At 44.0% G+C, this 68,911-nt stretch overlaps 6 protein-coding genes and 1 long non-coding RNA gene across 22 annotated transcripts in view; 6 read left to right on the top strand and 1 right to left on the bottom strand.

Moving 5' to 3' along the window:
* Positions 1–6,780, top strand: part of KRT23 (keratin 23) — a 10,266-nt gene extending 3,486 nt beyond the window's left edge. The window contains exons 2-8 of the mRNA XM_021532903.4: positions 589–671; positions 1,995–2,151; positions 3,611–3,772; positions 3,863–3,988; positions 4,718–4,938; positions 5,598–5,623; positions 6,256–6,780. Coding sequence (XP_021388578.4) covers positions 589–671; positions 1,995–2,151; positions 3,611–3,772; positions 3,863–3,988; positions 4,718–4,938; positions 5,598–5,623; positions 6,256–6,359 — 879 coding nt within the window. The 3' untranslated portion in view covers positions 6,360–6,780. The remainder of the gene's footprint in view (positions 1–588; positions 672–1,994; positions 2,152–3,610; positions 3,773–3,862; positions 3,989–4,717; positions 4,939–5,597; positions 5,624–6,255) is intronic.
* A 1,458-nt stretch (positions 6,781–8,238) lies between these two features.
* Positions 8,239–11,672, bottom strand: LOC110471927 (uncharacterized). The gene is made up of 3 exons (XR_002465665.4): positions 11,536–11,672; positions 8,884–8,983; positions 8,239–8,372 (listed from the first exon to the last, which is right to left on the bottom strand). It is a non-coding gene; the product is annotated as an uncharacterized LOC110471927 (long non-coding RNA).
* Positions 11,673–16,418: 4,746 nt separating this feature from the next.
* On the top strand, positions 16,419–20,999 carry LOC110471928 (keratin, type I cytoskeletal 20). Its single transcript, XM_021532985.3, has 8 exons — positions 16,419–16,947; positions 17,719–17,801; positions 18,022–18,178; positions 18,685–18,846; positions 18,928–19,053; positions 19,220–19,440; positions 20,065–20,105; positions 20,761–20,999. The coding sequence occupies exons 1-8, from the start codon at positions 16,525–16,527 to the stop codon at positions 20,856–20,858; spliced, it is 1,311 nt and encodes a 436-aa protein (XP_021388660.2). The 5' UTR covers positions 16,419–16,524; the 3' UTR covers positions 20,859–20,999.
* A 1,312-nt stretch (positions 21,000–22,311) lies between these two features.
* LOC110471896 (keratin, type I cytoskeletal 12-like) lies at positions 22,312–26,208 on the top strand. Of its 2 annotated transcripts, none has more exons than XM_085561871.1 (8): positions 22,312–23,396; positions 23,746–23,828; positions 24,047–24,203; positions 24,477–24,638; positions 24,737–24,862; positions 25,219–25,436; positions 25,686–25,765; positions 25,974–26,208. In XM_085561871.1, exons 1-8 carry the CDS (start codon positions 22,413–22,415, stop codon positions 26,069–26,071), a joined length of 1,908 nt encoding a protein of 635 aa, XP_085417997.1. In that variant the 5' UTR covers positions 22,312–22,412; the 3' UTR covers positions 26,072–26,208. The 2 variants fall into 2 exon arrangements, with proteins under 2 accessions (XP_085417997.1, XP_077644425.2); XM_077788299.2 differs by having other exon boundaries at positions 25,683–25,765; positions 25,974–26,173.
* A 1,755-nt stretch (positions 26,209–27,963) lies between these two features.
* KRT222 (keratin 222) lies at positions 27,964–34,808 on the top strand. 2 transcript variants are annotated; one of them, XM_021532904.4, is made up of 6 exons: positions 27,964–28,107; positions 29,728–29,856; positions 30,559–30,779; positions 31,202–31,278; positions 31,454–31,559; positions 32,879–34,808. In XM_021532904.4, exons 1-6 carry the CDS (start codon positions 28,012–28,014, stop codon positions 33,090–33,092), a joined length of 843 nt encoding a protein of 280 aa, XP_021388579.3. In that variant the 5' UTR covers positions 27,964–28,011; the 3' UTR covers positions 33,093–34,808. The 2 variants fall into 2 exon arrangements, with proteins under 2 accessions (XP_021388579.3, XP_021388580.3); XM_021532905.4 differs by having other exon boundaries at positions 27,981–28,189.
* Positions 34,809–37,756: 2,948 nt separating this feature from the next.
* On the top strand, positions 37,757–53,343 carry SMARCE1 (SWI/SNF related BAF chromatin remodeling complex subunit E1). Of its 14 annotated transcripts, none has more exons than XM_021532908.4 (11): positions 37,757–37,800; positions 38,533–38,583; positions 39,096–39,139; positions 42,085–42,189; positions 44,450–44,530; positions 45,642–45,773; positions 47,258–47,429; positions 49,064–49,236; positions 50,252–50,353; positions 50,876–51,086; positions 51,817–53,343. In XM_021532908.4, exons 2-11 carry the CDS (start codon positions 38,577–38,579, stop codon positions 52,023–52,025), a joined length of 1,236 nt encoding a protein of 411 aa, XP_021388583.3. In that variant the 5' UTR covers positions 37,757–37,800; positions 38,533–38,576; the 3' UTR covers positions 52,026–53,343. The 14 variants fall into 14 exon arrangements, with proteins under 14 accessions (XP_021388583.3, XP_021388582.3, XP_085418000.1 ...); XM_021532907.4 differs by having other exon boundaries at positions 51,814–53,343; XM_085561874.1 differs by having other exon boundaries at positions 42,085–42,252.
* A 7,596-nt stretch (positions 53,344–60,939) lies between these two features.
* CCR7 (C-C motif chemokine receptor 7) lies at positions 60,940–68,753 on the top strand. Its single transcript, XM_021532986.3, has 3 exons — positions 60,940–61,082; positions 66,175–66,224; positions 67,556–68,753. Exons 1-3 carry the CDS (start codon positions 61,073–61,075, stop codon positions 68,618–68,620), a joined length of 1,125 nt encoding a protein of 374 aa, XP_021388661.3. The 5' UTR covers positions 60,940–61,072; the 3' UTR covers positions 68,621–68,753.
* Positions 68,754–68,911: the final 158 nt, after the last annotated feature.

The following is a 68,911-nucleotide window of genomic DNA, read 5'->3' as shown; positions in this document are numbered from 1 at the left end:
AACCAGATGCCAGTGGTATTGTGCATGCAACTCCAGGCTGAAGCCTGTGGTGAGTTGAGGGTCCTGCCAGCAAGTGGCTGCCACCATCACCTCAGTGCACCACAACACCAGCTCAGCGGGGTGTCCATGCACAGGCAACTTTTAGCATAACATTAACTCCAGTATTTTGATTATATTCAGACACAGCTCAATGGTTCTTACTAAGATTTGCCCTAAAGATGTCCAAGGCAGCTTTGTTAGCAATCCGGTCTCAAAACCAGAGGAAGGCACTGACTGTTACTCTATAATAGACCATGAAGTTTGTGTAATGAAATTCATATCCTCTACCTGGCCAGGAATAAGATGATGCCTCCTGGTTCATACTTTCAAAAAAGTAAGAAAAAGAGTAAAGTAAGATAACAGACAAAATTTGCAAAAGACCTAGGTGAATTAGGAAACTGAAATGCTTTTATTCCTGTGGTCTCCTTAGCATGGGAATTCCACTGTTTAGATGCTTCCTTTGAGCAGCAAAGAGGCTAAACCAGCACGGATTATTTACTGTCATCTCATGGCAACACCAACTCTACTGTTGGATTCTCTGTTTTCCAGATTGAGGATAGCAAGATCACCAATGCCAGCATCCTTTTACAAATCGATAATGCTAACATGGCAACTGAAGACTTCAGGCTCAAGTAAGCTCTTGTTTGGTTTCCTCATTAGATTTGAAAGAGGATTAAACTAAATATTAGTTTTTCATGCTAATCCAATAGGGAAACAATTTTACTGAGGTTTTCTGTTGATACTGGATGAATAAAAACAATGTAGAACAGGGGTGAAGAACCCAAAAGCATGTAAAACCCACAAATGATTGCTGAAGAACCTTGAGTCACCCTGTTTATGATACTTAGTGCAGGTCCTGACGAGCAGGTTTGACAGCAGGCACTTGATACTTGTGACAAAAGGCACTTAAAACTGTCATCTGGGATTACAAATTATCCCCTCTAAACATTGCACTTCCCAGTCCAGCCCTAATCTATTTCCTGGATTTATCACCTTTTCTGTCCAGCTCTGCAAGGAGCACCTGTCCTTGTGTAGCTTCTGCTTTGGAGTCCCAGTAACTGAGCCAATGCATCACAGTCTGATTTTCAGTACATTGAAAGAGAGTCCTCAGATCAACTAAAAAGACAAAATGTTGTACAGAACACTTTCAGGCAGGTCTTTCCACAGGAAAGGGTTTGACACTTCTCTAAGTAAGACTTCTTCGGAATCAGGAAGATCTGTCTTATTTCTAGCAGTTGGTGATCAGCTATAAAAAATATCTCAGCTTTTGGTAATATTGTGACAAACTTGGATACCCTGAGCACTTCCAGCCTTTCATTATCAATCAGTTGTGTCACAAAAGGAATCAATGGAACTACTTTGAGGGATGGGACTCAGACTGAGTTTATTGGGTGAATGGAGAAGCACCAATAGAGCCCACAAAACACAGAGTAAAGGAAGAGATGCTGAGGTGTGAAAATGCTTCCCATGCCCAAGGGAAGACACAGCAGCATCTCCCTTCCTTTGGCTCACTACAGACACTACAAGAGGTCAGAGAGGAATGTTAGTAACTGGCTTCCACCACATTTTTCTTGTTTTTCTGCAGGACTCAAAAGTTACCATTTTGGAAAAACTAAAGCAAGCAGTGCTTGCTGATAGTGTTTTCAGAGAATTGTATTCTCAAAGCTTCCACAATCAGGTGAATTTTATCATGAAAAAAGGGAAATGAAAAAAAGAAATTTTATTTCCTACCATAGAGGAGAAGTTACAAGGGAGAGAGGAAAGTGAAATGCTCATTTTATTGTTAAGACTATTTAAAAATATTTAAATAATGTGTTAGAAACAGAATTGGTTTCTTTGGTTGGTTGTCCTTTCTAGTTCCCTACATAGACTCAGCAAGGCTACTTCTCCTTATACAAGAGCCTGAATCGGGCAGTTCTCAACACGCACATTGTGTCTTCTCTTTCCTCACAAAGATACGAAGCCGAGAAGTGTCGCAGGCAGGGAGTGCAGCTGGATGTGGAGAACCTGCGGAAGGAGCTCGACGGCATGACCATCATTACCACAGATCTGGAAATGGAAATTGAAGGCTTGAGAGAAGAGCACATCCTCAGGAGGAAAGACCATGAGGAGGTAGAAAACGTTCCACTTGGTAAAATCCTATTGCACCAATCTTTACAACCATGTAATTAACTGAGTAAAACCCACAATCTCTAAGTGGGATTGATGATTCAGGACCTAATCCTGTTTCTGAGGCACCAGTGAGTGTCAGGTGAAGCAAAAAGCCTGTGTCTGCTTTACCAATTACACTGGGGTTTCAGAGAGAACAGATTGCTGGAGTCTCTCCCACCCATCTGTCATACACAGCTAATAATAACTGACATATTGGACAGAAGTATTCTCAGAAAGACTTAGATATAACTACACAGAGCGCTGCCAGGTTTTAGTCATCACAGACTTTTTCCTCAGTTCTGAATATATCATTTCCCATACTCGCAGAAGCAAGGCAGGGATGAGGGTTGGAGGGTTGGAAGGGATCTTTTTAGGCTCCCTTGTCCACCCCCATAAAGTCAAGCAGGGTAACCCAGAACAGCCTGACCTGTGCAAAACAGATCTCAAATTCTTGAAGGATCAAAATTAAAAAGAATGGTTGGTGAAGTCAGGCAAAATTACTCATTCTTGCATAATCCTAAACACAGTAATTAGATAATTTTCAAAAGCCACACTACTCTGAATTCTCCAGAGCTATACTCAGTGCTCTCTGTTATTCCCACATTTATAATTTCACTGCTTGAAACATGCTGGTTTCGCTTGATCTGGTGTTGTTGGCAGTTATTACCCAACACTGGACCAAACATCCTGCTCAGTGTCTGTGCATTTTTAAAGCACAGAATAAAACACAGGGGCTGCACAGTGGTAGGTGCAGCTGCCTTTGGCTGACCCCCTCCCAGGCCAGGAGAGTTTTTGGACACAGGGGACAAGCAGAGCCATCCCTGTGTCCAGCTGATCTGCATTCCATGATGTCATACCCTGAAAGGCTCCTTTGCCTGGGTGCTTTGAAAATGGTACCAGGCACAGAAGGTTGTGCTACACTGAAAGGAATGTTACCCTACCTGCCCGACTGGTCCTGTAATTATGTTGTTTACACAGTAATTATATGCTTTAATCCAATTATTCCTTTAACAATTACATAGAACTTTTACATTACTCTCCTGTAAACTTAGTTATAGTTCCATAAATATTAACATAAGGGGTAAGAAAGATAAAATTACTGTTAGATTTTCATCAAGGTCTTGGGTTTCTAATAGATAAATAAATAAAAAATGTCAGTGCTTCTTCATTGAGTCCATTTCTTTCAGAAACATTCTATGAAAAGATCTTCTCGCATGTTTTTGAGTTCTGCCACAGAAGCAACTATGTCATTGATTTAAGTCACATCAAAGTATTATCAATATATAAATTTTTCAAATAATGTTAACTTAATGTATATATAACAATTACCCCCAAAAACTCTCTGGGATTCTGTGGCTCTCTGAAAACTTTCTACTTCCATAAACGAGTTTGCTTGTTCCCTCTGCTAACACACGAACAGGATATGGAAGCCAATCGCTCCTCACAGGACTTCAAAGTCAATGTAAAAGTAAACGCGGCCCCTCCTGCAGACTTAGGCAAGATTCTGGCAGAAATAAGAGAAGATTATGAGGCTATAATTGAAAAGAATCGTCAAAGCCTGGACAACTGGTACAAAGAACAGGTAAGAGCTAGTCCCTGCTTATTTCCAAGCCCCCTGTGGCTGTACCTGCCTGACCAGAGTCTGAGCTTTTCTCTTGCTTCTCCTCCACAGAGTGCAGCAATGTCCCTGGCAGCAACCCCTAATCCCGAGCAGATCCAGCGCAACGAGAATGAGATCAAGGAGCTAAGGAGAACTTTGCAGTCCCTGGACATTGAGCTGCAGGCACAGATTAGTAAGGTATCTGCTGCAGACATCTCACTCACTCCCTGTATTCTCAGAAGTTGTCATGGATCAATTCTCCATTTAAATCCACAGCCCAGCATAACTTTGTTGCAGTTGTTAAAGTATGAGGGAAAGTAGAATTGAGATCATGCTTGACTTTGCCAAAATATGCAAAATATATTCAGGAACCATCACCAGGAAGTGAAAAATGTCTCTTCTTATGACAAAATATGAGAAGAAGAAGAAGGGATAGCTGACTCCAAGTCTAGAAAGAAAATGTGTCCAGAAGACAGATAGTAACACAAAGAATGCAAAGTTCATATTTACAAGCCCTGTTATCAGGCATGAATTACAAAAAGTGTGAAAAATATTGGTAGGGAGCTTTCACAAATATTACATAACCTTACACAGGTTAAAGCTCACATCCCAGAGACCTGGAGACTTTGGAGCAATTCTGGACAGCTCATGCAGAACGGGCAGGACAGACAGCAGTGTCAGGAGCAGAGCTTTGAGCAGAACGGATATGGCAGGGATAAATTACTCAGTTTTGCCTTTCATGCACACACGGCACAGCTTTGTGGTTCTGTTGCCTTCACAAGAATAGTTATGCAAATGCATAAGTGTTTAAATTACCACAGCCTTAATTTTGCAATCTTCTAGCTAGAGACCAAATTTGCTGGTATTTCTGTGTTGTATCTACCACATAAATAATAATCATGGTCTTGGTATTATCTGCCCCATCAGAAACACATGCTGGAAGACACCTTGGCTGACACTCGGAATTATTACGCTGCTGCACTTCAAAACATGCAGCAGATCATCTCCAGGTGTGAGGAGGAGCTGAGCCAGGTTCGTCACGACATGAAGCAGCAAAATAACCAATATAAGGTTCTTCTTGGGATCAAAACACGCCTGGAAAAGGAAATTTCCACATACCGCCTGCTGCTGGAAGGGAATGCTGACGGGTAAGGCAGAGCTGCCCTGACTGGAACAGATGAGAGTTCTCATATTTGGATTATTTATTTGTTTGTTTGTTTATGCTTAATCAAAGCTTGTGAGTCCCATACTACATCAAGGGTTGGTATTTTAATATGACGGATCATAATAAAAAGCCGGAGCCACTTAGAGTACAGAGACGCTGGTACCCATGTAATTTGAACTACCTAAATTAATATAACTTTTTATTTTAAAAAGAATAAAATTCTCCACTCCCGTGGCATGGCCATCTCAGCATAGGAGAACACTGGCCTCAGTTTTATTCTCTCATCTGATTTGTATGAAGTCAAAAAAGGAAGATCAGCAGCTTTTACCACTGCAACTCTCAGGCAGGCAGGACAGAGAGCCCTCAAGTGTGAGGGTATTTCTCACAAGCCAAATTGGGATCAACCTGAGCAACTCCATGAGAACCAATGCACCTCTCCCTGGGAGCAGTAGTTAATGTGCCCAGGGATTTTTCCAGTGAGAGTATCTACCAAAGGGAAAGCTCACATGGTATAAAATCACCATTCTTTATCCTTCTTTTTTTTTTAATTTTGTCTCATAGTCTCCTTAGAAACAGTGAGAAAGGTATAAATAACTTTTTGAAATTATTGTAACATTATTTTCTATTTCATTATCTTCACAGGACAGCAAGAAAATCTGAAACTAAAGGTAAAAGTTCCTTACTTTGTTCTCTGTAGTGACTCTTAATTACTGTCATTTCCAATCAAATTTTACTCAGAGCAATTTTAACCTCACCTGAGTGAACTGTGGAAGGTGTGCATAGCAGGCTCACACAGGCCTTTGAGAAGCATTTCAGCTGTTCCTGGCTGCTGTGAAGGGCTCACTGCAGAGCCCATGGGCTCCCTGAGCCCCTGCCCCGTCAGTCACCCAGCAGCCACAGCTCAGGCTCCAGACTGAGGCTTTCCTGGGATATGAGGAGGCAAGGAGACTCCACTGAGTGACTAAAACAGCGTTAGGGCTTGAGAGCAAACCGAAAATCTGCATGTCTGGGAACTCATATTCTGGCATGGGTATGACCTGCAGACATCCAGGATAATCTGCTGGATTTGCATTGGCTGGGCTCTCCCTGTGTTATTCATTTGCCCTGACCTGGACCAGACCCAGGGTGACTTTCTGGCAGCAGATTTCACACAGAGCAATAACAAATATTGACTTGAAGGAAAACATGTAGAGAAAACTTTGTTGAGGAGGCAGCAGGCAAAAGACTGTAAATGAGGCTTTCCTTGCATCGCCTTTTCTCAGCATTGCTCCTTGGCTAATTAAACTTTCTTTTCTTTCAGAACACTCTGGGCTGAGCAACCGAAAGCTCAAAGCGATTGTCCACGACAGCGTGAATGGGGAGGTGGTGTCCTCCACCATCAACGAGCTCCCCCCACAAGCCTGAAGGAAAGCTCTGCCAACCAGCAGCTTTCCCAGCAGCAGTTCCCACGGCCCCTCTGGGAACAGTGTGCCGTGGGCTGGCTCCCGTGTGTCAAACAGGGATCCTGTAGTGAACGCGCTTCTCCAATGATCTGCAGCCTAACGCTGCAAAGTGCCACACGGAGCTGGGTATAGCTGACATTGGTAGTTTAAAGAGCTTTTAGTCACCAAAATGCTGGAAAAAAGCTGTTGAATTAAAGTGACTGGATGAGCTAGTGGCAGATGTATTGTGCACATCTCCCCAGGGCAGGAATATCCATCTGGGATTCAGTTATCACTCTGCAAATTAGCTATAATTTAAGGGGAATAGTCTCTCAACTTTTTTCCTTGGTCTTATGCCTCTCATCATATACCTCACTGCAGCCAATAAATTTTTATGCATTATTTGTTCTGGTCCTTGGAATATCTGATTTTGCTTTCCCTTACATATGCCCAGTCCACTGTGGCAGTGTCATTGACATGGCTCAGGACAGCCAAAGCCTCATTGTTTCAGGAGGGACAATACTGGAAGACCACAAAAAAGAAAAGAGGAGACACAAGTTACAGGTGACATTTACATGAGCAAAACTATTCTACTTCCCTATACACAACTTATCAAAGTCACCATTTCAAACAGCATTATGAGTAGGAGTGTTCTAAAGTCAGTTTACTAAAAATAGTCCCCCAGACACATATCTTTATTCTTCAGTTTGAGAGAATTTTTCTAGCACTGTCTTTACACACTTTCCCTCAGAGCCTGGAAGTACTTTTCCAGACACCCATTTTTTCTTGATGGCCCAGGTAATTCAAAAAACCATCTCAGTTATTTGGTCTCAAATTAATGTCACTGTCTCTTGTCAAAGGGTTCTGCAGTCAGGCCAGACTGGTGTTTACAGTGCATGCTAACAACAGGGAGAGCTGTCTGCCTTAACTAAATTCAGGCTTCCTCCATTTCTCAGCTCAGCCCAATGCCCGAGTCAGCAGCAGACCCTGACAGCAATAGAGCCATGCAAAGATAAGATCTGGGCAAGGAAAAGAGAAATACCATTAGGATGTTTAAATGAGGAAGAGTGTAAGGCAGAAGGAAGAGAGACCAAATGGAACATAATGAGTGTGTCAGGGATTTGCATTCCAAAGTCACTGTCTGCGTGTCCAGGGCAGTCTTGCATTCATGAGTGACATTGTCATCATGTCCCATCATCCCCATGCACCATGGACACTCACAAAAGGGCTCCTGTTACCTGCCTTGCTTTGAAACAGGGCTCACAAAGGAAAGGGGAAATCTCAAAGGAAATGCAGATTAGCTGAACAAAGTCCAATTCTGTGGTACGATGTTCTGCTACTGGCGTGTTCCAACCAGATCCTGATCCCCCATTGCCCCCTGCACCCCAACTCTCCACCCTTGTTACACAAAGAGATCCCAAAAGCATTGGATGGATTACCTAATGGTTTCTTTAAACTGGGTAAAACTTGTAATACAGGATTAGTAACTGCTGGCTAATTAAGAGTGTCCTTCCTTATGGCTTACCAGATCTAACAAGCCAGACCTGGTGTTTGCAGCATCTGGACAAAATGTGCCCAGGTCTTCTTGAACAATTTTCTGTGTTATTTAAAGATATGTCCATTTATCAGATTTACATAGCAGAGCCACAAATAATTTACATCGCTGTGACACAAATAATTATAAAAACTTCTAAATAGCCCCTTATTTCTACATCAAAGTAAAGTATGTGCTTTGTGCTGGGTTATTGTGCTGAACTGCAAGAAAGAAAGAAAGAAAGAAGGAAAAGCAAATAATTGAAGTGCCTTATGGAACACGCCTGTCTTTATTTCACATTCCTGAGCAATGCTCTGGCTTTACTCTGTCCTGGTGTCCCCTCATGCAGAGGTGAGTTGTGCTCCCCGTGTCCTGTGTTACATTCAGCTGTGGTCCAAGTGGTGCTGGAGAAGAGGCAGCAGAATTCCTGCTAAGAGGCAGCAGAATTCCTGTTCTTTCCTGCTAAGAGGTAGTAGAATTCCCATTCTCCTCTGCTGAAAGGCAGCAGAATTCCCACATCACCCCACCACTCTGATGATTTAACCTTCTCTTGCACCTGTGCTGTTGTACTCTGTACAGGTCAGACCAGTACAGCTCACAGCACCATCCTAACTGCTCACTCCATTATTGACACCATCGTGCACTGATGGTTCAGCCATTCAAGTGTCTTTTACTAAGTGGAGTAAATCAATTAGTCCTTAAACATACAAACAGGCATTACACCACATTCTGTTTGCTTCTGGAAAAAATTGCTGATTTCTGGAGAACCTTTAACAGCTTCAGAATGCTCTGTAGAACTGCAGATCTCCTTTCTGTTGAACAGCTTGTGACACCGTGTCACCAGACATGTGCCCTGTATCTGGTGGTTACTCATTACCTCTGAATTTGTGCTCTGGTAGATAAGCTATGCATTCCTAAATTTATTTAGGGTGGGTCTGCACCCTAAATAATAAATAATGATGCTAATACTTACCACTTGCATGCACTGTTAACATCACATTCTCACACCATGCTGAGAGATGAAGTCAGGGAGATAATGAATGGGGGCAGTATTATCATTCCCACTTTATTGCCTGAGAAATTGGAAAAACAGATGACACAATATGCTCAAGGCTGCAAAGAAAGTCACTGAGAGCCACTAAATTAGAATCCATCACTTCACAGCTTCTACTTAGCCCAGCTGTTAGATAAAACAACTTCCTGAAGAGCCATTCCCCACTCACAGCAATCCTGTCAGTGTCTGATGCCTCGGAAGAGATAATGCCCTTCATTCATTCCAAGTGTTTATGGCTGGTCAGGACCCTGAACACACTCTGATGATGTTCTTCAATGCACCTGTGCCAACAGCCCACTGAAACGAGTCCTGTACAGAACCCTGTGCTGGTGGCTTTGTAGCATTTGGGAGACTTTAGGAGCACAGGTAGTGCTGCTGCTGATTTCAGAGCAGTGGCTTGAAGGGAAGGAAATATTCAGGACTGTGATAATGTATGGCTTGAAAAATGACTTTGTTAGTTCATTGTATTGCAACTGATCGAACTCTGCCAGCTTCTATTTGTTCTTCTTCAGTATCCCATGCACACAGAAGTGCCATTTCACCACCAAGAAAGTGACAGACCCAGACACAAAGAAAGTGCAATTTGAAAAATATTGAAGTGTTATTAAAAACAACAGCCTCCAAGTTAATAAATTCTATTTCCCATAAATGGAAAAGGATAGCAGAGAAACATGAGCAGAAGAGAACAGCCTTTCTCAGTCTAATTGAATGATGCAACAATACTTCTGCAAACCAACAAGATACAGGAACTCAGCCTATAAAAGGAGGCTGAAACCATCAGCGTTCACAGCTGGCTCCTTGCAGTTTCACCTGCCATTTAAGGCAGTCCTGCACGGAATAATCCTCAGCATGATTTCCAAGAGCCTTGACTGCACTCCAGCCTGGGCATGAGTCACAGCTCATTTCACTTGTAGAAATGTTAAAACTTATTAAGGTGTATTACAATAGGCAGCTTTGGTAAGTGAAGTGTTGATCCCCTGGAAGAAGTGTGCGATGAGGTAATGCAGTCGTGGTTTGTGCTATTAATCACACATTCTTCTGGGGAGCTGGCCCCACACTGCTGGGGTTCAGCCTTATTTATCAACAGCCACATCTGTACAATGAAAATTTTTGCTTTCTGCCTTCCTGGTTAATGCAGATGCAAAATTAACAAAGTCATTTCAGAAAGGGAAGAAAAGAAATCTTGCCTTTGTAGCACTGCTAAACCCACGGGTTCTATGGATTATTGAAGCAGAGAGAATAGGTAGAAGAGCCGGTAAAACATTTCACAATGTCCACACCCTGACCTATAAAGGTTTCTACAGTTTTGCTAGGAGATGCCTGTTCCTGTGTATGAATCATTTAGAAAAAGGACGAATATATAAACAGGGAAGTAAGGAAAGAATAATGCTGGAGAGGCTGCACTCCCTGTCCCCCCATGTCCTGCATTATACAGCAAAAGCATCTTAATTATTGACTCTACCTGGATATTTGGCTTGGTGAAATCCTAACTAAAGTTTTACCATGTGTTGTTTCCTCATCATTCCTCCCTCTGTAAATTTTTAAATTCTTTTCAAGTTGTACTTTTATGATAGCCTTAATTGTGTGACTATATTGAAATTACCTACTTGAGTCTCTGGCCTAGGACTGGCACGAACAAATCGTCTGCAAAAGTATTCCGTGAAACAGAAGTGCCAATGTTGGACAGTTTGGAGTGTCCCTATGGCAGGAGCTCCCAGTGTGAGACATGACCTAATGGTGAGACAGGTGCAGGGATCCTTCTTCTGGACATGTTAATTTGCTTTTTGAATGTCTGAATATGCATCAGAAGCTTAAAGGCATGAAATCATAACACCAGCTGTGGTAAAGATACTTTCAATAACTATATAGACTTCAGGGGTAAATTTTTTGGCTTTCCAATGTCCTAAGGACAAGTCCAAAGGAGTTGATGTGACGGGCTGTAATTAGGCTCTATAGAAAGCAACAAAAATGAGGAATATAATTTGGAAAAATGTGTTTCAATTAAGAGGCATAATTAGCTTGAGCAGGCAGGGAAATGGAGAAACAGGATGAAGTAGCTACAAACTACAGTTCTTCCTTAGAACAGAAGTTAAAGGTGTGCTGCCTTTAGAGAAGTACCAGCTTTGACTCAACTCTGCACCCCTGAAACAACTTATAAGAAAATAAAAGATCAAATGCATCAAACAAAAAACTGGGAGTGACTCTTGCCAGAACAATTTCAAAGCAGGAAATCTGTAATGTTGCTGCAAGCAGAGAGAATTTGTGATCATAAAGTTACCTGTGCAGGAAAGAGAACACATTCTTATTAATGAGAAAAAATAGTAATTTTTGAAAGTCATTCCAGCCCCCAGGCTCTGCTTCTAGGTTAATCTTACAAGAAACAGTTTCAAGACATTCTGAGTGTATCTCTGTTACTGTAGAGAACAAAAACCTTAAAAACACAAACAAAGAAACCTTGTATTTAATGTCTACAGCCTACCGCTACCTAAAAATTGAGATATTCAAGCATCAGTCATATAAAAGAGTGTAATTCAAAAGGATTATGAACACTCCCTGTCGTCGAAGACTTACATGTCAGAATTTAGAAAGATAGCCCATTCTTCTTGCCATTGCTTCCAAACCCATTCCATGCACAGCACTGAACTCCATAATTATGGCTGGTGGCTCTGAAAATAAATACTCCTCTAAACATTTGGCCACAAGAGCGATGCAACTAAATTTCCTGTTGATATAGGGCCAGTAAAGTGGATACTTATGAGACATTTCCTTATGTAATGCGTAAGTTTTATTCTCTCGTTCAAGCTCCGCACGGATTCTCCCGCGGTGCTCACACGGCAGGGCTGGAGGCAGCTCCGTTCCGAAGGCCGGTGGTGGCCTCTAGTGACAACCAGGTAGATCCGCACGGAGCCCGCTGCCTGTCCCCGCTCCTGCCGCTCCTCCGGGGCTCCTGCGGCTGGGGAACAGCTTCTGCCTGGACATTTCTGCTGCGGTGTTTGTGCAGTGAACGAAATTAGCAGTGCCAGACTCCCTCCAGGGGAGTATGGAGACGGATTTTCGGCCCGTTTCCTTTCTTTTGCTTTTTTGGTATCTGCTTTCCTGACACAGATCTTGATGCTGGGAGGGTATTTTGGGTTGTAAGCAGCCCATAGCTTGTTCCTGGTTGTACAAACCCCGGGAGTGGGGATGCTGTGGGATCGCTGGGATGCACTGAAAGGATGATATTCCAGAGAAGTCCCCAAACAAGAAGCTGCAGCTGCCCAGGCACTCCTGGCATTATGAGTGTAATTTTACCCTGGGGAAAAAATTGAGTTTTTCTTCTGATTTGGGGGCTCAAGGTGTGACACAAGTGAGATCCCCAGAACCACAATTTTTTTTTTTTTTAAGTAAGCAAAAAATCTACACGGATATGAACATGTGAAATACAGTGTGGTTGTACATATCTTTTACGGTGTACAATCAGTGTGTACCTATTTGCACAGGGCCATGAAAATTCTATTTGCCTCCTGAATCACAGAAATATGCAATATCTTTCATGGATACTGAACTACTCCAGCATTATGGAACTGAGAGAGTCAGTAGGCTGGTATTCTCTCCAGTTCACTGGTTTTCTCTTTCCCTTGATGCTTCAGTTGCACAGGGTTTTTCCAAGGGAGAGAGCTCTGCCAGCAGTCCTGTGTTGGAGTTGATCTTAATGGCACTTTTGGGGAAGAAAAAAGAGAAGGTTCGTTTGTGTGGCCTGGAGCTGTTTTTGTTGGCACTGAGATCTGATTCTGTTCAAGGAGAGCAGCTGAGACAGGAAAGGCAGCTCCTGACTTTCATTTTCCACCTGTGGCTGGGGAGGGATGGAACCCACACACTGCCTCATGCACCACTCCAGGAGCTGGAACACCTCTCTAAGTACCATAAATATGTAATGTTTTAACTTACCCCTCTGGTCAAAGCTCCAAGCAGAAAGAAATAAGATGTAGTGGTTTGATGACTGAGATATTTTCATTGGACAAAAGATAAAACGGAGAGGGAAATGAGGGGAAAAAAATACGTGAGGCAGACAGTGTAAGATCTTGAACTGCAAATGTTCAGGGCCTAGGTGAATCCAGCTGAGTTGGTGACATCATCCAGAACTTTCTCTCCTCTGACCTATTCAACAAAACACAAAATACCTTGCTTTGCTCTTTGGAGAGAGCAGGCTTCACAGGCATTGGCATTAACAAGAGATGTAAAGGTAGTTAAGAAAAGAAGGAGGGGAATATCTCAGACCCAGAAATATTGAATACTGGAATAAGGCTGGAACACTGAAAACAGAATGCTTCTCTCCTGAATGCATTTTGCATAGCAATGTCCTTTCAGGACTGTAGCGTAGCTCTTTCAGAATCAAACCCTTATGATATTAAACCCAAACACAGGGGTTAACAGGGACCAGCAAAAGGGTGCTAGATTTCACTCCTAGAATGGATCATCTCTACTGACTGAACTAGAAGACTTTGCTTTATTTCAGTCTCTATGTCAGCCAAAAGAAAAGCATCTGTTCCACCTAAAGGCAGCAAAAATGCAGACCCATAGCTGGGTGTGTCTTTTTTCCTTGAACTCTCCAGACTGGTTGCCCATGGCTGGTTAGCACAGGTGAGTCAGATGGAATGGCATCCACATTATCAGAGCCCTGCAGAACTTATCTCCATGGCCTTCTAATGCACATTAAACTTCTGTCACACAGGTGACATTTCTTCATTAAATCAAACAAATCATTAGTGTTGCTATAAATGTTTTATTACATTTATAGGCAATCCACTCTGACCAAGGACAACACTGAAGGGAAGTGCTACCTGTGAACACACAGATTGTCCTTTACAGCTCCCACAAATGAGTCTGGAGCTGAAACTGCTCTGCTGAGCTAAGCACCAGAAAACTGTTACAGCACTTCTTCAATGCTGACCAAAATTGCAGTACTGGACAATGTATTTTTAGGTTGCCCAACATCTCTTTAGATAACTTAATCTTACAACCAAAAAAATAAAAAAATAAATAAAAATGAGGCAGCCATGTTCTTGCAGAAAATTCCTGGGCATAGTCCAGGGGTGGAGGATGCTGAGGCCACTCCCAGCTGACGCCTTGAGGAGCCCCTCACCCTCCAGCCCGGCTGGGGCCTCGTCCTCCTCCCACTGCCATGGCTGCAGCTGCAGGGCTCCCTCTGGCAGTTTCCATTGATTGATACAACCAGTCAAGATACATCTCATGGAAAAAAGTATACTGAACCAAAACCAGGAGCAAACCCCACCTCTGATGTTGATCTATCCTGATCCTAGCAAGTATTCTTGCAAATATTCTGGCTTTTTGGGGAGGAAATGATAAGGCCAGAGAAATTGTCCGTGAACAATTGAGGGATGAGAATAAAAAGAACACTAAGAAAATTCAGCTTTGTATCTTTTCACGTTGGGTTTGCATGATGCCATTGCTCCTTGCTTCCTCTTGCATGCATCTTGGATGCTTCTGCTGAACAGTCCATAGGAAAATAATTGCTGGAGGTTCAGCTTCTAAAAAAGCAGCAGAGTCATAACACAAGGCAAATGTCTGACCTAAGCCTGATGGTCACCTTCATTCAGATCACTGACTTCTTTTTTTCATTTGTTCACATAATAAAAAGAAATAGAACCTCCAAATTATGTTTAAAACAATATCACCCAGGTAACATGGAAACTAATTTTAATACTGAGAAGAAAAAGCAGAATGTTTGCTCTTAAACAGACTGCCACACAATCCTGCAGAGATCTAGGCAGTGAGATACAGAGTCAAGGAATGTAAGACCAGCAGGATCTCTTCTGTACTCCTCTTACAGTCGAAAGGTGTAGAGTCTGCTCTACTAAAATGAGCAATTCTTACTCAGCCTGAATAATTTCAATGGAAAAATGACAACCCACCCTAAGTCTCTGTAGTGACACGTCAAATGTCATGGCCACTGTACTTTGGTATCATATCTCATAAATGTTTTTTTATTACAAGTTACACCCAAAGAAGTTCAAGGTTCAAAGACACTCCACAGCATCCTCTTGGAAAGAAAAATCCTGCCCTGCACACTGATTGCTTTGGTTTGGAAGCTGTGTTTCCAGAACAGCCAAATATAAGAGTTTAACTCTCTCTCGAGTCAAGACCAGTTAGATTAATGCCTAGCATAGTAACTTTAAAAACTTGGCAGTACTGATTCCCTAATATATTGGGTATTCCCTAATACCAAACTATTCTGGTTTGGGTGCTCTCCAATACACGTTTCAATGCCTCCAAAGCTCTGTGTCTCACCAATTTCCTTGCCCCAAGCTGGGATATCAGTAGGTACAGCAGCTGCTCTCACTAACACAAGCCATGTGTGTTCATTGTTCTACCTGAAAACATCAGTAGCACACATAAGCACTGTCAGTGCAATGCCCCAGGAGCTGCACCTCCTGCCACCCACTCTCCTGCACCACTAACAACCCCTCAGCAATCAGGTTTTTCCTTTGCTTTACAAATTCTCCATGCACTTTCTGCATCAAGGGTACTCCACAGTCAGCTCAGGAGCATCCTCCACACGATCAGCAGCAGGATGGTTGAGTCTCTTCATGCCATGGAAAGGCAGCTGGTTTCCTGTTAATGACCACAGCCCCTGGGCTGGGGACAGACCCCCCAGCATGGTACTTGTTAACTGATGGTCTCTGATGAGGCAGGAGGGAAACTTGTTTTGCTTCAACTTCAGCCACACTGGAGGGCTGGAGGGTCGTTCTACTGGAAGCTGGAACTCAACACTTCCTGCCACTCTATGGACCTCAGCATTTCACATGTGAAACAGTGGGCTGTGAAGGCTTCCAATATTCTCATTCCTCCTACCTTATTTAAAGAAATATTTTTTCCACTCAATCTCAGCTGTACTGAAAGCTCAAATTCAACTTGCAATGGTTTTCTTATACCAGACAAATGTATATTCAATCCAAGCTGATGGCAATAGCCTCCACTCTTCACTGGCAGTGCAGATGTTGGTTTGTGCTCGCTATGAAATGAATTCACATGGTAGTACAGCTGCCTCCTTTCTAATAATATATACACTGTTCTAGAATGTCCTGAGGCCCAAGTTATTGCTTACTCAACAGAAATATAAATATTTTAAGTCTCTTGTCACATATAAGCAACTCTCATTTTAAATTCATGCACTGCATAGGGGGATAAGAACCTACTCATTTGTTTCAAAGGGCTACAGAGAGGGTTGGCTGCAGGTACATGGTTATAAATGATTCAACAGATCATTTTTTGTTTATCTGTTATACAAAATAACAAAGCAAGCAAACTAGCCAGGGAGTGTTCCTCAAACACAGACGAACAGATGAGAACCCCTTCAAATTATGGGGAGGGGGGGGGGGCAATATCCTGTGTGCTCTTTGTACTGATATCAGTGACACTCTGCGTCAACATAGGTGGGGTTTCCAGCCATTGTGCTTCCTCTTGGACCTGTATAAAGGTGCACAGTGCACACTCAGCTCCTGACTGGCATCTCAATCTGTGCTGATTTACCTGCTTCAGTCTAGAAGACAAAGAGCACAAATGGCATTCTCCACCCGCAGCATCCAGTGGAGTACGAGCAGCCGTGTCCAGCCCTCTGCACCCAGTGTCAGTAGTGTGACCTCCAGGAAAATGTCCATCCAGAAGATCCAGGCACCCAGTGTCTATGGGGGAGCTGGGGGCTATGGCACCCACATATCAACCAGCACCAGCTCTGGCCAAGGCCTCAGAGGGAGCCTCCAGCTCAGCATCACTGGGAGCGATGTGCTGCTCGCTGGCAATGAAAAATCAACGATGCAAAACCTGAACGATCGCTTGGCTGCGTACCTGGAGAGGGTGCGCTCACTGGAGAAGTCAAACTCCCTGATTGAGAGGCAGATCAGGGAATGGTATGAAAAGAACACCACAAGCATAGGGCAGGACTACAGCTCCTACTTCAAAACAATTGATGAACTCCGAAACAAGGTAAGAGATCATAAAGCCCTCCATAAATATAGGAATTGCAATTATCAGTGAGATAGAGAATAATCTGTTGTAGAAAATGTACTTTTCCAAATTGGCCTAGCTGGGAAGAAGTTTATTTTTGATCAGCTACATATTAGTGACAGATTTTAGATAATTTGTAATACCCATAATCATTCATAATATGCCTGCAGTTGTGAGTAATCTCATACCTGAAAAAATCTGTGACTCAAAATTAACTAGTTCTATGATATTTGCCTTAGGTGGCTTTAATTAGAGAAAGTACTAATGGTAATCTACATATTCAAATATATTTTAGCAACAGTCTATTTCAAAGTGGTTTATTAGAAAAGAAGGGCAAGCACTCAGAAAAAAATTAAAGACCACTACTTAAAATAGTAAATTACCACTGGAAACAATGAAATATTCCAAACACTCAACTGACAGGTTTGTCAAATCATATTTCCAGAACTTTCTTCAGTCTTTTCCCTTTTATTTTTTATCAGTTCTACTTCCCAGCATTTAAAAGCAGATACCTTCAGAGAACAGTTCATCCCAACTATTCAATGCACTTATTTTATAGCAGGACAATTTGTCTTTTGGACATCCCTAATTCCTTTCATGCACTTCAGAGGGAACTTAGCTTAAAGCCAGCGGACCAACAGACAGCTGAAGTGAAGGAGGATGAAGCCTACTTATAGTATTCATTCCCAGGAAAGGATCAAGTGTGAATTTCTGTGCAAAGTTTCATTGCTTATCCACCATTCCCTTTAGATTTCTGCTGCCCAGATGGAAAATTCCAGACTTGTCCTTCAGATCGACAATGCCAAGCTGGCTGCTGATGACTTTAGGCTGAAGTAAGTTCCATGATTTTATATCAATTCTCTTTCATGATCCTCTTATTTAGGAAAGCTTCCACTTATTGGAATCAGTGACAAGAAGTGAACATTTTCCAACTTTAAGTTTAATATAATTTCACAATGACTGTGGTTACTGATTCTAGAAGCAGTTACTGATTCTAACATTTACTCCAAAGTGTTGCATTCCAATGATGACAAAAGGCACTGTATTGTACAGGTTTGAGAATGAACACCTGCTCAGGCAGAGTGTGGAGAGCGACATCACTGGACTGCTCCGTGTCCGTGACGACCTGACTCTGACCCAAGCTGACCTGGAGTCCCAGATTGAGAGCATAACCGAGGAGCTCGTTTTCCTTAGGAAGAACCACGAGGAGGTGAGAGCAGCTGACCACAGCCAGGGAGAGGCGCTTTGTGTGGCAAACACAAGCAAGCTCACTAGGAAGCATTTCTATCCTTTCTGGAAGCAGCATTACCATGTGTGACCCAAAGGGACATTCAAGCTATCAGGCATCAAAGGCTGAACACTCCTCCATTCCAGGAATGAAGGAGTAAAGGTTTTCTCTAAGAAAAATCTATGGTTCAGGAATTGCTACCCCAAAAAGTACACAAATGGGAACCATGACTTCTGCCCTCATTCCACAGATTTGTTCTGAGGAAATCATTTTTATGATACATTTATCTATGGTATAACATTTATTGCTATCAAGTAAGTGAACTGTTCTGCGAGGTGCACTAAACAGTATTTACAAGGTGATTAAATTGTCTTGCCCCAAGATACTATTAAGGATTAGTCCTATGTGTGTAGATGTTGAGTTTGTGCCCAATGCCCAGGAGTGAGAGCTCCCTGCAGCAGGTGCTAACACAGTCCCCATTGCTGCAGGACCGTGACAGGCTGCGCAAAGAGGCGGGCGGCTCTGTGAACGTGGCGGTGGATGCTGCTCCCGGCATTGATCTCGCTGCTATTATGGAAAACATGAGAAAGCAATATGAAGAAATGGCAGAAAAGAACCGCCAAGAAGCCAAAGAACATTTTGAAAAGCAGGTAAAGTCCACTGCTTAAACACCAGCAAGAACATTGGTCATGCCTGGCTGCAGTTCACAGTCCCTCTATTCCTCATTCCAGACAGCAGAACTGAACCAGGAAGTTGCCCTCAATGTTGAGCGGCTGGAGGTCCAAAGGAAAGAGATCACGGAACGGAGACAGGTCCTCCAGAACCTGGAGCTGGAATTACAGTCCCTGCTGACCATGGTAAATAACAAAAAGCAAGATAAGGACTGTAGATAGCAGAGAGTTACATAGAGGTGTAATAAACAGAGGATAAAAAGATAAATAGAGGAATCAATCAAAATGTTATTTACAATCAAAATGAATAATACGTCAATGAACATGTCACTGTTCTTCCCATGCACTATAGAAACAGACCCTGGAAGGCACTCTGGCTGAAACGGAATCACGGTACAGTTACCAGCTTGACCAGATACAGGCAGCAATTTCCAGTCTGGAGGCTCAGCTGAGGCTGCTCCGAGCTGACATGGAGGCTCAGAACAGTGAGTACAGCATCCTGCTGGATGTCAAGACTCGCTTGGAGATGGAGATCGCTACATACCGCCGGCTGCTGGAGGGAGAGGAAAGCGGGTGAGCACACACATGGCTTTGCGTGTTGGTTTGGGGTGAGCACACACATGGCTTTGCGTGTTGGTTTGGGTTTCGTGTCAAATCTGCCTCTCTCCAACTGCTTTGCCGTGGAGAAGTCCCATTGTCCAGTTCTCAGCCACAGAATCAGAGCAGGCTGCCTTTCAGGCTGGGCTACTGAAGCTGCTGTGGAATTTTGAGGTGGCTCTCCCAGCCTACAGATGGTCTCTCTGTGAGCTGGGGAGTTGGGTAAGATGTTCACATACCAGGAACACCAGTAATGCAGTTTTTGATCAATTTGTCTGTGTGGGTTAAGCAGAAAGTGGAACTTCCCCCCAAATTCTACCTGTCCAGCTGTTCTAGCTCAGGAACTAGATCAGGTGTACCTGCATGACCTGAAGTCCTAGCATTGCAGAGATGAGTCTGCAGATTAACTGTACCTACAGTTTATGCTTAGCAAGTTTCACTTCAACTGAGAGAACTCGTTTTACTGAGTTATCCTCTGATTCAATGTCTTGATGAAAGGGGATTAGCTATCCTGATCAAACACATAGGAAATACACAAGGATGTTTCTTAAATGCATGAGTTGCCATATATTTACATTTTCTACTTTACAATTTGAACAGGAATTTAGAAGAGATATCATTGGCAATAGAGGCTGAAAAAGGTATGTCCCACCAACTTCTTTCTGTTTTGATGACAGCCTGTTGAAATGTTATGGAATTAAGCAGCCTGATACACAACAACAGCTTCAGAGCAAATAATCAGCCAGTGGAATCTCATATCAAGAAAGCAATCAACTGTATGGTTACCCTATAAGGTCTATACAACCCTGGTTTTATATATACAACTCAGTGTAAAATCAGACTCACCTTACCCATTCTGTCATTCTATGAGTCCTCAGAGAGCCAAAAGAACAACAGAGAGCTACTGAATTCCCCTCTGGAGAACTGCAGAAGCACCTGCTTCTCCCTGCTAGCTGCACAGGAACATTGAGACTTCCATGTAACATATCCAGTTTCATAGCCAAAATTTACAATTTGGTCTAAGTCTATTCCAAGGTTTTAGGTCTACAAGTCTGTGATAAACTAAAGCAAGACTATCAAGAGTGCTAGAGAGTTATTGAACCCAGTATCCACTACAGTCTATGGGCAACACACTCAATATCCAAAAGAGGAGAAGCCACACCCCACACACTGCAAAAGTTTACTTCAAGGACCTGTGGATTGAAGATGCTTTTTGATTTTTCCTCATTGACTGCTACTACTGCAGCAATATTGTCATGTACATTGCATTAAATTACTTCTCAATTTCCTTAACAGAATCAAGTAAGTTTAAGAAGATCAAGACAATAGTGGAGGAGGTGGTTGATGGCAAGGTTGTCTCCTCTGAGGTCAGAGAGTTTGAAGAGAAGATGTAAATGGCACCAGCAGAAAAGATGCCTCTGAGTTCCCTGGAACTGATGCCAAAACGAAAAGGTTTATAAAGAATCTTATCTAATTCACCCTAAACACCAGAAGGATTAAAAAATGCCAAAATCTCAAATCTTTTGTTGTTGCTGCTGTTGTTTTTCTGGGGAGCATTAATAAAAATCTGTAAGTCACAACATAGAAGACTTTAGTTTACTTATATAGTGACTGAGTACCCTGATGGAAAGAAATCAAATCAGTCTGGTATGAATGCATAATTGCTTCCAACTTAGATACAAATGTAACTATTTGGTTTTTAAAATGCACTAAGGCATGAGTTCAGCACACCTTTTCTAAATGTGAACTCCCACTCAAACATACAGCAGCTTTACTGCATTAAAACCTGATTATCAAATAAATTAGAAATGTGAATTTGCTTTTCATAATATATTAACGTGAAAAAACAAATTGAAGAAGCCTATTTGATATTTTTCACATTCTGTGAATGGTTATGTCACCAGGGACTACAGCAAGCCAAGATATTTTATGGATAAAAATATATTTGAAATTATCTCCCTCTTTGTCAAACCTTTCTGTGCCAATAATGTTCCCTGTCCCATAGGGAGGCCCCTGTGCCACACCTGGATTCTCAGTCTCAGGAGTTTACATTTTCCTCTTGAGAACATAAACACACAAAGTTCTTCCCTATGAAACCTCACCTGTCCAGAGCTATGTACTGTACATAAACAGCTGCCAAAGAACTAATCCTCTGCTTTCACTGCCCCGAGTCACTGAGACCAGGATATCAGCTCATTTCCACAGAAATGCTTTACTTACACCTTTGATCTTCCGCTCTTTTCTGCCCCAAAAGCACCCCATGCTCTTGAGTGCAGATAAATCAAAAATTAACACATTTCAGTTGACAAATCCAATGATATAATTAAGCCAGGACAAAGAAAAAACTATTTTCCATTTATCAAGATAACTTCAAAAGAAAAATATACTGGCTTGGGAGGGTTCCCATGCCCAAACCTGCACCCAGAAGTGCTACAATTGATCTTCAGATCTGTATTATAAGAAGCACCAAATACAGAAATCAGATTTCTTATTTTGAGATAACAGCAAACTGTTTAGCAGAATGGTCAGTTCTCAACTCTAAAGTACAAACTCTTATATGCTATAGACTATATGCTATAGACTATAAGCATGTCACTCTGAGGTATTTCAGTGATGAAAGGGCTAGGGCATAAACCCAATTCCAAATCCTATCTGGTATATTTATGTTTTCATATTAATGATCACCCTGCAGCTCACTGAACATCCATGTGCCCTTGGACACCTGATGGTCACTTTTCCTACTTCCTATCAAGCATCCAGGAGCAATAATCCAGCAAAGGCTCCTGGCTGAAGAGGATTATGAAAAGAAAGACATTCCTGCCACACAGGCTGAGAAGCAGGGATCAAAGGGATCAGTCTGCTGACTTAGCAAACTCCTGTAAGAACAGCCCCAAATGCAGGAAGCACTGCATCTGCAATGACAAAACAATTATTTATAAGGGATTTAAATGCAAAAAGAACTTTTTGTGCTTCATTGCACATGGCAGAACACAGTCGTGATGTCTCAGCTGCACTCCACCCATTTCCCCTCATACAAATACCTGGAGGGTACCAGATTTCCACTCCCATTGGCAATTTCAGTTGGCACATATCATTTCGGTTGGTCAGAACATACTAAACTGACATCCCCTCCAAATAGGAGGGAGAGAGAGAGTGAAAGCTCTCCCCAGGAGGTGGGGACTCCTCCTGAAACACCCACTGCTGTCTCTATAAAGCTGACCCTGCTCCTGCTCTGCACTGCTCTCTGCTGTATCCTCCACAGGGCAGATCTAGGCACCTCGAGCACCATGGCCCTTTCCGTGCGCACAAGTGGCGGGCCCCGGCAATTCTCCTCTCGGAGCGGATTTGGAGGGGGATCTTTGAGGATGTCCAGTTCCAGTGGTGGAGGAGGCTTTGGTGGCAGCGGGCTTGGCTTTGGTGGGGGGTCTGGTGGAGGGTTTGGTGCCGCTTCTCTGTTGGGTTCAAGCTCTGGCTTTGGTGGGGGCTTTGGGGGCAGCTCAGGTGCAGGATTTGGAGGCAACTTAAGCAGTGGCTTTGGTGGAAGCTTTGGAGGTGGTTTGGGTGGTGGCTATGGAAGTGGTTTAGGCAGTGGGTTTGGGGGAGGTTTGGGAAGTGGTTTTGGCAGCAGTTCAGGTGCTGCTTTTGGAAGTGGTTTTGGTGGTGGCTTAGGGACTGGTTTCGGAGGTGGGTTCAGCCCTGCTGGTGCTGGTGATGGCGGCATTCTTTCTGGCTCAAAAAAAGAGACTATGCAGAACCTCAATGACCGTCTGGCTGCGTATCTGGACAAAGTGAGATCTCTGGAGGATGCCAACACCGAGCTGGAGCGCAAAATCCGTGAATGGTATGAGAAAAATGGCCCTGGCACTAGCACCCCTGGATCTGGGAATGACTACAGTAAATTCTACCCCCTCATTGAAGATCTTCGAAACAAGGTAGCAAAGCAATGCAATTAACATAGCTTTATATTTGTAACTCACTTAATAGTATTAATGCAAACAACATAAATTTCTTTTAGCAAACAAGAGCACATTTATCCTTTGGTACTGATGCTTGCAGTGACCTCTGTTACCTTGCACTGGTGACATGTGGTGAATTTTTCCTGTCCATTAAAGCAGTTCTGTAGCTGTGTCACAAAGTGATTTGTCTAATCTGAATAAAGGAGAAGGCACTGATGGAATGCAGTTCTACATACCCTTGTAGAATACAAAGTTTAAAGCCATTACAAAAACCATGAAGCCTTTGGGCTGTTACAACAGTTTCTGAACACTGTTTGTATTCTAGATCATCAATGCAACCATCGACAACGCGAGGATTATTCTGCAGGTCGATAATGCCAGACTGGCTGCTGATGACTTCAGAGTGAAGTAAGAATTTCTTAGTGCTATAAGAACTCCTTAAGGAAAAAATTATTTTGTACTAAAAATCTCTTTCCTTGTAGAACACTTTTAGTATAATTATTAAACAGTATTACAATAATTATGTGTATTAAATTTTCAAATTAAAGCCAAAATAAAATACATTAATAGTTTCCATTTGACCTCATGGCCATGGAAAAAGTAACATTTAATCCCTTTATGCATAGATATGAGAATGAAGTGGCTCTTCGGCAGAGTGTGGAGGCTGACATCAATGGTCTGCGCAGAGTCCTGGATGAGCTGACCATGACCAGGGCAGATCTGGAGATGCAGATTGAAAGCCTGAATGAAGAACTGGCTTATCTTAAGAAGAATCATGAAGAGGTATTTTTTTTCCTTTGTGAACTCATAACAAGACACATGAAATTGTGAAACATCAAATTACTCCCTTATTTAAGCCAGTGGGAGTTCCTGGGTTTCATTATAGGTTTTGTTTGCTGTTATTTTTTGAGTTTCCTAAGTGAAAGAGTGCGACAAACAATCTACAGATCCTTGTTGAAACAGAATTTATATCACGTATATTTCTTTACATATATTTTGGTATAATTATTTTGTCTTTTATTAACAGAACCTTCTCTTTATTTTCAATCCCTCCAGGAGCTTCAGGGCATCCAAAGCAGTGAACTTGGCCAAGTCAGTGTGGAAATGGATGCTGCTCCAGGGACTGACCTTACCAAGCTTCTGAATGATATGAGGGGACAGTATGAAGTCATTGCCGATCAAAACCGTAAAGAGGCCGAGGCGTGGTTCAATGAAAAAGTAACAACCAGAGAGAGCAAACTCAGCAAAATGCATGGGAAAATGAGTTCAATACTTGGAACAGTAAAATTACATCCCATTCTTCCTTGTCATTTCAGAGCGGAGAGCTGAAAAGGGAAATCTCCACCCATACTGAGCAGCTCCAGTCAGGAAAGAGCGAGATCACAGATTTAAAAAGGACTCTCCAGAGCTTGGAAATAGAGCTGCAGTCTCAGCTCGCCATGGTACGTTCTGGGAAGCTGCTGACTGCTCAGAGCCAATTCAGTAACTTCAAAAGTCTTTTTAGACCTAATCCTATTCCATAGAATTGAGGATTTGCATTTCTTTCCACTTAAATTTTAGTTCCCAAACAGCAGTAATATATCTAACTGGATTTCAAAGAGCATGTCACAAAGCAGATCGGTTTTTACATCACATTTAGGGAAGTGACAAGGGACGATTTTCAAACCAGTGTTTTCAAAAAGAAAATAAAACCTTCTGAGTAATGCAGCTGTGCTCACTCCCTTAAATAACTTCAGCTGGTTTTGCAAAGAGGTTTTTTTTTTTCCTTAACCAGAGATTATTTAATATCCTTTCACAGAAAAAATCCCTGGAAGACACTTTAGCAGAAACGGAAGGTGGTTACTGCGCTCAGCTGTCACAAATCCAAATGCAGATCGGGAACCTGGAGTCCCAGCTTTTCCAGGTCAGGGCTGACATGGAGCGCCAGAACGCGGAGTACCAACAGCTCCTAGACATCAAGACTCGTCTGGAAATGGAGATTGAAACCTACCGGCGCCTGCTGGATGGCGAGTTTGTGTAAGGAACTGGCTGACACAAAAGATCTCCTTGGGTTTATTTTCTGTACCAAAATCCTTTCCAGGAAAAAAAGAGGTAAAATAACTGGAACATTCTCCAAGCGACAGTAAGGCACATACAGTGATCTGAAATATCACTGTGACTGAGGAGAGTGAGCAATTCTGCTCACTATTTAAATAACCTATCAATGTCACCATGATCCTATCAGACAGCCTGAAATAGTGCATGTCTCTGATTCCCTTTTAGAAGTGCTGGACAGGCAGCTACATTTGAAAGCTCATCCCTGACAGGGTCCAAATCTCAAACACAATCACTGGATTCTTCTCAAGGTAGGTAGAACTTGATTGAATAAAGTTTTGTTTCTAAAGTCATTCTTACAAATAAAATAATACCTGTTATCCTGTTTAACTACATCATAGAGTTCATTAAAATCAGAAGCAAATTGGAAAGGAAAAGGGAGTACCTGATCATGTGCTGCTTTGGTTTATCATTTTTAACACATTGATAAATATTTATTGTTTTGTTCATGATGTCTAGATCCAACCAAAACTAGAAAGATCAAGACAATTGTTGAAGAAGTGGTAGATGGAAAAGTTGTTGCATCCCACGTTAAGGAAGTTGAAGAGAAGATATGAGGCATAATCTGATGTGGCAAAGGATCCATTTATTCCAAGCCAAAATGGATAAATAACTTTATTCTTTTGTATGAAGTGATAAAACATTTGGCTTTGTACTAAGAATCTTTTAGATAAGACAAAGTTGGCACTTTCATTCCTTGCAGACATAAAATACATTTCCTGCTTCACTCTATCAGCATTACCTATATGATTTCCATGGTGTTCTTTAAAAATATCATATAATCTCTGTTCAATAACCAGAAATATGAAGCACATTTAATCAGATTTTCCTTTTTATAATCTTTAGTAATCAATAGATAAAATAATTTTGCTGTTCTAATAGCATTTTCCAGGTTTGATGCCTAATAAAAAGGACTCAGCAAGCTTTAAGGTATTAGTGTCCCTTTATTCTCCATGACCTCCTCCAGCTGTGTGGTGAGCCAGCAATAAAATATGAACATTGAAAGCAGCTAGAATTCAAAGTTCCATAAATCCTAGGAAAGATGCAATTGCTTACACCTACCTATCTTCAGCCTCCAGAAATTTCACAGACAGGTGTTCCCTTAATACCTGAAAAAAAGGTAGAAAAGGAAAGCATTAGTTTATACCATCCCAAGTGCAATACCTTGTGTTTGTCTGATACATTCCTAATTGTTTCCTTATGTAACTGCTCTCATCCCAGCAATGACAAACACTGACAATATTTTGGGTTTAGACCTACACAGAACAAGGATAATTGAGACAATTGTAGAAAAGAGAGTGGACAACAAAACCTTTCCATCTCAGTCCAGGTCAAATGGAAGTCAGTCAGCTAAGGAAAAGAAAATCCAAACACAGGATCCTTTCACATGTGCCAACAGACACAGCCAAGAACAGGCAAGCCTTTTTATACCAGGAGACTTTTAAGTGGTACTTTGACTTCTAAAAAGATGTGTGTCTTGTGAAAATTTACTGCCTGTTTTATCATTTAATTGATGTATATTCCAAGTACCAAAAATGCATTCCTCTCTTTGCTAAATTTTAAGTTTCTATTGAAATTGGAATTTTTTTTTACTGCATATCTGGTATTGTGCACTACTGGAAAAAAATTAAATAAGCAAGATTTAAAATGAAATAGGTAAGAGCCATTCTTAGCAGACAAGATCATTGGGATCACACAGTGCTACATTGAGCAGAAAATGAAAAAGCACAGCACACCAGGAAACCTGTGCTGGACCTGCCTGGGAGCTGTCAGGAAAGGGGTAAGAACCCCACATACATTGTACAGCACACCAACATCTGGCACAGGTTCTGAAACACCGTCAGAAACAACCCAGACCCTTTTCCTGACAGCAGTGATGTGTCTGAAGTGTACATTCACCAGAATTTTGCCCTCTGCAGGAGAGGAGACAAAGCCCTTACCCCAAGTTGCACCAGCACTACTCACCACCAGTAGTGCTGGTTCCTCTCCCTCCTTGTTGTGTTTCTGCCCATAAAAGAGGATGACCAGGAGCTCAGCTCATTTCTGAAATGGGACAGTCCTCAACAGTGGGTCAGCTCAGACACCCGAGACTTCATCTCACTGAGTCTCAAATACCTTTAGGGATGGAAGTTCTGTGACATCCCTAACAATGGTGGAGACACCTGCCAGCGGCACTGCCACCAACCCAGCTATGCTATCTTTCCATGTCCTCTTGCCAGAGCACTTCATGCTGGGCAGCTGCAACTTTATCACAGTTACAGCGTAACAAAAATATAAAGACATTTTAGATTCATTTGGGTGCATGATTTAGGAATAGTTATTGTAGTGCTATCCTTTGCTGCATTAACCTGCTGCCAGGATGGGCTGAAGGCTCTGAGCTCCCCGCGCTCCCCGAAATGGGCCGCTGCCGCTTTAACGGCCCCGCGGCCGCAGCCCCGCGCCGCCGGCAGCGGAGCCGGGAGCCGGGGAGGATGGGAGGAGGAGGAGGAGGAGGAGGATGGAGCCGGCTCGGCTCCGCCGAGAGATCAGGGCAAAGTATGAATCGCTCATCACCCGAAATCAGATAAAGACCGTCAGCTCAGCAAGGACGCAGGTAATGCCTCCTCACAGCCACACACCTTGCAGAGTACGGAGCCATTCCCTGGCCGTACAGTTCCTCCCGCAGCCTCTATGAGGTACAGTAATTCCTTTCAATGCAGCAGTTTTTCGGGGAAGGGACGTGGATTTTACCGCAGTAAGATGTGAACTAGAAAAATCGGAAATAGATTTTGTCAAGGGTATGGATTCACGCTGAACGAATGCTGTGTAATTCATCAGGATGCTTTTCTGTCCCTGCAGCCGGGCTATTGCTGGGATTTAAGGGATGATGACATAGGCTGTAACAGGGTAACCTCTAGCTCCATGTAGTTATTTCAGAGGAAAAAAAAAAATCCTGAAGAGAATCCTTCTATATGCAGCAATCTTTGCCATTTTTAGCCCTCTAGTAAAGTACACTGTACCTTTGCAGGAACTATTTTCTATTGCTCACAGTAAAAACTATGTTTTGCTCTTCAGCACATATCAGTTGTTCTCTCATACAGCTTGATTAAATGTTACCAACACTCAATGTTGCTGTCAGGGATTTACATACAAACAGCCCTAAACCCAACTGAAATCAAACGGCAAAACAATTTTGACCAAATGTAAAAACATTCAGGGGGAAATCAGGTATTCTGTCACCTTGTAATCAGGTATTGCAGGAATCCCAGAGGTTTGTTTTAAGGACAGGCCAGACGCTGCTGCAGCCTGGCTGATCCACCAGCAGTGCCAGACACCCGACAGGGAAGCCAAGTTGATCTTTATGTTGGCACAAAGCAGCCAATGCCCATTGGTTTGATCCTGTCACACAAATTCTGCAGCAACCAAGCAAGAAAGGGGAAGCAAAAAACACTGGGGGTTCACCTGTGGATGAGACAAACCTAGATTTTTCACAAAAAAATATCATCTAGTAAAGTTGCAATAAGTCACTATGAACAGGGGAACAAAACCCTTATTTTTCTTAGTTCCTAAGCCCTGAATTAAAGAGATTATTTTCTTAAAGTCTATGTCACCATAAAAACCTGCATAAAGCAGTAAAATAAGCAAAAGAGCAACTACTGTTTCAAGAACTTAGGGCATCTTCACCACTTGCAGGGAAACTCAGAATCAAAAAAGAAAAATAACTTCTGTAAGCCAAGCAATCGTTCTGGAAGTTACATGCATACTACTGAAATCAAAGACAAGTCTAAATCTAAAATTACCCCACACATGATCAGGAGTGGTTTTAAAAAACTACTTTTAACAGGATAAAAAGAAAAAAACCCAAAACCCTGAAATCAAAAATGCATTAAAATCAAAGCATGTTATTCAGACTTGGAAGCTTGAACTATCTGCACCTTCTATAAGCCCCTTTATTCCAGAGGTGAGTAAAGTCTCAATACAATTGGGTAATTTGTATGAGAATTCCTCTAGGACAAAGGTGCCAGGGATAGAGATGTGACCAACCACTTCCCATCAAACACAGTGGAATAAGGGCTTTCCGTCTACATAATACAGAAAATATTAACTCCTCATTGTGAGCTTTCACGTATTTATACAACTCTAATAAAAATTCTAACCAGACATTTTTATGTGCCAATTTATTACTGTTATTCAAATACTTTTAATACTGTTATCTTTTGTATGTCCCCTGTAGTTAGAAGAAGGTACAAGTAAAAGAATGGACAAAGATGCAGAAGCACTAAAGGCAGCCAGAGCAGAACTGTGCGAAGCCCGACGGCAGTGGCACCACATGCAGATCGAAATCGAGTCTCTCCACGCTGTGGTAAGAGTCAGAAATGAAACTTGAAATCTCACAGAAAAAAGATTTGTCCTTGATGCAAACTATCCCACAGTCGATTTCTGTGACAGTCACAGCCACCATACTGCAGAAATCCACCACAGGAATACTCATTTGGGGGCTCCAGCTCCTCACAGAGCCCTCGCTCACACACACTGACCCAGCACACATTCTGGAGCAGGATCTGCCACTCCAGACGTGGTGTCCTGTTTTCATACCTCCCAAGCACATTATTTGCATGATAGTCCCTTACCAAGCTTCTGGTCATTCTGCCTTACCAATTCACAGCATGTTTATGACCTTTTTTTAATGTGTGGACCAGATTCATCAATTCATTTGTGATAAAATGTCAGCTGTTTGCTCAATTCAGCAGTACAGAAAAGCTCCAAGAGCACAAAGACACTTCATACAGCACTGAGCTGGACATTGTTTAACTGTAAAATCAGAAATCTGTAAACTCAAGGCAGTAGATTGTTGTGCAAGACGTGGCTACACTTTCATCTGATTTTAAATTACCACAGAAAATTTCTCAGCCAAAGTATTACCTTGAAAGCTTTACTCCTGTTCTTAAAGAATAATCTTACAAGAACGGATGTAAAAATACAGTTTGTTAATGAAACCACGTATGTCTGTAACATCTTTGCACACAAACTTTCCAAATCTTAAAATATTACTTAAATTTCACAGGAAAAGGGTTTGGAACGTTCACTGCGAGCCACGGAGCAGCAGTACCACATGCAACTACAAAATTTGGAAGGTGAGATTGAATGCTTGGAGAAAGAGTTGTTGGAAGTGAGAAGAGGAATTGAGAAACAGCTTCGAGAGCATGAAATTCTCCTGAACACGAGGATGAAGCTGGAGGAGGAGATAGCGACATATCGAAGTCTCTTGGAGCAAGAAGAGAGCAGGTACTCGCTGCTTAGAGAAAAGGATCTCAATTTTGTCTTCCACTTCTGAAGGTCTCAAATAATCAGAATTGTAAATGCATGAACAAAACATTTTAAAAATACCTAAAATCTTACAAAAAGGTTTCATTATAAGGTAGCTTCACTGACTGGGGACTTTCTGGTACTCAGTGTCTCACACACATTGCAAAGAGCAGCTTGATCACTGCAGCCTCACTCGAGACACTGTGGGTCACTGGGGCCTTGGGATATTGGCAGAAACTTCCTCCAGTTCTGGGCTTAGAATGAGAAATCCCAACAAACAGTTACCACAATCAAACAGAACTTCTCACATTTTTCAATTTCTCACAGCTGTTCATAGGATAAATTAGGAATTAAAGTAATTCAATACTACTAGATGCCTGTAATCTTTTTTTTTTTTGTAGGTTCCGTTGCTCAATACCTGCTGAGAAGGATGACAAAAAACCCAGCACTAGCAAGATCACCTTTACGCTGCCTTCAGGTGAGTTTCAGGCATCTTCTCCTTAATGGATTTTGGCCCTGACTGTTCACAACTACTGACGAGCTCCTGAATATTTAAAAAGGATCTTTTCCAATGTATGGGAAATAACTCCTGGTCCTGTGTACTGCCCTTGCCTTTCTGCATGCTCACTGTATACCTGCATATTCTTTTACAGAGAGTGCAAAGAAGCACAAACCAAAGAAGGTGGAACTGATGACAAAACAAGCAATCCTAGATGGAAATATCATGAAGGAAAGTGCTGAAGCTCATGGCACTGTACAGTAAGATAAACAGGAATTTCACAAAATAACAATTGGAAGTAAAGGGTGGAGGTTACATTTCAGCAGCTTTGAATTTTCCGTTATTTGGTATCTGTTATATCATGCCCACATAGCCCAAGAGCTTCAGAAGCGCAGTGAGAGCTCCTGAAGGTGCACTGAATGGCAGTGTTTAACAATACATTACATTTCAAAGTTCTTTTTATTAGCATTGGCTTCATAAGCAAACAATACCATGCTGGTGCTTCTGATTTGTAATTTCTATTTCTGTTAAGAATGAAACTATGAATAATTCATCTTGCTAAGGCTGAAAGCAAAGAGCCCAGACCACATTTGGGAAGTCCCTCTGGGGCATATTTATGCACATAAATTCAGGCTCAGCTGCTCCAACTTGCTCCTTGGAAACTCCTACGTTTCCCTAAACAGGGGAGGGAGAGCCTGGCTCCTAAGTAGGCATGTGAAAGTCTGTAAGGATATGTTATTCACCTGAAATTACTTTAATAGTATTGGATTGCCTCAATTTTTTTTCCCCCACCTGCTCTTTAAGCTTTTTTGTAGACTAATTTAAAGTTACCTTTAAACACACTGTAGTGGGCCACTCCTAGCACTGAATCATAATCAGCTGCTGAAAAAAATAATGTCATCATAAGGTCCACCAGACATACCCCATAGGTGACATTCATTTTTGTGCTCGAGCTTTGTTCATCAGACACTCAGATCTGCATAGAGCTACTCCGCTGGGTGCAGTGTACTCAGCTGGGTGAGACCCAAGAGCCTGACTTTCAGATCTGAATTCTGAAACACACACAGAGAATTGAATCAAAAGAAATTGCCTCAATATTCCTGGATCAGCTGGCTTTTCAATTCTCCCTATTTTAGTTCCGCCCTTTTTTCTCTTTAATGTAATATAGATCCACATTCTGAGGTTTGAGTCTAAACAAGATTTTCTTCTCCCTGTTCTGAAGGTTTTCAGATGCAGGAATTCTGTCCTGCCCACTACAGTACTGAGGTTTCTTGCAAAATTTTTGAGCTTGGATTCCAAACTTTCTCCTTGGAAACAAACTGCCTAAAGTATTTGGAGCAGTGGTTTTGTAGCCATGTCTACCTAAAAGTACAAAAACAAGAACATAATGAACCCTCATCCTTTATTTAGCTTCTCTGGAGAATGAACCTAGAAAAAAGACACCTCTGGTATCCCAGTACCATATAAAATAACTTGACTTTTTATGATGCCATTTCTCTCTCTGTTTCAAAAGCAGTTCTGAAGATAGGTAACTAATACAGCCTAATAAATCATAAATACCTTTTCTTTATTGTTTCAGGACAGAAAAAGTGGATGAAGTTATTAAGGAATGGGAAGGTTCTTTCTTTAAGGACAACCCTCGCTTAAGGAAAAAGTCTGTTTCCTTGCGTTTCGATCTCCACCTGGCAGCCACAGAGGAAGGGTGTTTGCACACAAAAAAGAAAACCCTCCCCGACATTGAAGTCAGGCTGGTGATGAGGAGATCCTGCAGCATCCCATCCATCAAACCTTAACCTCAGCCAATTCCCTCAAAGTGCATCCACAATGGGCTCCGGAAATAAACTGCAGATGGACTCCCACGGCTGCTGTCTGCTACAACCACACATCTTACCAAGCATTTGGATCGATACAATAAAACCATTTAAGTCCTTCAAAAGAAAGGGTGAACAGCAAGGGGGTTCTGATTCCAAGAAACCCAAACTTCTACTGCTTTTATACTCTGGGTGCAGCCCTTTCATATTCTCATTGTTGTTGTTTTGTAGATTTTCACCAAGTATTACAAAAATTAAACTAGAACTTTATAGTTTGACATATTCTGCCTTTGTAAAAGAGAACTTGTTTTCTCTTTCCAAAAATGAGAAATGCCTATTTGCTTCTCTTAATTATTCAATATTCCATTCATATAATGACTGGTGAATACTTGCAATAATTTATATCACAGCTGTCATACTTCTAGAAATATATTTTAAAATAATACTTTCTAACAGCAAAAATTACATATGAAAATACTCTTAAAATACATGAACTATTAACAAAGAGTTTTCTTTTAAAAGTGGCTAGTATTTTTAAATTCCTTTTTTTCAGGCAACAACTGAGCAAAAATGTCTTACCTCTACATCCCTATACATCCATTTTAAAGGTGTTGTTACAATCCAGTAACATTTTAGCCATATTGCTCAACTGATTTTGAAGCAGTAATTTCCCCTGAAAAAATCAATCATTTTCTTATGTGTCCACACACATCTCTACTACAAGTCTCTTAGCCAAGGCAAATGAAATTATTCTCTAATTGTTCAAATGGGAGGAATCAAACGACCATTTGAATGCTGCTATTCCATTTTTTTTTTATTATAACAATGTGCATTAAAATATCCTCAACAAATTTCTCTTCTGACAAACACTACCGATAAGTGATACTGTTGATTTTGTCCATGTGACAAGTCACTGTTACACCAGGGTACAACTGTTACTACTTCAAATTGACTGGGCAAAATAAGGGCTACAAATTCAAAGTACAATTCAACCAGACCCCTTAAGTACTCCCCACTCTTACCCAAAGTGGCTGTGGGCAAACACAAACCCCAACAGAAACCCTTCACCGGTACACAGAGGAACAGCCATCCTTCTTTAAAACCTTACAGGACAAATTTCAAACAAAGACTGAAACAAGACTGTATGAAGACAACAATGATTGTTTGTGAGGATTCTGAAGAGGATGGATGTCACTGCTCCCACTGGAGCACCGGGATTGCTGGGGCTCAGAGTCTGGAGAATCCACACAGAGGATTTGCTGGATTACAACAGCACGTAAAGGATTGATTTCAGTGTCAGTATCTGCCTTATTACTTATGGCATGTGCACAAAAGTGATACTGCAGATCCTTTCAGAGTTAATCTATGCTTCTATCCTTTGTTCATGGTAAGAACAATGCATCAATATTGCCCCATCCTGTCTGTACTGTATCAAACTCGCTAATTATCCTTAACCTGAATCATGAGCTGATGTTATTACCACTTGAGTACTTGGCATCCTGAATGTATCAGCCTGCTCCAGTATTTTCACTATGCAGCTTTTTTTTTTGTGCTTAGACTCTGTACATTTTACAATACTTGAATTTAAACTAAGTTTTAATTGCTTTAAGGCACTTTAAACAGGGATACAAAATTACCAAAGTAAATGATAGTACTACAATAAAAAAAAAGTATTAAAATGGAGTTTCTCTATGCCTATTTTGTGTGTGTCAATGTCTTCTCCTTAAGTGGAAAGTAAAAGAAAAATGCAAAATAAAAGTTGCAGATAGGAAAATCTGTAGCACTGTAACAAGTGTTTTCTCTGATCCTCTCCACAATTAGAAAGACACAAATTCCCTCAGAATCTTTACCATAACATGTGAGTGTCCTTCTGCTACAAAACTTACTCTTTTTTCCTGGCAAATCCAGTCACCCTGGCTATTTTCCTCATGTGTGACTTCCTAATACTGACTTCAGTAGCTTCTCCTACTTTAGGCCTGGTTCAAGTAGGCATTCTGGTTTTAACTAAGTTTTCACATCTTTCAGTAATTATCTATTTTTGCATTATTCACAAATTCCATCTCTCCAAATGTAAAGAACTCTCTTTTGTTCACAAAGTAGTTGGCTTCCACAAGTATCAGCGTGAACTCCACATAGGCATCAAAATAATAACATCTCACCCTCATTTTTAGGTCACTTTAAAGTGGAATTTAAAAAAAAATTAACACTGAAGCTTAATACTGTGGCAGAGAAGTCTTCATTTCTGTGGTTCTAATTAAATCCAGACCAGCTGAGCCTCTGCCAACTAGCACCTGCAAACGGCTGATGTAAAAACGAGTTTTATTGTCTCAATCTACTTCCCAGTGAATGTCTGTCCTCATTCCAAAGCTTGTGAAATTGCTGGTAATTAAAACTGTTGGGTAAGAATTAGTTTTTACATTCCCCCCTGGTGAGCATAGTGCAGTGTAAACAATTCCATTAAATCAGTAAAACTACTTATATATTGTACAGGATGTTAAAAAGTGTACGCTGGTAAAACCTTTCACTATCACATGATGGAACTGAGGCAAAGAGCATAGGAAGAAAAAAGGGGGAATAAAACAAAGTAGGAAATACACTGATGGCTTTGAAAATATAATGATTTAGAACTATTAGTATGGAATGTCAGTTTCCGCAAATGTACTTGAACACCACAATAAACAATTCCGTTTTAAAAATAAACACATTTTAAATAATTCAAATTTTAAAATTTTGCTTTAAAATTAAAGCAAAAGTTAAAATAATTAATAGAAATTGCAAATTTTCAATTTTTAATTTAACATTAAATGCAATTTACACTATCAACAAAATTATGTTATTAATAAACTAGAAGTGAATGTATGAAACTAGGGGGAACCTAGTCAAAAGCAGGAGGAAAACCAGGTTATCTTTCACCTCTTACATGTATTTTCTCACCTTTTCTTTACCTTTTCCTGCCCCAGTTAAGATGGTGAATTAATGTGTTGTATTTCGTTGGCTGAGGAACCTTTTCAACTCTTGCTTTAATATCAAATTGAAGTCACAGATTATTCTGCTATATGGCAACAAATGTCCATTGTGGGTACAGTCAGCAGAATCTAAGCAGATGAGGGCAGAGCTCTTGTCTCTTTATTTGTTCATAAAAATAAGTGTATTTAAGCATAAAAACAAATTGAGCCAGTGGAACTGCAGGCATCAAGAAAAATGGCCCCAACTTGCAGCAAGTCATGTTCAGTTAGTTTTTCTTCTTTTCACCTTCTATCATCCTTTTGGGTTAGGCAGGTACCATCTCCTTTGGCTTTCCTTCGGATCCACCCAAATTCTCCCTCATGAATGTCTAGAAATACATCTTATTGGCCACGTGAGACCATTTCAATGCCAAACATTCCATTTCAACCTCAAACATTCAACATCAAACTTTCAATTTCAAGTTTCACTGCCAAAGTTTTCATATTTAATTCAGTCACTTTTGACTATTTTCAGTGTAAAAGACTCTTAAAGCTGAATGCTGAGGTCTGGAACTCTTCATCCTCCTCACACCCTCAGAGCCATATGCTTCACCTTGTTTGGTATTTGTGGGGGTTTTACCTATGTGTGATAACTTCGCTGATTTCTGCAAGGAATTGTGGACAATTCCACTGCTCCCAGACTACTGGGTACTTTATAATCCTGATTCAGCAGCAGAGTGTTTTGAGTTGGTCAGGCTGATTTAGTTGACAATTATCACATATTATCATATTTATTACCCGGGGCCATCTCGCTGCCTTCACAGCCGTCTCTAACGTCCCTTCCACTGACATTCTCCCACACCGGCACCTTCCCGCTGCCCTCAGGGCTCATCCTGCTCCACTCAGCCGCCTCTGGAAGCATCCCAAACAGCCCTTTCGGCACCACACTCTGCACAGACCACGGACGGTTCACCTGACTCCATCGCTGCTTTTATGGGATATTATTCGGGCTCGGACATGACCCCGCAGCATTTTCCGTGGACTCCGGGCAGCCCAGGGTCCAGGACATTTCAGGGACCTGTCCGTGAGGGGGAATCTCCTCAGGGGCCGCGCGCAGCCCGTGAGGGGAAAAAGGCGCCAAAATCGCCTCAGGGGCCGCGCGCAGCCCGTGAGGGGAAAAAGGCGCCAAAATCGCCTCAGGGGCCGCGCGCAGCCCGTGAGGGGAAAAAGGCGCCAAAATCGCCTCAGGGGCCGCGCGCAGCCCGTGAGGGGAAAAGGCTCTAAAGCGCAGCGGGCACGAAGCGTCCGCAGGCCGTCCCTGCGCGCCCGTTCTGCGCCGCAGATTCGCCACCGGCAGCCAGCACTCGGGGCACCGTGACCGGGGTTGCCGGCGCGGGGGAAGGGGACGAGCACTGCGTCTCTAGGGCGCCTCGGGAGCCCTTGTGACACCCCGCGAGGCAGCGCCTCCGTGCCGCTAATGGCGGGCGGTGCCGCCCCGCGCGCGGCGCTCGGGTTGCATCCCGCAGATTCGCCGCGGCCCCTGGAATCGCCGCTATCCCGGAGGGTGCGGGGACGGCCCTGGTTCCTCGGTGGGGCGCGGGGCAGCCGAAGAGGGCCCCCCATAGTGAGTAGGGGATCACCGGCGGGCCGGGGCCCGCGTGTCGAAAGTGCGGAGCGGAGTGCGCAGGCGCCGTCGCCGCCGCCCCGGCCCGTGGGAACAAAGGGAGCGCGGCCGCGCCGAGCGGGTGAGTCCGAGGGGCCCGGCGGGGCCGACCGGGGGGCTCGGGACGGCCCCGGCCCCTCTCCGGCAGCGCTGCGGGGCTCGGGAAGACCCTCGAGCCCGGGGAGGGAGCGGTGGGACCGAGGGACCCCGCCGGTGGCCGCCTTGGGCCCGCACAGGCTCTGCTGGATCTCCCGAGCCAGCCCTGTGTGCGAGCCCGGTGCACGTCGTTAGTAGGGATTCTGGAGGAGGTTGCAGCTGCCCGTGGCGTGATTTGGAGAGAAACGGCGAAAAGGCACTTCGTTACAGCGCTGTTTGACGGGCTCCCGGGTTCGGTGCTAAAAGGTTAAGAATTGCCTGTCAGACCGCAGCTGCGGGGCTCGGTGGTTGTTGTATGTACTCTGTAAAGGAAATACATAATTTGGTCATTTACATATCGATATCAGATTTCTGAATCAGTGAGTGTAAAATAATGGGATATGTTCTTTTTATTCCTTACAGCAAAAAATATATTCATTTAGACCCTTTAATATGAAGGTGACCTAAAGCTGTGTGCTCTTACACAGCTTTTTAGATTCCTTGGAAAATCCATTAATTTTTCAAAGAGATAACAACTTGGTTTCTGAGAATGCTTTTGTCTGTATTCCAAAATTGACGAACTTTGATAATCACTGGTATCAATAACAATCGAAGCTTCAAATAACTGGTGGGGGGAAAGGCACAACACTTATTAGCATGCTGTTCTTTTGTCTTGCAGAAGTACAAATATAATGTCAGGTGGCTGAAAATTTGACTATCAAAATGTCAAGTAAGTTTTTTTTTTAAAGATTTTTCTTTCTTTAGCTTTGATGTTTTACAGATCTGTTTCCGCGGAACCTGTTTGTGAGATGGTGCCATTATTCCTGGCATTAAAAGAAATTAGCAAGCGTAGTAACTAAACTCTTGGCCTTAAATCCTTCTGTGGCCAATTCCTGGCATATTGTTTTTGTAGGAAATCCAGATATCACAGCTTCTGAGTCCTATTGGACTGTATTTTTGCTTTCCCTCCATGTAATTGATGTGCATATAAATGAATTTCATATTCTTCAGTCTTGTGCTTGAACAAAAGTCTGGGACTAGAGTAATAGGAGCATTTCAATTTTTCTTTCTTTTTCTAGTGTTGCTTTTTGCTGTTCAGTGGCAAAAGGCAAAGTCTTTCAGAGTAAAATTTGCTTGTTTTGTAAAATCATTTGAAAATATTGGCCATAGCAGATGCCTTAAGAATTCGTTTAGATTTTCAAGGGGAAAAAAAAAAATGTGCTTACATTTCTGTCTTAACAGAAAGGCCATCCTATGCCCCACCTCCCACCCCAGCTCCTGCAACCGTAAGTATAGTGATTTTTCTCATTAACACAAGGCCTTTAGTAACTTCCCAGAACAATAATTAGGGAGTTGCATCACCTTCCAATATGGGAAACACGATATTAATGTGCTATGAATTGTTTAAATTAATATAATTATTTTTGAGAAGTTTGGGAAAGAGAAGCCGAATAAACTTGTTTTGCCTCTAAGGCTGGATCTTACAGACTGAATTTTCTGTGAGCATCACTTCTCTCAAGTGACTCACAGTCTGAATTTTCTGTGAGCATCAGTTGTCTCAAGTGACTCACAGTGGGTTGCAGCAGTACTGGAATAGTTAAGAATCAACTGGTACATTTGATTGTAAAATGTCCTACTCAGCCTGTGCCCAGATCATGGGCAGACAGTGCATTTTTCCACAGTTCAGTTGTACTGAGCTGCTTTTTTTTTTTTTTTTCCAATTGAGTGGAATGCAGGATTATGAAACATCCTGTTGTATTGGATCAGAATAATGAAACACTCCTGATGCCAGTCTTGCATTCCTTGAAATCACTGGTATTTTGGAGTCTAGGGCATGGGAAATATTTTACTTTCTAGTAAAGTGGCATGCCCTGACACTGAGGAAAACATGAACAGGAGCTTTGTATCCCGCCCAGTGACATTCCTGGATGTACAAAGGTGCTGCAGTAGCAGTGTACCATGGGCAGAAACTGTTTGAAAATAAATGCACATCTTTGGTCACATTTGTGGGTAGTTTGAGTTTTAGGAGAAATCCTTTGTACAGAAGGTTGAGGAAAGATTCTACAGTGATTTTTTTTTTTTTTTACCAAAGTGAATTGGAAGACTGTGACCCAGTAGTGTGTCCTTGATCTCTGCAGGATGGGAGTTAGAAGGAATGTGATCCTTCAAATTTTTTGTGCCATATTTTACAGGAAGAGGTTCGAAAATTATATAGTACATAAATACAAGTTATGTTTTTATAAGTTGATATAAATAAAACTGGATTTTCATAGTTTGCTCAGAGTTTTCATTTTACACACAGCAAAATAGATCTGTGGCAGTGTTAGAAGGACCATGATGGATCCCCTCTGACCACTGGATTCCTGCATCGAGAGCTGTGCATACACATGTGATTCCTTTGGGATATAGCATGAATACAGATGTTTTAATGGTTCATGTTGATGTGGTACAGTTCTTCAGAAGGATACATGAAGCACATGCCAGGACTGCAACCAGTGACGTGCATTGCCTGTTTTACAAGCATCTTTTATTTTGTATTATATTTTATACAGTCCTTCATGTGTTGGTCTCTGCTCTGTCACAAAGTAGCCAAATAACCTTGCTTGTTCTTCCACAGCCAGTTCCAGGTGCTGCAGTCAACAAAATCTCAGTAATTCTCAAAACTGCAGTACTGTACCTGAAATAAAATTTCTCCGTGCAGTTCTCCCTGATGTAAGGTAGTTCCTGGTAACATTTAAATCCTATCTTGCAGAAATAAAGAAATAAGCAGACGGCGATTACAATTGTCACCTGGTTTTATTGAAGAGCTGTAGTTCAACATATTCAAAGCCTGTTGTTATGGTAATACAAAAAACTGTAGTAAAACAGTGGCTTATGTCATGAGGCCAGGCATACAGATGAGCACATCAGCTGCTGTGACCGAGTTAAAAAGCTTGGCAATAAAATCTCTATTGAAGACTGACTGTTAAAGGGTAATTTTCCTCTGCACTTGTTTGTTTAGAAATGAACTCCTGCAGTGTGTCTGCATGGACCTGAAACCTTCCTAGTTAATTTAGTCAGCTCCTAAAACACTTCTGTTCAATGTTTGTACATGTCATACCTTGGTTCTTACAGTCCTGAATCTACTTGTCAAATTTTTATAACTGTAATTCGGAACAGGTCCAGTCAGCAAATCCCATTGAAAGTTTTCTTGCAATGTGTATTAGGGCTGCTGGAGAGTGGGACACTGTGGGACTGATACTTAAATATCCAAAAACTCCAGGCTCTTGTGAATCCTCATGGAATCATAGAACCACCACAGACAGGACTTAACCGCAATTAACATTAAATAGCTGATCTATTTTTCCAACAAAATTGACCAGGAAACGGGAGATAATGGAAAAAATAAATTTATTTGAGGAGGTGAATACAGGTAACCTGATGAAACTTGTGTCCGTTGCTAAATGAGAAGGGAATGCAAAGAAACAAGATTTTTTTTTTTCTATGTGACTGAGGTGAGAACAAATCAATCCACTTTCATGAATGAATGAAGATGTATTAATTAACTTCTGAATTACCTTGGATTTGGAGATCTGTTCAAGCTAGGTTAAAGTTTTTTAACTTACAGGTCTTACTGCAGATGTAGAGTTCCTCAGCTCTGACAGTCTACAGCCTGCCTTATAACAGAGAGATGTCTCTGGGAATTGTCTTCAGCCACTGGCAGTGGAGCACAAATGGTGCTTTGAGAGATTTCCTCCCCTGCTCCATTTGTTGGGAAGGTCAAATTCTGGGAAGAAAAGCAGGCAGGGATTTTAACTGGTATAATAAATTGGTGTAATAAATGTGGGTACTGGGGATTTCTGCCCCATCACTGGATGCTGTGTTGCCCAACTTTCACCCTTGGGAGACAAGAATCTTCTGAATTCCTTGGTGGCTTATGGTGGAAAACTTTATTAGCCATGACCTGAATTTACAGAGTACTTGTTTAAATGAGTTACACAGTTAATAGAAATAAAATCACCAATTTCAGACAGAAATTTGTAGTGACACATTTGCTTAAAAGTCCTGTTTCCTTACTAGGTTTATACTGGAGTAAGCTGTGTGTGTTGGGAAGACACCAACTGCTACACCTCATTGCTTGTTTGAATTCTGGTTGCTTTTGCATGCCATATTGCAGTTCATTTTCATTTCTGTGTTCTCCTCGTTTGAGCTCATTTCTCATTCGTGTTTTTGTCTCATTTGTTTCCATCAGCAAATGCCCAGCACCCCAGGGTTTGTGGGATACAATCCATACAGCCATCTGGCCTACAACAACTACAGGCTGGGAGGGAACCCGGGCACCAACAGCCGGGTCACGGTAGGAGAATCAACTATTACATCCTCCAGCAAGCACCAGGAGCTGACCAGAAATGGCTTTAGGGTTAGGTTCTTTGGCGTCTTGGCTGCTGCCACTTCTTTATAAAAAAAAAACAAAAACAACTTCTGATTCTTACTCCTCACCTTCCTCTCCTTCCCCTTCACTCTGAAACCTTTTGAAAATGGGTTTTTACTCAGCAGGGAACACTGGTAATGGTATATGATGCAGACATCCAAAAAGACAGACTTTGGTCTTCAGTGACCACTGCATGAATAGGAAAAGCTTCTGTAGCCGGGTATGAATTTTTGGAGGGAGGGAAGTGCTCTTTTTGGTGAGGTTTATTGGTACAAAGATAAGGAGGAACATTTTGCAAGCTGAAGATCATTGATAGTTGTTGCATCATCCTGTTGAGCCATGCAAGACGTACAGCCCTTTATTTTTCTTTCTAGTCTTACTCTGGTAATAACTGCACAGTCCCAAGTTCAGTCGTTATTTTTTCAAAAAAGTGTGATGTTGATAATAAAATAGAATCCTTTCAGCTTGTATATGTGTCAGTGTGTGGGAAATGGATGTTGCATTCATTTTTCATGGAGTAAACAAAATGAGATGGAGACAAGTGATGAGGGAGGCGACAGCTTCTTTCAAACATGAATCAAATTCTAGCTTTGTATGCAGTTAGGAAACAGAAATAGACAGTGGAAATGTAGCACTTCTATAACACAACAGAAACAGAGTAAATCCCTGATGTTTTCTTAAATATCTCACAACTTTAAGATTTTTCTATGTAGATCTTTGTACCTCAAGACTTCTGATCAGTTTGGAAGGACAAAGATTTCTCAAGGACCAAATACATGGTGCTTTTAAAGAAATGTAGTCTTTTTATGCCTCTCATATAAACCTTCTTTCAAACTTAATACATGAAGTTCATCCAATTTGTTAATGCATTTACAGAAAGGACCTTCCCCTAAAAGCTGGAATTGACTGTCCAGATGGATGCTTTCCTTATACAAGACTAAGTCAGATTTTGTCTGAAAACTTCCATTGTTTCTGTATGTCACAAGCATACACAGCCTGCTCTGCCATGCATATCCCAGTATATGGATGGTTTCTTTAAACCCCTCTTAATTTAAAAGCATTAAACAGTTTCCGTTAATGTTTTTCCAACCCATCTGTATGTGTATCTATGTATACATTTTGGTAATGCATATACCTCATGCACATTATTTATACACAGTTCTGTATGCATTGTTCATAGAGCTCCATAAATTCAGCAAACAAAAAACAAACAAACAAAAAAAAAAAAAAAAACAAGCCCTGTCAGGAGGAAAACAGTATTGAACATGAGCCTTCTGGCCTACATCCAAATATTGATCTACAGGCCACAGCCCTGAAAGATCTTGAACCTGCTATTTTCATGTAAATACTCCCATTCAGTAGAACTCCTGGCATGTGGAAGTGCTGGAAGAGTGGAAGGTTTCAGACCCTGCAGTTGACAGGGGCTGTGATGTCATTGCACTGTTTTAGGCACAAGCCCTGTCAGAAGTTCTGTGGGTTGAGGGGATGCAAGGAGACCCAGCAACAGCATTAAAGCTCAGTAGCCTTTTGCGTGGTGCCAGCACACTGTCTGGCAGCATAAAGCCAAAGGAAGACAGAGCACAGGAGCATGTTCCAGGCTAATTGGGACAATTCATTACAGTTTGGCTACAAGTAGAGCACATACTTACCTTTTAGCTGCATAGAGTTACTTTCTTTTCATAAAGAGTCTGTTAATCGGCTCCAAATTACCACTGACAAATTTTGCAGAAAAATAGTTACTAAAACTATTTGATAATGTCTCTAACTTAATGTTTTTAAACTTTCTTCATATCTTTTTAAACCTGTACAGTAGCCGCATTCAATTTGTCAAAACAGATAAAATAGTCATCAGAAGTGAGAAAAAACAACCTGCTGGGATTGATGTTTCCATGTCAGTTCCTAAGCTATGTAGTTCAGTTTTCAGAACATGGAGCCCTTTAGAGGATTTATCTAGTTACTGCTCTGTAAACTTTCAGAGAAAAGGACAAACTTACATTATTCTTGTGAGGACCAGCTCTAGCTAGTGCTTGTTCACTTACAGACTGGGTAATTTTTCTGAAGGTGTTGCTTGCTTCTCTTGGTGGGGGTGTGTGAATGCACAAGAATAAGTGTTTTCCAAAACTAGTGCGTGTAGAAACTGTTCAGTGATCCCATTAACGAATGGATTTATCCGGTTCTTTTATAGGCTTCCTCTGGTATTACCATTCCAAAGCCCCCCAAACCCCCAGACAAGCCCCTGATGCCCTACATGAGGTACAGCCGGAAGGTGGGTATTACAGTGTCCATCAGTAATAAAGTCAGTGTTCATTTGTGCTAACAATTAATTGCTATGATCTTAGTTTCAGCTTCTAAACGTTGACTCCTAACAGCCTGCGCTCTCTTAAGGGGATGTAAAGTACAGAGTCTGCCCTGCAGAACAAAGGCAGCAGTAGTCTGGTCACACAGTTGCCAATTTCTGGGGGGAAAAATTGCTAAAATGCTAATTCCTACCACTGTCTGCTGACAAGGATCCACCCTGCCACATTCAGAAGTTCCTGTGACTTACTGACAGAACTTTTTTATATAAAGGAAGTATTCCTTGCGTTTTCTGGGCTTGGTGCAGTGCTGTAGCTGGACTGAAGAGTAGCAATGAGTGGACTTTGCATGTTCTCCTTCACCACCCTAGCCCGTGGCAACGTTTGCTTCGCTATTCTGTGAACTGTTTGACAGAAAGTAGGAGAGAGACTCTTGTGGAGTCTGGAATCTGATGGGGCATGGGGAGGGCATGGCAGCCTGGCTGAAGCAGGTGAGCCAGAAGGAATTTCTTCCACTTCTGGTAAAGTATCTTTACCAGCATGACTGTCTTAGGCCAAAAAACATCAACACACACAAAAAAAAAAAAAAAAAAAAAAAAAAGTCAAGTGGCGCAGCAAGAAATTACACTGGCAGCTCTCCTTTTTTTCCCTATAAAGTTAGAAACCTTTTTGGTGGAGTCAGAACTTGTTGGAACTCAGATTGATCAGCAAGACTGAAATATTGTGAAATGTTACTTTCTGATCTGAAAAGCTCAGTCTCTTTGTCATAATCTACTGCTGGATGTGTTTACTCAGTAGCATTTTTTTCCCCGAGATGCAGCGATGTTCATTTAAGAAGAGAATTGAGAGGGTTAAAGGCAATATTCCCATGAGACCAAAGCCACTCAGCAATTGCCTGGTTCAGTAGCTGGCTTCCTACTGACTTCCTGCCCCAGAAAATAATCCAGATAGTTTAGCCAGACTCATTCCTAACTTTATCCTGTTTTTCATGGTGATTCCAGAAAGAACACTGAGATGACTATAAAATGTTTAATTTGGAAGTATTTAGATATCATTAGTAAAGCTCCAGCTGTTTCTGTTAAGGTCTGGGACCAAGTGAAGGCGTCCAATCCTGATTTGAAGTTATGGGAAATTGGCAAGATTATTGGAGGAATGTGGCGAGATCTCACTGATGAAGAGAAGCAAGAGTATTTGAATGAATATGAAGCTGAAAAGGTAAATGGAAGAAATCTGGGATGTTTATTACAGCTGATTCTTCTAGGAACTGGTCTGAGAAGAAAAATTCATCTTCCCCATGCAGGGGTGTTTGAGGCATTCACGAGAGCCCTGTATGTAACTTAAATGGAAGTTTGTCCTGACACGTCTCTTAGATTTCTTAAATAACTGTGCATCAACTGTGACTGGTCAGTTTTTAGACCTAATTCAAAATGAAGTATTTATAATTGAATGTCGATTTTAACTGTATAATGAATGGATTTTATTGTACAACATCAGTATTGAAAAGATTGTCTCAACACCAAAATCCTCTTTCAAAACTGGTGCTCTGCAACTACTGCTATTGTCATGAACATGATCCTAAGAGACTTCCAGTCACGTGGGGTTCGGTGTTCCTGGTGGAACTCCACGCTGTGGCATTAATGTTTTGTTTCTTAATAGAAAATGCTACCACTTGTAGGGTTTTCTTGTGCTTTTGTTTTGGTTTTATTGATCTTAAAGACAAGAGGTGACAGCTGCCTTGTGTCTAGGTTGGTAAGTGTTGAGCACCTGTACAAGACTGTTCTTGTGATTCTCAGGTACAAAGGGAGAATTGTCCAGCTGATACATTGTGCTTACACCTGGCAAGCACCTGAGGCTCTGGCTGTCTGGTCAAATCTCAGCTGGTTTTATTTCAAGGCAATAGAGAAGTACTGCAAAACTCAGTGCTAAAATCCAGGAATTCTATTTTTACCTTGGTAATGATGTTTAGATTGTAAGCTCCTTGGGGCAGGGGCCAGCTGGTTTCTGTTGTGCCAAGGCAGAAGGATTCTGGTCCTGATCATAAACAAACGTTTTAGGTACCTTTAACAATATCATAGATTATATTATTTTTTTCATTGGAAATAGCTCAAATCACTGTACAAAATGTGAAAAAAAGAAAGCAATTCAAAGAGAAAAGATATTTCAAAGAAAGTGAAAATAGTGCTGCTGTCCTGCTGCCGGGAGGAGACAGGAGTCTGGCTGCAGCTTTCTGTGCCATCCCAGAGCAGGGATAGGTCAAAGAATGGACAAATCTTAAGTGATTTTGGAAAGTGGTTCATGACATACTGGCATAAGGAAAAATAAGAAATCAGAATCACAGATTTAGTTAGAACTCCAAAGAATAACTGAGAATATTTTGTGTTTGCTAATTTCATCTTACCAGAACTTGATTATAAATGTTCTGAGGTGTTTGAATTTGAAATCTCAGAAAACAAAACTATCATCTATCAATACTTCAAGTTAGTAAAACTGAAAAGGACCTAAAAACCAGCTGTGTTTTTAAAATATGAACGACTGTAGAAGTTCTCATTTGTAAAAAAGAAAGACTGAGAGAATCTGGTCATTTATATCTCAGCCAGACGATTCAGATTCAGCTTTATTTGTGTAACCGCACAGAGCGCAGTTGTGGCAAGGTGGGAATCACCTGGTGGTGCAATCAAACCGTGTTGGTCACTTTTCAGATCGAGTACAACGAGTCCATGAAGGCCTACCACAACTCCCCTGCCTACCTGGCCTACATCAACGCCAAGAGCCGCGCCGAGGCGGCGCTGGAAGAGGAGAGCCGGCAGCGGCAGTCGCGCATGGAGAAGGGGGAGCCCTACATGAGCATCCAGCCCGCGGAGGATCCCGATGGTAAGGAGCTTGTGTGCACTCCCAGTGGGACACTCATGGCAGGACAGGCCATGGAGATACAGAAAATCGCCCGTGTGCACCTTCCGCAGCAATTCACATGGCTGCATTTCTGCGTTGGTGCTTTGATGTCAGTTTTCATTACCACCTTTTATTCCATACAGCTGACTTTGTTCCCAAAAGTAAGGTGGCACCTGTGGCAAAAGTTATTCCAACCCTTCTTAATTAAGTGTGAAGCAATGCTTAATAGTTCAAACCAAATCAGTCTGCTTACCACTCCATAATGGCTTTAGCACATGCTTTAGAAAAGGCTTAGATGCCTGATTTAATCCGGCTTGGATGGATGGAATGTTGTGCTTTATTACCAGAAGCACATAAATCTGACAGGCAGAGTTTTGGTGTGATTAAGAGCACCTGAACTTTGAATGCGTTCAACCAACTGTCATTTGAGATTGCTTGGTGAGTGAGGTGCCCTTGCTGCTGACAAGTTGATGAGAAAATTCTGAAAGTTTATTTGACTGCAAGGAAATGCACCCCACCCAGTGGGAAAAGTCAGCCGCACACACCTCATGGCTGCTTTTAAATTCATCACCAAATACTTGTTGAAACCTGAGGGTGAAAAATGTGCTCAGTTACACCCTTTTTTTTCTTTCCCCCTTGTGGAAGCACACCCCTGAGATAAATCTTATAGCAAACACACTTTCCCCCGTGTGAGGTAATTGCAACATTTATGTAAATACATTTCATGCTGGAATAGCTGGAACCTGGGGAGTTGAGATTCTGTTCTGTGCTACCTGAGCAATGTAGACCCAGGCAGAACCAGCCATTACTTCTTTTTTTGCTTTGTTTAATCAGATACCTAAATGAGATACAATATAACATTTTGAAATAAAGAAACTTTTACTAGTTCTCTTCTTTGGTAGTATCTCCTGGCATGGTGTTCAGCGTCTTTAAGATTGCTGTAAATAGTTGGAATAGTCATCTCTAGTAGGAATGCTTAGTGTAAAACAGAATTAGACCTCTGGACTTCTCTACGTGGGAAGATATCTCACTTATGGGAGATAATTCATACTTGTTGTTTAACTGGTTTCTCTTTATAGAAATGCACTTACTAATAAATAATCGAATACTCTTAATACGTGACTGAATTTTCAGTGATGAGTAAGTGTGTCTCACTGCTTCATGGTTTCAGTCCTCAGTGTTTAAAAAAAAATAAATGGTTTAATCTGTGCTGCAGTTGTTATTTATAGAGGAGTCACTATCCTGCTGGCATTTTGTCCTGGAAACATGATTAATCAGGAATGGGTGTTTTATTTGGTGTGTTAATAGTCCCTCTTACTGTGGAAGTGTGGAAAGCAGCAGTGAATAACTAGGTCAGTCCCAATTTCAGCTGTGGGAAATGCATGTGAAATCAGCTGTTAGAGCTGTGCCAGGTAAATGCTGCCCTGGCCACACTTTGTCTCCTTTTGTGATTCCCTGATGCTCTGTGTGTGTTACTGTGAACTTTGTGACATGACAACTACTGGTGTTAGGGCACATGTTTTGGTTTTTGTGAGTGGTAATGTGGGTAGAGTGTCATTAGACTTGGCTCTCATTTTGTTGGATCCAAGCAGTTACCCCTTGAACTCCTGTTCCAGATTACGACGATGGGTTCTCCATGAAGCACACGGCCACGGCTCGGTTCCAGAGGAACCACCGGCTCATCAGCGAGATCCTGAGCGAGAGCGTGGTGCCCGATGTCCGCTCCGTGGTCACCACAGCCAGAATGCAAGTCCTGAAACGCCAGGTTCAGTCCTTAATGGTTCATCAGGTAAAAAGAAAGGATGCAGATGCAGCTAAAAACGTGGTGGGCTGGACTCCAAGTCTTTGGATCATTCGATTACCTACATGACTGTTCTTGCTGAGTGTCAATGTTCTGTGTGCCCCAGGAGCTAATCCCTGGGATTTCTTGGGAGCTGCAGAACGTGAGACTTCACCTTCTGTGCTGTTTTGTTCTAGAGGACCATGATAAGCTGTGTTTTGTTCTTTGAGATGTCTTAAGTGTTAGTTCCATACACATAACTTTCTGTATGCAGTTTTTAAAGTCTTCTGGTTAATAAGTACTGGTAGTGTTGTGATTTCACGTACCTGACAACTCATCTTGTTCTTAATGTTTCTTTTTTTGCAGTAAATTGTCCCTATTCTAACATTTTTCACTGAAAGTTAAATTTATACAAAACATGTGGTGAAGTCGTACCTTCATGTTTCACCCATCTTTGGGCACATGCCTGTGTTTTCCAAACACTCATGTTACCAAAAGAACCCTTTCAGCATGGTCAGTGTGTGTGTGGGTGAAGCGAGACCAGAATTAGGTAGAGATGTGGTTTTTGGGGTTTTTTTTAATTACATAAGATTTGGAGGGTGGAGGGGGTGGTTGTACTTCTTTCCAGTGAATTGTGGTCTTTCTGAGTTAGAGACTATAATTGATGTGCCGGGTGTGTCTATACCTGTGAGTTCTGTATATACAGACCTGTGGGATATGTATACACAGACCTGGGGGTGCAGAATAGGAAAGAAAAGTGCAGATTTTATGCTGGAATCTTCACCTCAGGTACACAGTGTTTCATTTACAATAAGCTTGAACTGCTGGACAGACCCACATTCTGTTCCTGTTTTTCAGTATGGACTTCTGAGCTAACAGGTATCAGAGGCAGGCAGAAGGATGTTTACGTATTAGACCAATATTTAAAAATAAACCCATATGAAAATTTGTATGCTTAGCTGTACCTTTGCCCAGTTTTTAGGTGACTGCACAGTGAGATTCTTGCTGTTTGTTTCACTTCCAGCGTAAGCTCGAAGCTGAGCTGCTGCAAATTGAGGAGCGTCACCAGGAAAAGAAGAGGAAGTTTTTGGAAAGCACAGAATCTTTCAACAACGAGCTTAAAAGGGTACAACTATTTTTTCTCACTTAACTCTGAGGAAGCTGCTGGTTCCACAATGGTACAAGTGCTTCAGTTCTCTGTTCAGTTCTGAGCAGTTGCCCAGCTGCTGGGGCAGTGCCCTTGTGTGAGTGGTACAAAGCACAGGATAATTTCCTGCTCCTTAAGTGACCTTTAGGGGCACATTGGGCCAGTACAATTTAGAAGTGCCTCCATGCTGGGCTGGGTGAATTCACCCAGAGCAGCTGGAGGAAGGTAGCCTAAAGCCACTGTGGACGGCACATTGCTCTCCTTGGCTGCATTCAAATAGCAAGTTTTAGGTTGTTTATTTATTCCCTCTCCCTTTTTTTTCTGAATATGCCTGTATCTCCCTCTGTAGTTACTTTTAATATAAGCTTTGTAAAATGACAAGGACTGTGCTGCATGTAGAAATAATGAACTCATTGGGGTTCACTGATGATTTATTTCTCAGGGTAACTGAGGCAGTAAAAGATCTGAAGAGTTTTCCTTTGTTTTGTTTTCAATTGCTAGTTATGCAGTTTGAAGGTGGAAGTGGATATGGAAAAAATTGCAGCTGAAATTGCTCAAGCTGAGGAACAGGCTCGCAAGAGACAGGAGGAAAGGGAAAAGGAAGCAGCAGAGCAGGCTGAGCGCAGTCAGAACAGCCTGGCAGCTGAGGAGGAGCAGACAGCCAGCAAGGGGGAGGAGAAGAAGGAAGAGGAGAGCACTCCAATGGAGACAGGTAACTGCATCTGAACATCTGCTGCAGAGTCCTCCAAGGATCAGCATTAAAGAGTCTCTGAGGAAAACAGTTCACTGCATCTTGGTGAATACAGGCATTTGTTTGCTTCTCATTAAATTGCTCTTTTTTAAAAGAGAAGAGGGTAGGATACCACAGAGCCCTATGTCATGCTTTGTGTGTGATGTACCCAGGGGAAAAATACAGGAAACCTGAATTTACTTTGGTTAACTGAGAGTGTTTCCTTGTCCCAGTGTCGTGTCAGTGTCCAGCCAGGATGATGCAACAGCAATGCTTCCTATGCAGCACTCAGGCAAATTTTCCTGCTGCTTTGCGCTCTGGACAGCAACAGTAAGAAATGCTGCTGGATTCAGGAGTCCCAGTGACTAGTACATCAGTGAGTCACTGATGCAGCAGCAGGAGCATAAAGAAAGAGGGGCCAAGGAGTTTGAATTCCAGTGTGTCTGTTTTAACAAGGAGCATGGCTTTCTTATGGCTGGAATTCTGAGGTCAGGCAGCTGTGGCTGATATCAGGATGCTGTGGCAGGACCATGTGTCCTCAGCACTGAATGATCCCTGAGCTGTGCCTGTCCCTGCACGTTCTAAGTGTCAGAAGTGACTGCCATGGAATATTTGGATTTATTAAAACTTCTGTTTCTTCCTAAATCCTAATTTCACAATCTAAATAAATACTGGCATGTAAATGACACTGAGAAATACATTTTTTCAGAAGAGCCTCACCCAGAAGAGAGCACAGAGAACCAGCAGAACGGTGAAGAAGGAACCTCCACCCCAGAGGACAAGGAGAGTGGGCAGGAAGGGGTGGACAGCACAGCTGAGGAGGGAACCAGCGACAGCAACACCGGCTCGGAGAGCAACAGCGCGACCGTGGAGGAGCCGCCCGCAGACCCCATCACCGAGGAGGGCGAGAAGAAAGAATAATCACTGACTCAGTTCCTGTGTCTCTGTAATGAAGTACTGTTTGATTTCAGAACGTGCTCTGCAGCTGTTGTACCATCCCTGCCTCTGTCACTTGTCTCCAACAGATGCCGGGGCTTAATGACATGTCAGGTTATCAGCGTAGCAACATGAAGGGGCCTGTAGAGGTGCAGGGTGTCCTGCAGCAGGCAGAAAAGGAACCTCACGTGTCTAAACACAGCTATTACAGTGTGGAGAGGTGCTTATATCACTTGTATTTCTTCCCTAGAAAGACACCACTGGTTTTGGTTTCTGTATGAGAAATCAGGCCTTCTCCCTTTCTTCTGGTGCCATGGACACAGTGGCACTTCTCCCCAAAGGCCCTTCCTGCCCCTTTGTGGTGCAGGTGTCTCACCTGTGCTGCAGTCCTGGCCTGACTGCATGAGGGACCTGCTCCTGGCAGTGGCACTGGCTTTCTGAAGAGGCTGAAATTTGGCTGAAGCATTCAGACATGTTCTTACTGTGGAGCAAAGACCTGATGCCTCCCCGGGGTGTTCCCTGGAGTTTCTCCTTACCTAACAACTCCAAAAGTCCTGTGTCCCACAAATACTGCACTGTGTGTCAACAAGGGCAATTTCTGCTGCAGCCTCCCCAGTCTATGCTTTTAAAGAAAGCCCTCAGTCCTCAAGAGCAGCTCCAGAGTGAAGCTGAAAGTCTGGGGTTTAGGGGTTTTTGGTGTAACTTGTTTTTCTAGAGTAGCTGCTCTGCTGTGGTGGAAACTTGCTCATGGTCTGTGTGTGGCATGTCAGGAGATCCAGTTCCAAAGGGCTCAATGCAGGAAATGACACATCATGAGGGACTTTTTACTTCTGTGGTGCAGGATTCTTTTCAACAAGCCTTTGCTTTTCTTTCCCAATTAACTCCTTTATTTGCTACCAAGAGACCCTGGTGTGGCCTCAGCCAGAGACCTGGCACACAACAGAGCAGGAGAGCGTTTAGACACGCACATGTTCTTTGAGCAGACAGTCACTGATATGGCACAAATGGTAAAAATAGTAGTTTTGTTTGTCAGGAGCTTTCAGAACCTCTGGAGACTCTACAAATATGTTGAAAATGCCATAATTTGCCCCATATAAGCAAAACCCCACAAATAAATACTCTGAATTGTGGCAACAGCCATGGGCCACTTCTTCACTTAACAACTGAGGGAACACATAATGTTTCAATGAATTGATGTGTATTTGCAGAGCAGTGGGTCTATCAGGTGGTGTTTTTTAAATCCTTTTTTTTTTAATGGTCTAAAAATAATAAAATCCAACATGTTTTGGTTTTTTTAAACACACAGTGGTCTGTTCTTGTTTTTTAAGGTAGTGCCAGTGTTTGGTTCAGATCTTTCATCAGCTGTTCTCCATCTCAAGCCATAGGAAAATAAGCACACGGGATTTTATTTCTTACACAGTACCAGCTGCTGGCTGGACTGGAATCCCCCTCCCTCCCCCAACCCTGTGGGGCCCAGGTGGGGTTCCACACCTGAGGTGCTGCAAACCCTTGTTGTGCAACAGCTTTTATCTGCAGCAGCCCTGCGTTCTGTAGGCCGGGGATGCTTTTCATCTGCTCCAAATTCTCAAGGTGTATGTAAATAACTAATTATTGGCAAAGACGGGTGTGTGCAGCTCAGGGTGTGTATGTGAAGGAGTGGGTGTTGTCTTCACGAGTGAAATAACTTGTCCAAGCACATGAGAACGTGAAGGAATGCCCATGGGCAGCGCTGGAGCACTGACCAGCCCCATGGTGTGTGGTAGAGGTGCCTACAAGGTTCAGGAGCATCAGGGACCCAGCAAAGGAGAGGGACAGGCCTCAGGAGAAACTTGGCTCCTGCATCAGCCCTTCCTCAGAGCAACCTGGAGCTTCTGGTGGGCCTACAGGTCCTCAGTGGGATGTTCTTGAGGGACCCTGTGGTCATCTGCAGGTCCCCAGCAGGGCCAGGAACCTTTCCTGCCATGAGGAAGAGTCCTCATGCTTTTCTGCTGGGCCTGCTGAGCTGCTCTGTTCCTGGGTGCCCTGTCTGGCAGGTGATGGGTGCAGGTGAAGGTCTGGGTGCAGCTATCCCCCATGGGGTCCCGAGAGCTGCTGAGTCCCTCACACTCCCAGGGGACCAAAGCAAAAAAGCAAATCCAAGCCTTGCATCGTGCGAGGGAGTTGTTTTCATTGGTTTGTTTTTCTCTTCAAGGAAAACCTGGGGTTTTCAAGTCTGACTCAGGCATTGTGACCTCTGACATCACCATGGTGCTGCTTCTGGTTTGCTCTGCAGGCAAAGGTTCTCGTCTGTGTAGAGTTGTTGTAAAAATATCTCACCACAAAATCACACTCAGTAAAAGTTATTAAGAAGCTTGGGTTAAAAAAAGAACTGATCTCAAAAGTTTTTTTGTTGGTTTGGGGGTTTGTTGGGGTGGGTTTGTTTTTTTGGGTTTTTTTTTTTTGTATTTATGTAATTATTAGATTTTATCACCCCAAAAACCTTCTAATCTACAAAGCTGGTACAGAGTAACGGGTACATAGCACAAAGTAGGCCCAAAGGGTAAGTTTTGAAAGGGATTTAAATGTTAAAATATGAACCAGGCAACCTTATGAGGTTGTTCAGAAATCATTCACCAGGTTAAGTGAACCCAGAGCCCAGGCCTCAGAGAGCTTCATGCACCCAAATCCCTTCCAGACCCCTCACCTACACACAAGACTGAGCTTGGCTTCCCAGAAAGAAAGAAGCCTCATGTTTGTGCAGTAGCTGAACTTTCAGAGAAGAAAAAATGACTGACAGAGAAACAAACAAGGTTGGGGTTTTTTTTAAAAAAAATGTAAGAAATCACCTGTGTATAACCTGGACAAGTCTTGCCAAGTTGCTCTGCCTAGAGCCAAACGAGCTGCAGACGCTGCTCACAAGAGGGGATTATGTTGGTGACAGAAAGAAATAAAACAGATTAAAGGAGCTTTACAGGAATAAAATATCAAAGCAAATACAAACCCTGGCACAAAGGGGTGGCTGGGGCAGCTCGTGTGTGTCAGGGAACCAGAGCCTGTTCAGAGCCTTGTGCTGCAGCACAGCTCAGGGCAGGAGCAGAGACCCTGACCCCTGACCTTGGGGGGCTTGGATGGAGGAGCCCACATCCACCGCTGTGGGGGTGAGGAGGGTCCTGAGAAGGGGAGATATGGGTGGGCAGCACAGAGAGCAAGGTCAGACCCTCGCTCTGCTCAGGCCTTTGCTGAGGTCTCTCCTCCATCCCACAATGTGCTTTTCCATTTCCCACCAGCTCCGAGTGCAGCCTCTGTGCCTGCCCTGTCCCAAGGAGCCAGCGATGGTTTATTTCTCCTTGTCTTGCCCCAGGTTTTGCCCTGAACCTCCAGCCAAGCAGGCTTTGCTGTTCAGTTCTTTTTAAAAGCTATTTTGGATTTTTTTCCTCAATTTATCAAAAGCTACTCAAAGCCAGTTTGATCAGCCACCAATCCAACCCCCACCCCGGGCCTGCCACTTCCACCGAAACGACAGCATGGTGTCCTTGGTCCTGTGTGACCTCCTTTCATCCCTTTAACTAAATGTTCCCAGCGTCCCAAGTGCTGGAATACTGAGAAAAATCACCCCTCGTGGCAAACTGGAGATGGAACCGGGGCAGGTTATGTGCTGGCAGAGGGGTGTGAGCTGCAGCAGGCACTGCCACCAGGAGTCCCCATCAACCTGCCCGAAGGACACAGCCCCAGCCTTGGCTGCAAACGTGAGCAGCGCTTTTCTTGTACAGGACCGTCAGTGCCAGCAGCAGCAGCAGCAGTTGTGGCAGCTCAGGCTCTGTGTGACTGCTCAGGGCTTGACAGAAGCTACCGACTTGTGCAGTGACAAGTGAAGCTCTACATGCTGATTTATAAGAGGGTTCAACTTGCCTCGCCCTGAGAGCTGCTGGTTGTACCAGCTCAGAGCGAGATGCGGTTGTACCAACTCCAACTCACTGTACCAATTTGCCAAATGAGGGTGAGATGCTCACAGGTCACTCACCTGAAGCTTTGAGCTCTCCAGGCACCTGGATATGAACTGCAGGTGCTGCACTGCAGAAGTGGGAGTTAATCATCCCAGGTACTCCCAGAGGCCGGAATTCCATGTGTTCTCCCAGGCAGGCACCCAGCAACTTCCAGTTTCATCCTGGACTGTTAAAGCCAAGACTGTTCATGCCTCCATGGAGTTGCAACACCTGCAAGGCTTTGAATCCAGGGCTTGGATGCCTGGGTTTGAAATCTCCTGTGCACGCAGATTGTTATTGACAGCGACTGGCAAACCTCTCCCAGCAGGACCTGATGACCAAGTGGGATCAGGCACTTGAATCTGAAAGCCCAGATCCTGCTTCAGGTCTGTCTTGCTGTTTGTGCTCTCAGTTCCCTTCTTTCACTTTGACGTTTTTTTCCACAATCTTCGAGGGGTTTTTTGAAGTGGTTTCGCGCGTATCGGGCCAGTGTCTTATTTTGTTGTAAATCATCACGTAAAGCTTCACTTGTGACTCCAGAAGTCAGTAATTTCTGTCAACAACCAGTTTAAATTTGCTTTTATCACCCGATTCTGATAAAAAGTCAAGAAAAAGCCATTTTAGTTCTGGCACCAGTTTCAGGGTGGGGAAAGCCAAACCAGAAAGAGTGACAGTAACAACACAGAAACCAAGTGAAAAATCACATTATCATGGGTTTATTACAATCTTTTTAACCCCAGGGATGAGAAATGCCAGATCTGTAACAGAGAGGGCTGGATGAGCTCTTCTTGGAACAAACACTGATGAGATTATTTCCAGTATCTAGATCCAGTTTTCATCCAAAGGCAGCAGCAGATTGATGTTAAACCTTCTACCTTTTGAACAATGGAACACAGCTCACAGGAGTGACATTTGCTGGACGGTCAGGAGCACTTCAACTCTCAATTATTCTTAAGGGTCATAACGCTTTATCTCTTTAATCAATGTCCCTTTATCTCCCTAAACCATATCTTGTTATGTCTCTAAATGATTCACTGCTCACTAGTGTTTGAAATCCTGTGGGAATTGCCCAGCAGTTTCAACAAACCATTTTTAGACACAGCTGGTGCTCATATGCCCTCCCGATGTAGTTTCTGCAACATCCCATGAGATTTTCAATCAACTCTCCTTTCCCACCCATCACTTTGAGATGACCACTGTCTCCTTCATGTTCAGGCCAGAAAGGATCTGTCTGTTCATCACAGCTCCTCTGCAGTGTGGGCAGACAGGAGGGAGCAGATGCCACTGGAAGCTGCCCAGCCCTGCCCTGAGGGACACAGGGACCAGCAGTGCACATGGTCAGTGGCTGATCACCCAGATTGCCCTTCCCACCCTGGGGTTGGAAATGGGAGTGTCGCTGTCCCTGCCAGCCTGACCCCTCCCCAGTGGCATCTCCAGGTGTGTTTCTCTCCTCATGTCTCAATTCCTGGCCTCCAGGATGAGGAAGCTGCTTTCATGGAATAGAATCATAGAGTCACTAAGGCTGGAAAAGACTTGCAAGGCCACCAAGTCCAACCTGTGACCGATCCCCACCTTACCAAGCAGAGCAGAGCACTGAATGCCACATCCAGTTATTCCCTGAACACTTCCAGGGATGGCACCTCCCTGGGCAGCCCCTTCCAAGCCTGACCACCCTGCCCATGAAGAAATTCTCGTTGATGTCCAGCTGTTTAGTGCCAGCAGATGCTAATTTGGTAAATCTTTTATTTTTCTTCAAAAAAAGAACTGGAGAGGCAGGCCATCACCTAGGACATGATGTGGGCACAAAGCAGATGAAGTCCCAGTGACACTGGGTGTGCCTTTCTTTGCTGTGGCTGACACCACGGGCAGATGTGCATCTCAATCAGCCTGGCACTGCACAGATTGCTTCCTCCCTCCAAAAGATAAGGATCTGTTAATAACCTGGTGGTGAGATCACAATCATGAGATGTTTCTTGGGCCCCCTACATCTGCTCAGAGAACTCTGCTGGGTGAGGAATCCCAGCTTGGTGCCACTCTTAAGGTCAGGAATTTACTCACGATTTCACTTCTGTTATTTCATATTTGCCTGAGGAACAACAACGTCAGCAACCCCCTGGAGTGACCCTGCTGACTTCCACCACAAACCTCCCTGGATGTCCCCAGATGTCAGAGGAGGGGTCTGGGCAGGGGCAAGGCCAGAGCTGGGAGATCCCGGGCACCTCGGGTTGGCACTGCCAGGCAGAGGGAGCAGCAGGACAGACGTCAGGGTCCCTCCCTGACGTCACTGCAAGGATGTGACCGAGAAGTACAGCTGGGAAAGGGCCACCCTGAACTCACCAGAGCTTCTGTCTGGGAACCCCTGGCTTCCTCCAGCCACGGGGACAAACCTTCCCATGGCTCATGTCAGCCAAAGGGCAGAACAGGGGGACAGAGCTGGTGTTTCCAGCTCAAATCACCTAAAGCAAAACTGGTGGAAAATACAAAAAAGTTCAGGCTGAATTCCATCTCCTTAGGCAAAGCCCTGAGTTCTGATTTCCAAGGTCCCCCAGCCTGCATGTGGTGCCTGGGAACCCTCCCCTGGAGCTCTGGGATATTTCCCACCTCAGGATGTCTGTGAGACTGTGTTGGGACATCCCACAGGAATTCCAGTTTTACACACAGGCCCGGGATGTGAAACACAGAACTAACCTCTTTGTGATGTTCCATTGCTGAGTGAGTTGTAATGTAATGTCAGGACAATTCAAGATTACACAGTTCAGTTCAGTTCAATATTTCAGTTCAAGTGGAACCAATGAGAACTGAAACAAAATATATATGAGCAACTTCCTGTGGGATTTATCAGGAGTTGCATTTTTATTGAGAATTTATGGATGAAAGCTGCCACCCAGCTCCTGCTGCAGCCTGGGCAGCAGGTTCAAATCACTGACTTCCACTCTCCTGGGTGCCGGAGGGGAGCAGAGGGAACCAGAGACTGGAATACCTGGTACTTTGATTCTTTTTAATAAACTTTGGAATAACAAATAGGTTCTAGTAGCACAGTGCAATGGCTTTCATGGGCACAGCTCAGGCCTGGCACTGTCTGAGTTTGGTCTGTCTGCTTACACAGGATCACAGTTTTGTGAAAAGCAGCTCATGGGGCACCCAAGTTCAGGCAATGTGTCAAAGAGATGGAATCACTCGGGCAATAAGCTACAAGTATTCACAATCAAATGAAACAAAGTCTTAATAAATGTTCTGAGAACTCCCTGTGTATAAAATGTGACTGTACAAGAAGTTTGGTGCCATACACAGACATCAAACTGTTTATTTTAAACATTCCCATTTAAAATATTCCCATTCTTTTTAAGAAAGGCAGTTTGCTTGAATGGGCTCTAACAACACAGAATTTGGTATGTACCAAAACTTTGAAGCTGAATCTTGGGACCACGTGCAGAAAACAAGCTGCAAACCACCTGCCTGCCTCCCCTCTCTCACCTTCAGCTTCAGCCAGCGTGGACATGGGGATGGATCCACCAGGACGCTGCCTGCTGCCTCTCCCTGGAGCAGGGTGAGCACAGAGCACCCCCAGGGGCCCGTGGCCCCCTGCCCATCCACGGCTCCCCAGGCAGAGCTGTGACCTCGCGTGAAGCCTCTGTTACACCCCTCGATTCCGGGTATTCTGCCGGTACCCAAGGGAAGTCTTTCATCTCAGGTCCTCCTTGGCGGAAGTGGTTACGAGATAAAGCTCTCGAGGCAGCGTACCTGCCTGGATAGCTGATGAGCAAAGGCAAACAGAGCAATAAATAGCTGCAGAGATGTGCACGGCACCTGCTCACTGAGATAAGTGCCAGGCGAGGCGCGGAGGAGTCAGTGCCACGCACTCAGACGGCGCCGAGGCGAGGGAGGGTCACCTTGTGTGAGCAGAGAAAAACCGTCACAGGTCTCCTGTCCCAGCACCCTGCCCCCCAAAACCCCAAAATCCTGTCCCTGAGTACCCCAGCACCCTGTTCCCCGAGCACCCCAGCACAGGCTCAGAGCCACAGCAGCGCTGCTCCACTGAGAGGGAAGGATTTTGAGTCAGGCTGGGACCGTGTCAAAGGAGGGCTTGAAATGGGATCTGAGTCTTCATAAAGGACCTAAGAAAACCCACAGGAGCCTCCAAACTACCCTCGGTTTCAGATATTATTTAATTTGGGCTGGGATTCCATCCTGTGGTGCCCCATTTTTCCACCTGGCTGCAGTAACAGCACTGACAGCATAAGACAGGGAGGATAAGATGCCAAAGGCATCACTTCTAGAGGAGCCTGGCTCAGGAGAAAAGCGAGTTTGTGAGGAGCTGGAGACATTTCTGTCTGAGAAACAACCCCTCTGTCTGAGGGGTCTGTTCCAAGAGCAGAGCCCTCTTTGACACCCACCAAACAAAAGCCACTGGACAAAGTGCAGAGCCTTTTGGGGAAGACAAAAATACCCAGAAAAAGAAAGGAGGGAAGTCACTGAGCTGCTGACAGGGTAGCGAGGGAGAAGGACAAAGGGACCATTGGTCATGGGCAGTCCTGTGCACTGAGACTTTTCATCCTGAACACCCTTCCCAAAACAGGTCTGGTAGGGGGTTGGGATGGGATGGGATGGGATGGGATGGGATGGGATGGGATGGGATGGGATGGGATGGGATGGGATGGGATGGGATGCTCTGTTTCCTCCAGCACTGAGAGCTACACAGATGAAGCAGGATTTGCTGGAGTAAGGAGGTGAGAAAGAGCTTCCTTCCCCTGTTTCCTTCACCACAGACCATTCCTCATGTGTCACCCCAAAAGCAGAGCCCTCTTCACTTCCCTGTCAGTAACAGCTCTGGGTGTGCAGAGCACGCCCAGGCAGCACCTGAGCACCCCGAGAGCTCAGCACAGCTCTGAACACATGAGGAGGAGGAGGGTCTACTAAATGCCAGTGACATCAGGGTGCCTGTGAGCTCCTCACAGGGGTGCAGGAAGTATAAAAGCAGAGTTCCCCGAGGAGAGCAGGAGCTGGGGAGGCGGCGCTGGAGTGGGTGATGCTCTCATTACCTCTGTGACTGGATCCTGCTGGAACCACACCATGGATGGGGGTGAGTACCTGGGCTGCAGCCTTGGGCTGTTTCTTCAGCTTTATTAATGATGCCCAGTCCCTGCCCTGTGATACAGGAGTGCAGCACTTCTATTAGAGTATTTAAACAGTATAAAAGACTTTCATCTTCCTCATTTTTACTATTAAAAGAAAAAAAAAAGAAAAGCATGGTTCTGTTTTAGAAGCTCAAAAACCTCAAATCACTTCAGAAACAAACAAAAAAGAGGTTGGGAGGCAATTTTAAGGGGCCCTTTTGTGCCAAAGCAAATTGAATCTTGCATAGTTCGCATCTTTTCTTCTGTGTTCTTAATTTAAAAAAAATAAAGAGAGAGAGAGAGAGAACACTCTCCCTGGCAACATTTTAATTCAGTAAATCAATTGAGGAATTAGGAGCAAGAAGAGCTGAGTCCATTCACTAAGTCCATCTAATCTTTTGCAAGTTATTTCTATTTTAAAATATCTGCAGGAAGACTGGGGGAAGCAGGATGCATTGGAGATGCAGGAGATCCTGGGAATGGTCAGGGGGATGGATGCAGGAAGTTCTGGGGAATAAAGGAAGCTCTGGGGATGCTCCAGGGATGCAGGAAGCCCTGGGGGATGCAGGAAGCCCTGGGGGATGCAGGAAAAAGAGGGGGCAGATCCCACAAGACACTCCAGGCAGGAGCAGAGAATGAGTCGAGGGAGTTTTCTTTCTCCTGGATGTCTCCTCAGAGCCTCTGGCAATCAATGGCTTAGGAAATTCCTGGATTTTGGAATTCCTGCATCCAAACAAACACCAAACTGGACCTGCCCACCGTACATCATTCCTCTTGTTTAAACTTTGGCATCATCCTGTGGGTGCTTTGTGGGCTGCTTGTTCCAAGGGGTTCAGTGCCTGGGGGCAGCTGAACTTAGCTCCTGGGAAAGGTTAATCAGGACATGGAAAAGAAAGAGTTAGTGAGAACCTGACCAGATTATGATAATGTTCCTGTTTAGGTTTTTTGTTCTACTATTGTATTTCAGAGGAATATTTCATTTTCCTGGAAGATGCACCACCGTGGTGCTTTCTTGAAAACACACCTGGCTCACTTCTGCAGGAAATTTTTGCTTCTCTCTGCTTATCTTGTCTTTTGATTCAGTTTCCTGAAAGGAGTGGAGGTAGATAATTACTAACTTTCTTCTGTGATAGATCAGTGAACACATGAAATAAGAGCATGACTGGGTTTCACTGGGTCCGCTCACTCTTGAGATGACAGTGTCTTTCCTCTGCCAGTTGTGAGGAGGGGAAGGGGGGAGAACAGGCTGTTAACTGCCAATAGTCATTAGAGCAAAAGCATGATTAGCTTTTCTCAGAAATATCTGGTTCTTCCCCCAAAAGCCTCCGGTACTGCTGGAGAAGGGGCACCAGAAGCTGGCACATGTATAACATACAGAGAGCAGGTTAATCACTGCCTACACGTGTGCTGAGACCAGAACTTTTGCTTTTGCAATTCCAGGTGGCCAAAAAACATTCTTTCACCACGAGGGTTTGGTCAGAGCAGGTTTGCTCAACTTTGCCAATGCTCCCTAAAGCATTCCCAGCTCCTGCTTTGCTCTCGTGCATCCCTCAGCTGTAGCAGCAGCCAGATCTGATGACCCCTGGTCATTTGTGTGATCTGATTAACCACCCTCAGGGCTGTGTCTCTCTCCTCTTCCAGGCAGATGTCCTGATACCAAATATTCCCACTGTCAGAGACTTTTCTGGGTGCACCTGATGGGATTCACTGCTCCTGCAGCTGCTCTTGCCTCGCTTACATTCAGCAGCTGGTGCTGAGGGAGATCCAGATAAGCTGGGAGGGATCTGCCTGTCCAAATTCACCCACCCTTCTGCCACAGCACAGCCTAAGCTGTGCCCACCCCAGGTGCCCACCCCAGGTGCCCACCCCAGGCACCTGAACTGGGGCTTAAAAACACCTGTTTCTTTCCCTTTGCTATTGAGGGAGCCTGAACAGCTGTCAAGGGATGAATGCTGCCCCTTGGGCTTAGTCTGTGCAGGAAGGCTGTAAAACGGAGGGGTTCCCATCTCCTGTCATGAGCAGACCCCTTCCTTCCTTCACTCCCATGGAGCAATTCCCCTTTCCACCTGTTTCCAGGTCCTTCAGGACAAGAATGGCCTCAAAACAGCATCTCCCAGGCTGAGACACACCGGGGCTGCCACGGGGCTTTAGGGCCAGGCTGACTCATTTGCTGTTTTGATGTATTTTTATAAATGAGGTTTCTAGTGCAACTGGTTGCAGGGACTTTTGCGAGGGGCTTTTTTTTTTCCTCAAAATTTTGAGGAACAAAACTTTAAAAACTTTAAGAAAATACCCACAGCAACCAACTGCCAGGAGGTGTAAAAAGGAAAGGAAAAGTAAAGAAATGTACCTAAACTGCCTGATAAGCTGCAGAGCAAGACTCATGTCATGATAATTGCTTCTGCCCACTGCCCCAGACCACAAGACAAGTTGGGGAGATGCAAGTCCTGTCCAGTCTGACTGAAACCAGTGACACAAATGTGCTCAAACTGGCACAGAGGGAGCAGGAGGCAGCAGGGCCTCTCTGGTCATGCTTTTGCAAATGTGTAATCTGAGGTGGGGGCACAGAAGAGGGGCAGAAACAGCACAGGCTTTCTTCATATTGAAAAGTCATTTGACATTTAAGACAGTTGAAACAGCAACTGAGAAGGGGGAGAAAAAAGAAACCTATGATGATCTTCAAAGGAATGATATCAGCTGAACTGTTTCAGGAGTTGGTTGAGTCACGTTCTCAGTCCTGTTTTTCTAGACCTTCACAAGGTGATAAGAAAACAGAACAGAGCAAAGGAGCCCTCACCAGGGCTGGGGCTGGGACTGGTCAGGTGAAGTCAGGGCTGGACTTGGTGTTTGCAAACCAAGCCACAGAAAGCTGAAGAAGTCTGGTTGATGTGGGTGCTTTTCCTCCATGGAATGAGGGCGGCTCTTCTCTGCCTCTTATCCAGCAGCCACAGGGGAATTTCCTGGTGGGGCTGAGCTACCAGCATGGGTACTCATCACCCATCCACAGGCAGCCAGGAGCACCAGCTCCAGGAGTCCCAGGGAAGCCAGGCTATTTAGAAGGTGTAATAGAAGGCTAAAAAGGCTGCTGTGGTGTTTGCAGAGTCAGGGACCCCGTGCCTGTATGCCAGGCAGGAAGGGCAATTACAGCTTGCTCAAACCCACCTGGTGGGTCTCAGTCCTTGGGGCTTTTACTGTATTTCCTGTTTCATATGCAAAAGCCAGGGCAGCAGTTTGAAGGGGTGACAACCACAGCAGACACCAAACCTCTTCCTGCAGTCTGGAACTGATCAGAGTGAAAGCCACTGGCTGGACAGAACAGCCAGGAGCTTCACTTCCCTTCTCAGGCAGGAGGGGCAGTTACAACTTGCTTAAACCCACCTGGTGGGTCTCATTCCTTGGGGCTTTTACTGTATTTCCTGTATCATATGCAAAAGCCAGGCAGCAGTTTGAAGGGGTGACAACCACAGCAGACACCAAACCTCTTCCTGCAGTCTGGAACTGAGGAGAGTGGACAGAACAGCCAGGTTCACTTCACCCTCAGTGCCTGCCTTGCACTCCTCCACTCCCGAGTCACCTGCACTAAGGGAACCCCTCAGATACCCCCTGCAGGGTTTGGAGAAGGTGAGAGGAGGATGAACACAAGCTGCATGAGCAAAGAAAGATGAAAATAAGGGGGGAAGGTCAGACAGAGTTTCTAGGAGGCCTCAGGGGAGGCGCTCACACAGGCCTGGGGAGGAGCACGATGAGTTTTCGCACGTGGCTGAGGATCTCTCACCCACACATCACCCTCACGTATTAAAAACATCCCCACTCACATGTAACTGATAATAGTGAAGCTGTTGCATGTGACTTAACACTGGGACATGGTACAGTGGGTACAGTTACCTGTGGTGGAAATTCATCATCCTGGTGCAGTGCAACATGAGCAGGAGCCTGGCACAAAACTGAAACCAAGCACAGCTGAGTCCAGCAGACACTGAGCACAGGAATCAGTCACATTCATGAACAACCAGGCCATGAGGAGCAAGGCAGAGTTCTGGGAGGAACAGGCAGCTGAAAGCCAAAGATATTTCCTTGCTGAGCACCCCAGAGCAGAAAATTCAGAGGGAGTGAGGGGCTGCAGGGACCAGCCAGTGCCTGGAGGCACATCCTGGGCCAAGGCACCCTCAGGGAGGGACACATCTCCTCACACCAGAATGGAGCTCAGGGCTTTCTCACTGCCACCTTCCAGCTGAGCAACTTTCAGTGGCAACTGCCTGAGGTAGATGCTGGTACCTCACTGTAAAAGCAGCGAGGAGAAAGGTTTCCCTGGCCCCTGCCTGTTAACCACAGCAGGAAGAGCTGCTTGGCTGAGATTGCTCTCACCACCACACCTGGCTCTGAATTCAGTTTTTCCTCCCAGCTGTCAGCATCCTATATTTTCACATCCCAAGGCAGCAGAAGCCAACTCTTGACATTTAGAGACAAGCAATAAATTTCAGCCAGTTCCAGTTCCATCTGTCCCATGGGGAGCTGAGCTCTCCTCTCCACAGCCCAGGCACCACACGGGCACAGCTGGGCCAGATTTATGACCCTCACAGCTGGGTATTTTCACATGGATTAAGCTGCACCCTCACTGCTCAGACACAAGGGAACAGGCTGCTGGCTGCCTGCAGGGAAAAGTAATGGATAAAATCAAAATGGGTGCACTGTGCCCAAGTTTAGAGTTCTCAACTCTCAGCCTTCACTGCACAGGGTCCTGGGCAACCTGGTCTAGGTGAAGACATCCCTGCTCACTGCAGGGGGTTGGACTGAATGACCTTTAGAGGCCCCTTCCAACCCAAACTGTTCCATGAATCCATCAATCCAGAGGGCCCAGACTCCTGAGACTCCACCAGTGCTCCTGCTCACGACCCTGGGTTATCTTGCTGGCATCTTCTCCAGGTTCTGGTTTCCTCAGAAGTGAGGGTTCTGCAGGGTTCACAATGCCATGGACAACATTACCCACTGTCTTTTCAAAGTAAGAACCATGTGGAAACCCCCACTCAGCCACTAACACAGCATCTCCTTCTTCCCTAGGCAAGCAGCTAAAGGTCACCCTTGTTTTCAGCCTGCCGCTTGTTTTTCAGGTAAGATGTTTTCAACAACATGTTTGAAATCCAACTGTTTTGTGCTGAGGGTAAAGGGAGATCTCAAAAAATCAGAACAGCCACCCACAGTCCAAGAAATGTGTGGGGACACAGCTGCTCACCCCAGGATCCAGCTGTGGGAGGTGGGAGGTGAGGGCAGAGCTCAGCTACAGAAAAACAAACAAGAGAAACAAAACCAAGCAGAGAAAAATGGTGAAAATGCAGTAATTTTTCAGATGGCCTGGGCTGAGTCCCCTCTTAGCCCCAAAATGAGCATTTCCAGGACAGACAGGAGTGCACCACGTTGATTGCAGGGAGCAGCTGGTTCCTGTTCCCTGCAAATTCCTGGTAGAGACGCTGGACTCTGACCAAGCCCAGAGCTGGAGGGGGATGCACCCGAGGAGGAAGAGTTCAGCACCTTCCCCTGCCTGTTACTCAGAGTGCCCTGGCCCCACAAGGTTGACCCCAAGCATGGAACTGTGCCATAACCTGCTCCCAAACCCAGGGCCTGGTCCTGGTGCCCGCGGTCCCTTGGCCACAGTGGTCACCCCCCAGCCCGTGGGGCTCCCAGGGCTCAGCCCGCGGGCAGAGCCGAGCACTCCGTGCTTTTCCCTTTCACTGCTGGCAGCCTGGCAGGATGTGGTGAAAGCCAAACCTGCTGAGATGGAGAGCACCGAGATGCTCTCTGATAAAGGGTGGGGGTATCCAGGGGAAACCTTTTATGTCTGTGCTACGGGGAGAAGGTTCTGGAGACTAATAAGTCAGAAAAAGCAGGGCACAGATACCGCAGGCTCTGTCTGCCCGTGGGTTATGGCAGTGTAGGAAGATGAAACAAGAATAATCAGAACTGAAATCAGGGGCCTGAATGAGATGCTGGCCTGACACGGAAACAGCTTCCTGCTGCACTCACTGTGCTTCCTCATGCTCTCACCGACACCTTCGTTGATTTTTAATTTAGCTGAAGGATGTTTTATTTCTCACATTTTATCTGACTGCCGGCTGTGCACACACAGCTGGAGGCAGGTCCTGGAACACTCTGGAAAGCTGCCACACATCTGAGGGTTTGCAGGTGTCACTTTGGCTGAGCACGAAACATGTCTGGTGGAATTCCCACTTGGAGCCCCCCAAAAAGCCCCCCAGAAAGCCCCAAACCTCACATATTTATGGGAAACACTTCCAGCCACAAGGTTGTGTCAGCTCTGGTTGTGATGTTGGCATGAGACAGCATTTGGGAACTCCCTGGGACTTCTCTCCAGGCTCCTTTCCTTGCGTGGCCACGCAGGCAGCACAGTCCTTGTCCCAACACACTCTTCTTCTCTTTCCTGTTCTAGTTCTGTGCCGGGGACAATGTCACTGACTACTACGACTCCAACAGCACCATCGACTACAGCATGTTCGAGTCGCTGTGTGAGAAGGAGGAGGTCCGTAACTTCCGCGCTGCCTTCCTCCCGGCCATGTACAGCCTCATCTGCTTCTTGGGGCTGCTGGGGAATGGGCTGGTCATGCTCACCTACATCTACTTCAAGAGGCTGAAGACCATGACAGACGTCTACTTGCTGAACCTGGCCCTGGCAGACATCCTCTTCCTGCTGACCCTTCCCTTCTGGGCCACAAGTGCAACCACACACTGGCTTTTTGGGAGCTTTGCCTGCAAAGCTGTCTACTGCATCTGCAAAATGAGTTTCTTCAGCGGGATGCTGCTCCTCCTGTCCATCAGCATCGACAGGTACTTCGCCATCGTCCAGGCAGCCTCCGCCCATCGCCTGCGTCCCCGGATGATATTCATCAGCAAGGTGACCTGCATCCTCATCTGGTTCCTGGCCTTCATCCTCTCCACCCCTGAGCTGGTTCACAGTGGTGTGAACAACGTGGAGAGCTATCCCCGTTGTTCCATCATTGCTGATGACTTGCAGAGCTTCAACACCGGCATCAAAGTGTCCCAAATGGTGTTTGGCTTCTTAATTCCCCTCCTGGTCATGTCTTTCTGCTACCTCATCATCATCAAAACGTTACTCCAGGCCCGCAACTTCGAGAAGAACAAAGCCATCAAGGTCATCATCGCCGTGGTCATCGTCTTCGTCGTCTTCCAGCTGCCCTACAACAGCGTCATGCTGGCCAAGACCATCTCAGCCTTCAACCAGACCAGCTCGTGTGAGGAGAGCAAGAAGCTGGACGTGGCGGATGACGTGACCTACACCCTGGCCTGCTTCCGATGCTGCCTCAACCCGTTCCTCTACGCCTTCATCGGCGTCAAATTCCGCACCGACCTCTTCAAGCTGCTGAAGGAGCTGGGCTGCCTGAGCCAGGAGCGCCTCTGGCAGCTCACCTCCTGCCGCGACAGCAAGAGGACCTCCTTCGCCATGGAGACAGAGACAACCACCACCTTCTCCCCGTGAGCCGAGCTCCAGACACACTTTGCTCAAGCTGAAATGGTTTTGGACATTTTCTCTAGTCTGAACTCCTGGCAGAGCAGGACCTGCCACACTGCAGAGAAGTCGAGGGGAAAATCCAGAAGCCTCCTCCTATTTCAAGCAGCAAGAGCTGCTGGCCAATGTCCCACAGGTGGAGAGACTTTACAACAGAGTTGTCACTAATAGCAAAGCAAGGGAGAGGTGGTGAGTCTACAACTCCTCCTGTCATTTCACCTTCAGCTTAGTCTTTCCCTGTCAAAATGAGAAATGCTTAAC

The sequence above is a fragment of the Lonchura striata genome, chromosome 27 (genome assembly GCF_050655825.1).
Source record: "Lonchura striata isolate lonStrDom1 chromosome 27, ASM5065582v1, whole genome shotgun sequence".
Lineage (NCBI taxonomy): Eukaryota > Metazoa > Chordata > Aves > Passeriformes > Estrildidae > Lonchura > Lonchura striata.
Note: the sequence above shows the minus strand (reverse complement) of the source record. Positions and strands in the feature narration are given on the sequence as shown.

Bases quoted from the DNA above. Each gene is read 5' to 3' on its own strand.
- LOC110471928 (XM_021532985.3), top strand. From the start codon at position 16,525: ATGGCATTCTCCACCCGCAGCATCCAGTGGAGTACGAGCAGCCGTGTC. The intron at 16,948-17,718 runs GTAAGAGATCAT...CATTCCCTTTAG, and splicing joins TTGATGAACTCCGAAACAAG to ATTTCTGCTGCCCAGATGGA. The intron at 20,106-20,760 runs GTATGTCCCACC...TTTCCTTAACAG, and splicing joins GGCAATAGAGGCTGAAAAAG to AATCAAGTAAGTTTAAGAAG.
- LOC110471896 (XM_077788299.2), top strand. From the start codon at position 22,413: ATGCAAAAAGAACTTTTTGTGCTTCATTGCACATGGCAGAACACAGTC. The intron at 23,829-24,046 runs GTAAGAATTTCT...CTTTATGCATAG, and splicing joins GCTGATGACTTCAGAGTGAA to ATATGAGAATGAAGTGGCTC. The intron at 24,204-24,476 runs GTATTTTTTTTC...CAATCCCTCCAG, and splicing joins TTAAGAAGAATCATGAAGAG to GAGCTTCAGGGCATCCAAAG.
- KRT222 (XM_021532904.4), top strand. From the start codon at position 28,012: ATGGAGCCGGCTCGGCTCCGCCGAGAGATCAGGGCAAAGTATGAATCG. The intron at 28,108-29,727 runs GTAATGCCTCCT...TGTCCCCTGTAG, and splicing joins TCAGCTCAGCAAGGACGCAG to TTAGAAGAAGGTACAAGTAA. The intron at 31,279-31,453 runs GTGAGTTTCAGG...ATTCTTTTACAG, and splicing joins CACCTTTACGCTGCCTTCAG to AGAGTGCAAAGAAGCACAAA.
- SMARCE1 (XM_085561872.1), top strand. The intron at 50,354-50,875 runs GTACAACTATTT...TTCAATTGCTAG, and splicing joins TCAACAACGAGCTTAAAAGG to TTATGCAGTTTGAAGGTGGA. The intron at 51,087-51,813 runs GTAACTGCATCT...ACATTTTTTCAG, and splicing joins GAGCACTCCAATGGAGACAG to AAGAGCCTCACCCAGAAGAG.
- CCR7 (XM_021532986.3), top strand. The intron at 66,225-67,555 runs GTAAGATGTTTT...TTCCTGTTCTAG, and splicing joins GCCTGCCGCTTGTTTTTCAG to TTCTGTGCCGGGGACAATGT.